The sequence below is a fragment of the Conger conger genome, chromosome 7, assembly GCF_963514075.1.
Source record: "Conger conger chromosome 7, fConCon1.1, whole genome shotgun sequence".
NCBI classification, from domain to species: Eukaryota; Metazoa; Chordata; class Actinopteri; order Anguilliformes; family Congridae; genus Conger; species Conger conger.
The window spans coordinates 42,285,273-42,344,559 of NC_083766.1; the positions used below are offsets into that span (position 1 = coordinate 42,285,273).

General features: G+C 41.4%; 1 protein-coding gene across 1 annotated transcript; it reads right to left on the reverse strand.

Annotated features, from left to right (window-relative positions):
- Positions 1–19,762: 19,762 nt before the first annotated feature.
- Positions 19,763–53,879, reverse strand: LOC133133290 (uncharacterized). Its single transcript, XM_061249397.1, has 9 exons — positions 53,281–53,879; positions 52,946–53,127; positions 42,538–42,852; positions 37,442–37,732; positions 33,953–34,075; positions 33,062–33,086; positions 32,663–32,751; positions 23,564–23,628; positions 19,763–19,890 (listed from the first exon to the last, which is right to left on the reverse strand). Exons 1-9 carry the CDS (start codon positions 53,877–53,879, stop codon positions 19,783–19,785), a joined length of 1,797 nt encoding a protein of 598 aa, XP_061105381.1. The 3' UTR covers positions 19,763–19,782.
- Positions 53,880–59,287: the final 5,408 nt, after the last annotated feature.

The window sequence follows — 59,287 nt, forward strand, 5'->3', positions numbered from 1 at the left end:
AGTACTGTTTTCACTTCCTGGTGATGTCATGTTGTATTCACACCAGATCATATTTATTTCCTTAGTAATGCATGTGTATTGATAAGGGACTCTATATTTCATTACATAACTTCCTAATCCTATTACTGCTACAAAAAATATTAACCCTAGTATTGCTAACCCTTTCCTTTCCCGATCTTGTTCCTTCTTCAAAGACTCACTGGGTAGGATTTGTTGATTTTTCTTTTAGTTTCGGATTTTCATGTACTCTGTCAGCATTTCCTGATCGGAAACACCCGCTGAAACACGACATTCTCGGCCTCCTTGTGCGTCGTTGCTGAGAAGCATCACTAGGTCTTCCATTGTTCAGGTTATCTCTCAATGGTATTGGAGGAGCAAAATCGCTGACGTCCTTGTACTCTGGCTCGGTGTCTGGAACTACAGGTTCAGCTGCTTTTCCCTCAGCGTCTGTAGACAGGGGTTCCACTGAGTGCCTAGCTGAAACAGAGTATACACCTTCGCCAACCACAACTCTGGTGGTGACTGTTATGGTTAGTGTGTAGAGAGGCCCTGTGGCCTCATCTTTATCATCAGAATAGTTGTGGCGAGGGTTTATCCGCCCTGTGGCTCCCCGCCGAGATTCCTCAACCACAATTGTTTCTCTCACTTGCCCTTTATCATCAATTAGGCCTTCTGCGCACACAGTTAATTGTCTTCTCACCCCTTTTAATATCCCTTCTACAGGGAAAGCGTGTAACCTGAAGTATGCCACTTGCCCTACTTTTTGTGCTCTAGCTTTGAACTTTCTCATTAATAGATCTGTATCACTGCTGTACCATGCTCTGGTTGTATGATCCCCAAAAGGTACGTCTAGTACTTCAGCATCTTCTGGTGGGTACAGACAATTTTTAACTTCCTCTTTATAATCTGTTAATCTCCATACTACTCTTCCTTTTCTATTTATGGCTTTTCGCCTAAACCTCATATGTCTGGTATCTGTTTCCCCCCTTTGGTTAACCATCAGCAGCCAGGTGGGCCTGTAGTTGTATGTCTGTTCAATAACATTTCTTAGTTGGTCGTCTCGTTGTCTACCCATAATTGGCTGGGCGTATGTTGACTTTTCCTGACCTTTGGAGGTCTCGATTTTATCATAGGGGATTAATGCATGAGTGAGGCCTGCTGCTACAGCTGATCCCTCGAAAGTGAGTTCTCTGCACTCATTACATCACTCACTCATCACGAGTTCCCCTTCTGCTGTTTCAAGGCAGTAACATTTCTTCCTAGGCTGCCCCCCCTTCTCAGGCCCCTCTATCTCTCTGGCCATGAGGAAAGTAGTATTTGTCGCAATGCTAATTCTGCATTGTCCACAGACCACTAATCTGTGCATCATCACTACTGGAGAATGCCCTGTCTGGGTTGTCATTCCCCATAGGGCGTCCCCTGGTAACCCCTCTATTTTTGGGGGTACTCTTGCCCCACCAGGTCCTGGCCTTAACTCATTACATGAACACAGGATGCAACAGCCTGGCCCTTTAATATCTTCCTACATTGTGCCACTGAGGTTATTCCTCCCTTTTTCAATTTTACCGTATTTTTATCTAACACTTTCTCTACTATCCCATTTACTTGAGGATGATAGGGTGGGGAGAATATTCTTTCTATATTGTTTTTGATACACCATTTATTGATAAAGATATTCTTGAAATGAGCTCCATTGTCTGATCTGATTTCTTTGGGTTTTCCTATTAATATTACTGTGCTTTCTAGCCTGGCTAGAATCTGTCTTCCCATACTTTGCCGCCGAGGATTGATAAGGGTGTACCCAGTGCACGAATCAACTATTATCAGTAAGTATCGGTGCCCCCCTGTGGATCGTACTACAGGACCGGCCACGTCCATGCAAATACTTCCCCAGGGTACTCCCGACCTTATAGTTAATCCAGCACTCCACAGGCCGTGTGGTGTATTAATCATCAGGCATTGTGAGCAATTCTTAACTACTCCCTTCACTACCTCTTTCAGCTTGGGTATATGTAACCTATTCAGGTTCTTAATTACATAAAAAGAGAAATGTCCATTCTCTTCATGTATTTTCCGAACCAATGCCTCTCCCTCTGTTGGAGGCGCGACTTGTTTAGTCCCTACTATGGGCTATTCTTTATTAGGAAATATACTTCTATATGTGGGTCTGGCATATCACTGACAGCCACTTTCCCACCTAGTTATAAATTTATATTTATACTATTACTTTATTAGAATTTACTGTCCTATACAGTCTTCTAATATTGTAACTTATTCTAAATTATCTCGATTCCTTTCGAGTTTCACTACTTAGGTGCCTAGCACCTTTCTCGTCAGTGCCAGTAATCGACTCGAGCCCCACGAGCAGGAATCTACTGGGGCAGTGCCTCACTAGGCCGCGAGCAGTTCTCAACTACTCGTGCCCCACGTTGGGCCGCAAAATTGTCGTGAGCCACGGACCCCTTGCCGAGCTCAGACCTCACGTTCCCACGAGCAGTACCTCACCATGAGGTGTCTTGGGGACGAACTCTCTTTTTCTTTAAGTACTCCGAACGTCCTGGAGCCCTGGGGCCTCATTTATAAACGTTGCATAGGCACAAAAGAATGCGTACGCCACTTTTTAAGCAAACTTTGGCATTTATAAAAAACGAACTTGACGGGAAAATGTGCGGTCCTCCACAGAAACTCTGACCCATGCGTACGCACATTAACTGTAGAAATGAGAAACTGTGCCTTTAATGCTCGTGACGTAAGACCAGGAAAACGGGGAAGTGAAACAGGATTTAAAAAGGTATAAAGATTTGCCGGAAGTTGTGGCTGGGTATGGCTGCTGTAAGGACGTGCTTCGTCCTTGTTATACTTATTAACGTGTTGTGTTGTTGAATCTCGCTATACGGGTTCTCTCCCTTCCTAAGTGCAACACAACATTTGGCGACGAGAGAAGTCGAAAATGATATACAACAGATACCACTGTGTAAAATAAATCGAAATTGATTGTTGTTGAGTGTACTCTTAAAGGGTTCTGATTTTCTGCATGTTTACACTAGGACTCGGAACTATACTGTCCTCTCAGGTCCTATTTGCACTTGTTCCGGTGTTTAATTTGCACTTTGTTGTACATCGCTCTGGATAAGAGCGTCTGCTAAATGCCATGCAATGTAATGTAATATAATGTAATGTAATGAAATATTACCTCTCACGTATCATATACGAAGAGTTAATTTGCAAAAACGGATAAAAGCCTCTCTTACAACGAATAAACAAACAGCTGTTTGATTGATGCTCCCTGGAGTGCCCAAAAAATATGATTTAGGATGATAAATATAAACGGAGATGTTGTTGTAAAATAATCCCTCAAATATGTAGACGAATTGTTAAACAATACTTAATGTTATTAAATGTATTCTCATAAATAATATGGTGAACAGTCGGACAAATTGCGCTGCACTGATGCCGTTTACAATGCGTCAGTCGGGCAGATACGAGCATAGTTTCATATATTGTTATCATATTCATATATTATGTTTTATAATGTGTTTATTGTTATAAATTTTTGTTTGTTTTATCTCTTAATTTTGTAACTGTGTTTTCAATGGTGCTAGACAAATAACGTGTATTATTATTATTATTATTATTATCATCGTCATCATCACATTCGTTGTGCAGAACTGTTCGTCATTTATAATCAATCAGGATAATTCCCACACCTGTAGCTTTTCAGAGGCAATCAAATGGCTGAAATCCCTTTTCTTGGCCTTCTTTTCAGCATTTGCCATTGTCGTCTTCGTGAAATGCATATTCATTAGGGGTGTTTCACTGCCTATTTATAGGCAACTGTGGGCGGGACATGAAGCTGGCAAAGTTGCGCCACATTTAGAGTTGATTGTGATTTATAAAGGAAAACTGGCGTGGGACGTGCGTATGCACTGTTTTATAAATCAGAATATTGTTTTGCGTACACACGTCCTAGGTTTCATGCTTACGCAACCTTTTGACGTGAATCCTAAGCACCGTTTTATAAATGAGGCCCCTGGTAAGTTCTACTGAACTTCCAGCCCAGTCTCGAAGTGAAGGGTGTGATGCAAATCTGGTATACGATGTCCTGTATTCACTGTATTCCTCTAAAAGAACCTTTATCACATATGATTATAGCAAGATATACTTTATTATAATCAATCAAAAGAATAGAGTTATACAGCTGACAGGATATATATCATCTTTCAGTTTGCTGATCACATGCAAGTTACATATACCCCTTTAGCTCTTTCTAATTTACCTTTCCACCATGATGTTAAAATTCAAGGTACTCCCCTCAAATACCCATCCTCTTTCGCCTTAGCCTTATCCTATAGCTCCCCCTTCTGGACGTTTAAAAGAAACTATTCCTAGAATATTATGTTTATATAAACTCTAAAAACTTCTCTACATTTTTCTACCTTATATAGTACCTTAATGAAAAATAAAAGACATAAAAATAAAAGGAAACTTATAACACTGAACTTCTATGTGCTACTTTTCCTACTTCTACAAGTAATATAGATTATAATTACCACTCAAGCTTGATTATAGTTGTTCTGCGTTGCTCTTTCGACATCAGTCCTGTTGCCACAACTCTTGGGCTAAGTCCGCACCGTCACTCTGTCCTCCATATCCAGATCCTGGAGTGGCTCGCAGAGGGAGCGCGCCACTCCAGCTTGACTACAGCTGTCCTGCGTTGCTCTCTCTTCAACAGCCCATAGATATCTTCTGAAGCAAAATTCTAAGATGCTTTTTTCTTTCTTCTCCTTCTTTTTTCCTGCTTTTTTAACGTCTAAAAGCTCACTCCTTATATATCCTTAGCTCTTATAAAAGTGTACCTTTTTTTGATAAGAAATGTCCCAAATATACCGAGTGGAAAGACATTTATCTCTTATGCAACTTTTTTCTCATACCTCAAAGGAAATTTCCCCAATACTTTATCTCATGTGCCCCTCCGGTTGGGAGTTTCCACCATCTCAGTATACGAGTGGAAAAACACTAGCTCTTATGTAATTTTTTAATGAACCTATTCATCACTGGTATTTGTCTCCCTGTCATAATCTCTCCTTGGACTCTCTCCAAACTTTGACTTCCCTCCACCATCTCAACACACTCTTCAGGTGCCCCTCCCCGCGCCGCCTTAAGGGATCTACAAAGGACATCCAGCCAATAGCTGAGTGTAAATCATCCCCCAACTCCTCTACAGTCAGTCCTTTGAATCTATCCAATAAATGATCAGATTATAATCAGGAAGGCCCTTAAAGCCTCTTAATATTCTTTCGGTATTGACATCCCTTCCGTTTTCCTTTTTGCTTTAGCCAGGCATTGTGCTCCTCCCCTGTAGGGTTGGGGTATTCCCCGACTGCTCGCTCAGCATGTTGAATCTCCTCCAAGGTTATGCTGGAACTCATTCTATGCATGGCATAGAACTTTAACCTTGCTCCTTAGTACTCTAAATCTAAGTCCCCCAACTTATGAAACTGTTCATTTCAATACACTTACTGTTCTGGGCCCAGGCAACAACAAGCCTTCTGGCTTGGATTGGCTTCAACACTAGCAACAAGTCTCCTTCTGTTATGTCGGCTATATCTATCAGACAAGAAAATCTTTGGGGGTTTTTCATTTTTCATATGTTGACGCGTCTATACTGACATCAAAGCATCTACTCTGACAATACACTGTGCTTAAATGGGACTATCGGGTATCCATTTTTCATGAAAGATGATAATGGCCACATGTCAATCAGTTCATTAATGTGTAGGCATTGCAGTCTTGCACTTTCATTTTTCACTGAGTACATGTGGTAGTGTGGAAGAAATTCAGCTGAACATACTGTCATCAGAAAATGAAGTGCAGAATCATCTTTCACTACAATGAGGATAAGTTCACCAAACTCCACTGAGTCATCATTCCTAGTGACAACAAATTGCATGTAGCCTGTTTGAGTCCTAATTTACTGTAAAGAGTACATCCTGGGCTTCTAGTGATGTCAAACAAATGGGGGTGTGGCCAACAGAGCACATGTTCTGTCATTTCAAAATGGTGGGAATCACAGGAAGCACCTTTTATGGCCGTAAGGGAGGTAAGTGATCAAATTTATACAAATATCATGTTTTTATCGTTGATAATGCTTTTGTTTTTTTATGTATGAAAGCCTTAAAATGTACTTTTTAGTCCATGTCCTTTGTCGGGGACAGTGGGACTCATTTTCAGCCATTTTCAGAGGAGGACTCATCAGTTGATGAGGATTATGATACCCAACGGCCATTTTGGATTAGAAGTGACAAGTAAGCTAGAGCTCAAGGAAGGGAAAACAGGCTATGTTTCTTGTACACGCACACACCCGCAAGTAGATTTAATTATGCCTCTTCCAAAAGTTTCAACCCTCTCCTTGAAGACTACTATGGACATCAACACCCCCAACCACAAAGTCTTGAGGCCCTCTGAGTACTTCAAACAATATATAGATGACAAGGTTTTTGAGGAATTATCTACCCATACAAACCAGTGCTTGTCTCTGGGAACACCCTTAAAACCACTACAGAGGAGGTGAAAACCTTCTTTGGAATGGCAATGTACATGTCATGTCTCAAATACCCTAGGATCCGCATGTATTGGGCAGCAAAGACAAAGTGACCCTATCATCACCAACTCAATGACCAGGGACAGATTCTTCAAAATCCGCCAGTCTGTCAAAGTGACAGAAGACCTTGCCATCTCAGATGACCAGAAAAAAGAGGATGCTCTCTGGAAGGTAAACCGAGTGCAACAAGGCTGCCTCAATCACCCAGGACCGTTCAAGGCCTGCATAGACGAACAAGTGTTTCCTTTCACAGGCCGGTGTCCTGTGTGCCAGTTTGTGCCAGGGAAGCCAAATCCTACAGGTCTAAAGGCTTTTGTGCTTGCCAGTCCCAGTGGCCTGGTGCTTGATTTTGAAGTATACAAGGGACAAAACACATTCAGAGATGAGCAGGTGGGCATTGGGGGCAATGCTGTCATTCGCATGGCAGAATCACTGCCAAGGGGTTCCCACCTGTACTTTGACAGGTATTTCACATCTGTCAAAGTGCTGGATCTACTGAAGGCAAATGGTCTCCTGGCAACAAAGACCATTATGAAGAATCAAATTCCTGCCATCTGCAAGGCTAAGATGTCCAATGACACCATGCGTCAGCAAAAAGGGAGAGGTGCCTCTGAAATGATAGTCAGGAAACCCTCAGAGGTTGCTGTAATTAGGTGGCTCGACAACAAGCAAGTCCTCATGGCATCGTCTGTCCATGGGATAGAGCCCCAGGATATCTGCACAAGGTGGTCGAAAAGAGAAGTGCCATGTCACTGTGCCTCGACCAGCTATTGTGTCAGAGTATAATAAAAACATGGGTGGGGCCAATCTGTGCAACTGCATGATCAGCCTTTATCCCATGTCAAGCCGCACAAGGAAGTGGACTGTCCGCACCATTTTTCATTTCTTTGATCTGGCTGCCACAAACAGCTGGATTCAGTACAGGTCAGACCACCAGGCCTCTGGGAGACTTTCTGAGAGAGACACAAATTTTTTAAATTCTTCAAATGCCTTGCACATCTTTTAAAGTAACTATGTTTGCTTTCAAACCGCATAGTCCATAATCTGATCAGGGGGCCAAATTTCAGAATGAATCCTGGATAGCGGCATAAATAATGATGCTTTGGTCTCAAGTTGTTATCTGGAAATAGTGCCTTCCTAGAATCTAAATATTCTTGAATGAGAGCATCCAGGTTAGTAACCTGAGGCCTGGAAATTTTCTGAGCGCAAATCAAGTCAACTATGTCTTTTAGTTGTAGAGTTAATTGCCACACATCATCTTGTGGATCTTTCACTCTGTCTCCAATTATTAGAGGCAACAGTCTTAAAAAATTCCAGTTCTTTATAGCATGACAAGAAAGTCTAAGTGTTTTAGGAATGACCTCACATGGCTTGGAGGAAGCATCTGTGGTTCTACACTTGAACTGATTAATGCACGTGTTCAAAATAGAGTATGTGAACCATCTCTTTTTCCTAATGAAATACCTCAGGTAAAGTGCGATATCATTAGAGAGAACACGCTCAAAGATGTCATGGCCAAGACATGGAGGCAAACCAGGCAGACAAACATCAAAGTGTTTCAATGAATTAAACACTGACTTTAACTTTATTCCTTGAACAGCTGGCACATTTTCAGTCTGTAACTGATCAACTGCACACCTATAACCTTCAGCTGTGCGCTGTGGACCACATGAAGTTGGGTCATCACCCTGGAATTGAGTTTGAGAAATTAGACAGAATCTGCAGAAATATTCTGGGAAACTGAAATTTTCAGTAAAGCCACCAATACAATGTGAGCCCAGGTTGCCTCCAGCAATGCAGTAAAGAGTTCCTTTAACAACAGTTTCATCTGCCATTGTTATCCCATTCTCCTCCAGAACTTTGAAGTCAGCGAGCAACTCTATATAGCAAACCCAGCTGCATGTGATCAACGTTTGATCGAACATGGGGGGGCAAATTTAGTAGTGAGAAGTACACAGCCAACATTTGGTGCCACCTCAAATGCATCCTGGTATAAAAACAGCTTAAGACAAGTTGTGTTTTCCTGAAGAAAGGTGTTGGATTTAAACACCTTACCATCACGGCTGTCACAGAGAACATCTTGTATGGAAACATCATTAGGATCCACTGACATGAGCCCCCGCCAAAAATCTGACTCTAGTATACTCTTCAAAGTGTTTAACATATGAACATGATATGCAATTTTTTCTGTTATGTTCTCATCTCTGCCTAAAAACACCCTTTTGGGCTCAACATATTTAAACATTTCTTTAAAGCACTGGGCTCTAGAGTATGGTGTTCTCATAGGTCCTGTGTGGCAAGTTGAGAACAAGTCAGATTCCTTTACTGTATCACAGATTTTTTGCAATGTCTTCATCCGATACTGACACATCTTTCCGAAGCAAGTTTAATCTATTCAAAGTATATGTCTGTCCCAACTCATATATTTTCTGAATCTCTTCAACAATGTTCTGAATAGTAGATGCTGGAATAAGATGTTGTCACTGTAATTTTATGTAAAGCATACACACATTTCTGAGATACAAGTCACTGAAATTAGACATGTCCCCAACAGTGTCTTCAGCGTCTGACACACTGGCAGTTTCTTGTATGGTAGTGATGCTATGCTCACTTGTAGAATTACATTCAGAATGTGTATCTAATGAGCCACACATCACATTTACTGAACAATGTCTGTGTCTTCTGGACATATGGGAGTGAACACAGTTTTGCATCCTCTCACTGGGCAGTTCACAGGATGTCCCTCACTATGCGCTCCTTTAGGTGAGCAACCAACTCTTTGACACACTGGCGTTGACAAAGTGAAACTGAGCATTTTAATGTTACTGAAGCCATATCCTGAGCAACTGATGACATGACATCATGGTGGCGATAAAGTGAGACTTTAATGCTGCATATCCAGAAAACACCTGCTTACAACTAATTCCAACACAACCGGGTTCATTGTGATGCAGTTTGCAATGTAGAACATACGCCTTTAGAGACGGAACTGATTCTCCACAAATGCAACAGGAATACATGGTCAAACATGCATATATCCACCATAAAACGAACATAAATTTAGCTAAAGTTACCAGCCTGAAATATGTCCAGGCATGCCTGGGAACGGCCACCACATTTTTCCAAAGCACTTTAGCAAGAGCCACTAAACAGACAATTTCATTACAAAGAAAATGCTATCAATTTACTCCGTCTCCGAAAGACGTCTGAACCTTACCTAACGTGCATTGTTAATGTTAATCTAAATAATTCCAATCTTATTAAAATGTTTACCTTACTCAAATTTACTTCACCTTACTGCGGTAACTGAAGTCCAGAAAACACACGGATTTCCCACTGGCGTTACTTCTACTAAGTAGCTAGTTCAAAAGTTCCAAAGTTCAAATGCCAAATGCCGAATGCAATGCGCTGATTAGAAGGCACATCAAAGAGGCAAACGTTAAAGTTTGAATTCAGGCACCCTTTCTGTCCACAACCAGTACTCAAATTTTAAAAGCATTTAAAATCATATATAAAAGCGAGTTGCTGGTATTCTGACTTTCAAAACTGTTTACAAGCACTTCACAAAATATAGCCTACAGATTGGATCGTCTACAGATGTAAACGTGTTTTGAATTCAACAGTTAATATTTTAATTTAGTCACTCTTGCTAACCAACCAATTCACTTTATATGAGAGATAATAGATCTTTGATTCAGTGATCCATATGAAATGAGATATGTTGCCCAAAGTGCAGTGCTCAATTTTTATGGGCAATATGCATTTTGAGACTTAGAAAAAACATTCTGTTGTTCTGACATGAAAATCTAATGGCAAAACCATATACATAAATGATTAAAACACTGATTTATAGTTTTTCTCATAGAAACTGAATAGGGTTTGGCACTTCTACCGCACCTTAGGGCTTTTCACACAACAAACGCTTACATAGGGTTATCTTAACCCTGGGCCAGGGTGTCACCCTTATGATGGTGTCATGCCAAATAGTATCCGGGTGCCAAAAAGTGGATGATGAAATAACGTCTTTCGAAAGCCACAAAGCATCCATTGCTATTGTCGTGAGCCACGGACCCCTTGCCAAGCTCAGACCTCACGTTCCCACGAGCAGTACCTCACCATGAGGTGTCTCGGGGACGAACTCAAGTACTCCGAACGTTCTGGAGCCCTGGTAAGTTCTACTGAACTTCCAGCCCAGTCTCGAAGTGAAGGGTGTGATGCAAATCTGGTATACGATGTCCTGTATTCAATGTATTCCTCTAAAAGAATCTTTATCACATATGATTATAGTAAGATATACTTTATTATAATCAATCAAAAGAATAGAGTTATACAGATTACAGGATATATATCATCTTTCAGTTTGCTGATCACATGCAAGTTACATATACCCCTTTAGCTCTTTCTAATTTACCTTTCCACCATGATGTTAAAATTCAAGGTACACCCCTCAAATACCCATCATCCTCTTTGGCCTTTACCTTATCTTATGGCTCCCCCTTCATGGAGATAAAAGCTACTGAACTTCCATTAATACAATGGGTACGAACACTACTACTTATTTATATCATATATAGTATCTTACTAAAAAATAAAAGACATAAAAATGAAAGGAAACTTATAACTTTTAAATCACCTAATAATGCTACCTTCTATAGTATCTTACTGAAAACGAAAAGACATAAAAATGAAAGGAAACTTATAACGTTGAGCTTCTATGTACTACTTTTCCTACTTTTACAAGTAATATAGATTATAATTACCACCCATGCCCTAAATATAGTCTTGACTACAGCTGTCCTACGTTGCTCTCTCTTCAACAGCCCATAGATATCTTCTGAAGCAAAATTCTAAGATGCTATCCTAAGGTCTAAAAGCTTATTCCTTATATATCCTTTATTCGTATAAGAGTGTACCTTTTTTTGATAAGAAATGTCCCCAGTATACCGAGTGGGAAGACATTTATCTCTTATGCAACTTTCTTAATGATCATATTCATTACTTCTGTTTATCCTCCTGTCATTTTCTCATACCTCAAAAGAAATTTCCCCAATACTTTATCTCATGTGCCCCTTTAGCTCATGTTTCCACCATCTCAATATACGAGTGGAAAAACACTAGCTTTTTTGTATTTTTTTAAGGAATCTATTCATCACTGGTGTTTGTTTCAATTTCATAGTCTCTCCTTGACTTTCTCCACACCTTGACCTCATGCAAGCCAGAAGTTAGTGCCTGCCACCATCTCAATACACTCTTCAGGTGCCCCTTTTTGTGGCGCCTTAAGGGATCTGCCAAAGAAATCCAGCTGTTAGTCCTTTGAATCTATCCGATAAATTATTTGTGCTATCATCAGGAAGGCCCTTGAAGCCTCTTAATCTTCTTTCGGTATTGACATCCTTTCCGTTTTCCTTATCTCTCCTATATTTTTCCATCTCCTCATACTCTTTGATCTCCCAATTATCTTCATTGTTTTCCTCATCCTGTTGCTTTAACCAGGCATTGTGCTCCTCCCCTGTAGGAGCAAGCCCACACGTGTCAACTAAGTATGTTATCACATCTACCGTTTCTTTGAACGCCAAACTCCCTGGGTCACCAATTACCCGTTCAGCATGTTGAGCATCTTCCACGGTCATGCTAGAACACATTCTCAGTCAGACCTTTAGCCTTGCTCTCTAAAACCCTAAATCTAAGTCCTCTGACTTCAGACTCCTCAGTGTCCATAAAGGGTTGTACATTTATCTTGAACCACATATTTTTCCTCTTACGGGCGTTCTTGCTACCACCTCAATGGCGTGTGCGAGGGGTTAACAATGCATTCCTTCCTAACCCATCCCTGTCAATCTCTCATCAGGGGGGCCTAGAGCCGGGTCCTCGACACTATGCCTACGTTACTGACATTCCTGAGTTAGCATTAGCGCATTTGCCAAATATTGTCCGGGTGATGTAATGGACAGTGACATTATGTTTTCTCATCTTTTCAAACCAATACCTAATGTAAACAAATAACTGTTTACTGTGATAAAGGAATGTTACAGCATATGTTACTGAATGTTACTGTCCATTACGTCACCAGGACAATATTTGGCAAAGGCACAAACGCTAACTCAGGAATGTCCGGAATGCATAGCAACAGACGCGTTGTGGTGTTCAAAAGCCATTATTACATCACCCAGAAACTTTTTGGCACCCGGACACCATTTGGCATAACAGCATGACTAGTAGTATCCATCCATCCATTATCTGAACCCGCTTATCCTGATCAGGGTCGCAGGGGGGCTGGAGCCTATCCCAGCATACATTGGGCGAAAGGCAGGAATACACCCTGGACAGGTCGCCAGTCTATCTCAGGGCACACACACACCATTCACTCACACACTCATACCTACGGGCAATTTAGACTCTCCAATCAGCCTAACGTGCATGTCTTTGGACTGTGGGAGGAAACCCACGCAGACACGGGGAGAACATGCAAACTCCGCACAGAGAGGCCCCGGCCGGCGGGGATTCGAACCCGGGACCTCCTTGCTGTGAGGCGGCAGGGCTACCCACTGCACCATCCGTGCCGTCAGACTAGTAGTATCTCACACAATAATGTTAGTGAATACACCTGTATGTACTTACTCATTGGGAAAGTGACGTCCCTCCTCCGATACAATGGTGAATATCAGGTGAGATGGATGTAACTTGTACAAGCAGTCCTCCAGCATCAGTCTAGTGCAGGGATTCTCAAATCTGGCCCTGGTTTCCTTTCCTCCAAGGTAATTAACTGAACAATTATTGTTACTGATTTGTGTATTTAACAGTGATGTAATGTATTTTTCACAAAAAATAAATGCAAAAATTACAGTGTTATATAATATATATATATATATATATATATATATATATATGTGTATATATATATATATATATATATTATGGCATATTTCCATTATAAACACAGTGCAAGAGTATGTAACAGAGGAGTAATGTATTTTTTCCAGAAAAGAGATGTAAAAATTATTGTTTTGGCTGATATACATATTTATGGTGTTGCACTGTTACAGAAACTGTATTTAACCTATTTAGAGTTTACGGTCTTTTACTATCATGGTTCAGTACTGTCATGGACATTTTTTCACCGTAAATTCTACAGACATTTTTTACAGTGTAACAAGAATCAGCAGGAAACCTGTTTCTGGCATGATCCTGGTCCCTATGGATCACCCAATTACCTGCCTTTTTTAATGGTTCATTTTTCACTTTTTCTTTTTCCATTGACAAAGCCCCATGCTAGTATGGTGGTCCAGTGGTTAAGCAGGGTTGCCTTCCAGCCAAGGAGGTCCAATCCCATCAGGGCCCTTTCTGTGTTCTGTGGGTTCCCTTTATCACATCAAATGGACTCCATGTGTACTACTGCTTCATCAACTACGGGCTTGCTGACTGCTGCTATGCTGCTTGACATGCTTTTTCCAATGGGTCACGCTTGTTGCAAATAAGACTGGGAGGGGGGAGCATGTTAACTGGCTGAGTAAGCACTTAATGTCTTAGTCAAGCAGTATCGAGCCGCCGGTGTCATGGCCACTAGGGGGAAATTGTGAAGGGGTTTTAAATGTACAGTAGCTAAGATTTTTGTGTTAAAACATTGTTACAAGACCATTGTAAATCCCTTCCTATCATTCTGTTCACTCACTTTGCATTTTGTTAATTGATAAAAATGAACTATTAACATTTCTATTTCTCACAGAGAAGGGGGAGGGATGAACAGTGTTGTGTTTTGAGGGCGTTTGTTGCTGCAATTCCTCTCTTAGAAATCCGAAAGTACCTATTGTTCCTTTAAGTCATTGGTTGTTATTTTTACATTTAACATTAAGCTTAATTTAACTATTAATTTTGTATGGCTGATTAATGAGATACAACATTCTGGTACCACGTATAAAGATATAGAGGCTATGTTATGTCTACTAATTTAAATATTGTATCATTTAGTAGATGTATTTAATCTATAAAACTATATACAGATGTACAGTCACTGCATAGTTCACAAGGCCTTGGATAATGACATCAGCTGCAGTACACAAACTCTACAGAAACATACCCAAAATTGTCAAATTCAAATGTATTTAATGATATCACTGTCTTTACAAAGAAACACAAATATTAACAATGTAAACGTTAAATGTAAAATGTCTTGGAAATATAAAAACCATACACAATTAATAGAAATACATTTCACAAATAATAATGTCACGTATTTCATGTACAGTATATCCATGTTTTTCAATTGAAAATGAAGGAGCAATACATTGTTATTATACAGTATGTGAATAATTATTATAATGACATGGCTTATAAATTAACTTCATTCTCATTTTGCTTTGTACAGCAATGCCATACTGGCTGTAATATTTTGATCCGTTTAAACATTTCGACAATGGCTACATTCACACTGCAGATTAGTATGGTTGTCAACCCCCATAAAAGTGCTTAACGTCGTCACACAAATTTTGGCTGTGAAAGAAGGTGATAACTACATTGAAAAACCGAAGTCACTACCTGAAATTCAGGCATGACTACCGAATTTGAGTGCAAATGCGGTTAGTCATAGCAGTGTGTACTAGAACCACACTGGGCAACTAGTTAGGCGTTATGCAAGACACTGTCCACGCACCTTAGCTTCTTGTTTGTTCAAATGCAGCTGTCTACACAAAGTAGGCTACTTTGGTTAAAATGAGCAAATTCATATGAAGGAACAAAGTACAACGTCTCTGTTGATGGTGATTTGTTATGCAGAAACGCTGCATATCTGTTTCTAACAATCTTCTGTTAAAGGCAAAAAGCGATGGACAAAAGCGATTAAAAACAGCATATCAATGCATTCAGCCTACTCATATTTTTTATTAGTGGCAATGATTTTTTAAACTACAACTGTCACTATGGTTGAGCACATTATTTCAGTCATTTTCCACTGCTTCGCATGAGATATTGGTTAGTTTAATTAAGTATTTTCTCAATATTTTCTGATACAAACTCCCAGCCTTAATTATTGCTTGGCTGCAATCACTGATTCATATTTCATATTAATAATCTGTTTGATGATTTCTTGGAGTGTGATTTTTGTTGCAAATATTATTTCAGTGCAAAGTTATTAAGAAATTTGGACCCTATGCCTGTGTCTCTGTCTCGCTTGTGCCTCAGCTTATACCTGCTGTTTAGAGGCAGAGAAATATAATCCACAAATCCACTCTTGTGCGTCAACATTAGTAGATTCAACGGAAGTTACACTTACAATATCTTCGTCATTTATTTGTGCAACCCACTCTGAAACGCATATGCGCATAAGTGCGCCTTGTGATGACTTACTTAGATCTAACGTATACTGCGGTTCCAGCCCCGTGCACCAATGTCATACATTGGGCAGAATATGACATATGTGCACCTGAAAATTGTCACAAAAGGCTTAGTACATCTGGCCCTTAGACATTTGTTTGTTTGAATAAGAAACAAATAATGCTTTTCATCTCATTTTTATAGTAAAAAAAAATAAAAACAGTGTACATTTAAAAAGTCAATTAGTAGTTAGAAACTCGTCGCACAATAACAATATTACAATCAAAGTTACAGTACAAAGTTTTTTTAACCTAATAAGGTTATATATTGCTGTGTCTTTATTCTTGTTATATTGTTATAATATATTGTTATCTTGTTATTCTTGTCCGAATAAAACGTGTGTTGGGCTGTTAGCTTTCGGCCAGCAAAATAACTATTTTGGTTGAGAAGCGGCATCGGAATTCAGTGGACCAAAAGTGCCGCTTAAGAGAGAAATGAGTCCGGATAAATACGTCCAAATATTAAACACCATCTTAAATCACAGGATGTGACAGAGACGGTTATGTGAAAAGGCCATTAATTTTCCCCATAGAGAAATTGTGCTTTGATCTGGAAATCCATATATGGGAAACAGTTTTGCTATGGTTTATGTCAGACTTCCAAGGCCTATTGTACTGTACTAAATGTTGTCATGGTTACAGACAATATTTACAGCTGTCATGAGATCAGTGGCCTGTTCCACAAAGCAGGATTACTGAATCAACTGCAGTAAAACCCAGAACAGCTTGTTTTACTTCAGCCCAGGAGAGTTCCAGGTTTTACTCAGTGCAGTTACTGTATCTAGCTAACACAGTAATCCTGCTTCATGGAACAAGCCCATAATTAGGAGAGCAACTCTTCTTACCACAGTTGTTACAGGTCACTTCATGCCCCTCTGTTTGAAATGTGTACAATACACAACGGTATTCACTTAAAAAAATGAGTATGGTCGTCACTCCCAAAAAGTAACAGTGTGAATGTAGCCATTGAGAAGGTTTGCATTTTATTAGCATACAGTACCTTCCACTATTGAAAGAATAATAAGTAAATAAATAATCATACATATTTTGAGTCATATAATTCTTTGTACTTGCTTACATAAATATGTCTCATTCAATCATTTTATAAATAGTTGGTGGCAACTATATGGCCCACATTTAGAAATTAATCTATCCCTCAAGAAGACATAGTTCCCTTTATATGGCAGATATCCATTAAAAGATAATACATTGAGCTTGGGAGCATTGGGCTTTGTTCTATCAGAGATGGTCCACAGTGTGGTATATACAGCCTTTGGCTGGAGAGTTAATTGGCATCAGGATTCATGGCGCTCATGGTATCCCATTACTTGAAACACATATTTGATCATGTTTGATGCCTCGCAGTATGAAAGCTGATTCAATTTAAAAAAGCATTGTCAGGTTGTTTGCAGAGATCCAGAACGACTGCATCCCCTGAACAGTTTGTCTTAGTACCACTGTATATGCTGACAGCTTTGTGCCACCTTGTGGTAAATTTCCAAAGTTATGTCAGAAACACAAATTGTCCTATTTTTAGAAAATGTCAACAGTATATTAAAATACTTGCATAAAATGCATATTTATTTACATTAACATTTTCATGTGTTTTATATACTATATAGACCATTTCAAACAGCGGAAGTCAGTGTTCCTAGAAAACTTCCAGTGGCCTCAGTGTTTTGTTGACAAGTTGAAATACTGGATACCTTCTGTAAAATTACAGAGGCAATGTTATGTAAAAAATGTCTGAATCAACATTTGGGCTGTGTTGGGTAGTGGTTGGTGGTGGTTCTCCCTGAAGCATAGTGGTTAAGGTACATGACTGGGACCCGCAATAAGATCCACACAGCCGTTAACCCTGCATTGCTCCAGGGGATGATTGTCTCCTGCTTAGTCAAAATCAACTGTAATTTGCATTGGATAAAAGTGTCAGGCAAATGTCATGTCACTGGTAATAGTGGTATTACCAGTTTTAATCACAATGTATAGTTAACGAAAAAATATGCACTTTCAGCATATGTGCAGTAAAGGCGCTCATAAAACCTATCCTTCGTGATAATTTACAGGACAAAATCTGTGCATTGCAGATCTTCACCGTGAATATTCTCCAAGTATAACTGCAGAGAAGTACATGTACCCAAGTAAATGTCACAAAATGTATTCACGAAGTATAGTATTAAAATATAGGTCCTGCTGTTGAGACGACTACACCAAGGATAGATATCACAAAGCAATATTACAGAGTAAACTAGCTGGATAAATTAGCCAAGTAAAAATTGTCCATATTCCAGTTGTGGAAGCATCCAGGTTTTAAGCGGTGAAATTATCCAGCTAGCAAACTGTTTTCTGATGTACTGCTATTGTGTAGGTTAGTGCATTGTATGCCACCTGAGATGAACACTGTGACAATCTTAGCTAGGTCAAAGCGGCAAGGGCTGCATGAATTGCCACAATTGCATAACCAAGGGTGGATTCCAGGGTCTGTCGTCAAACTGACACTTCATGACTGGTAAAGTTTTAATTAATACAGTTAGCCAATGTTAACAAACTACACTAGCTAGCTATATTAATAAATATTACATTCATGTTTATGTTCTTTAAACAATAGGAATTTACATTTGCAAACTAGCAGGGGATGTCATATTGACGCTTAGTTGTCTTGCCATTGAACACTAATGTTACTCCTATTAGTTTATGAAAGGACATGAGAACTAACCCTCTAATCATAAGTCATAAGTACCTAAGACATTGTGTTGGGAAAGTTAGCTAACTTGTAAAAAATGTACAGTCACTAACTAAGCTATGCATCATTAAAAGCAACACTACATTAACTCACATGTATTCAAAAGCTCTCTATGCAATGAAGCCAATTCATACTTTTTAATGTGACTATCATGTTAGCTATACGTACAAGTGTAGCAAAACTTTGCCAAACTTGGCAAAGATAGATAATGTAAGATAAATTGTTATTTTAAAACCGACAAGTAATGAAGTATCGTTGCTGCTCAATAATGGGAAGACTAAAAGATGAGCGCTTGTCATAGCCTTAGGGCAAGTTTATTAGGAACAGATTAGGTTGCGCATGCGGTCCACCGAATGTTACGCCATTTCTCTTTGGGCCAATCGATGTGCAAATTTTAACTAATTCTGCACATCCCCTTTTTCAACAATGGTGCTTAACGCGGGCTTCTTGCTGATAGCTTAGCTTCGATCAAACGTCTTCTGACTGTAACAAGACTTACAGGTAAGTATAGAACACCTTTGATCTTTCTGGAGCTGATGAATGGCTGAATCTTTGCCATTCTGATTATTCTTTGATCCGTTTTAACAGAAGTTATTTCTTCTGTGTTTTTGTTGCCATTTTAAAGCATTTGACATCATTTTAGCTGAGCATCCTATAATTTGCTGCACTTCTTTATATGTTTTCCCCTCTCCAATAAACCTTTTAATCAAATGACGTTGTTCCTCTGAACAATGTTTGGAACAGCCCATTTCACTTGGCAATTCAGAAGGAAATATATTTTATAACAATGTGTGAAACATTTGCATCCCTTCTTCCTTATTGTCATGACAGTTGGGTCTGTTGTTTTTCTATTACACTACTACATCTACAAGTAAAGTATTTGCCATGCAGAAATATCATTACTACTAATAACAGGTTACTGATGTTGTACTGCTATTTTCTTGAACACAACTGTATTTTGTAAAACAAACAAATAAATTATTCTATTGGAGAAGTGTCCTTTTCAGTTACATCAGACACATTAGTGGGAGTGAATACAAAGCACACCAACTTCCCGTTTGTACAACATTTGTTTACACAATGGTTGCATGTCTGTGTTTCTTGCTCCCGGGTATTCCATGGACAGGGATGGGGTCATGCCCATTGGCTGTGTGGTTACTGTTGTAAAGAACATCAGGCATCTAGATAAAGATGGATATGAAACTTTCATTTAAGTGATAGAATGCCTACCATAGCCCCACAGTGGAGGCCTCAAATTGTGCATCACTTTAATATGCAAATAGGGAGACATTTTCTCATTGAGTTGCCTCCTACACCCACAAGGTTTCAGAGGAGAAAAGTGTACAATAGTAAAGTATGTAATTATTTTGAGGTATGTTGAAATCTTTCCACTTTAGGACAACAAACTGGTGGAACTAATGTCCTTGGGCATCACGCAAGAACATTTTTGTATTCTTATCGTAAAATTCCATCCATCCATCCATCCATCGTCACCCGCTTATCCGGAGTCGGGTCGCGGGGGCAGTAGGCAAAGCCGGGTATTCCAGGCGTCCCTCTCCCCAGCAACGCATTCTAGCTCCTCCTGGGGGATCCCGAGGCGTTCCCTGGCCAGGAGAGATATATAATCTCTCCAGCGGGCTCTGGGTCTCCCTCGGGGTCTCCGCCCAGTTGGACGAGCCCGGAAAACCTCCAAAGGGAGGCGCCCGGGAGGCATCCTGATGAGATGCCCGAACCACCTCAATTGGCTCCTTTCGACGCGAAGGAGCAGCGGCTCTACTCCGAGCTCCCTCCGGATGTCCGAGCTCCTCACCCTATCTCTAAGGCTGAGCCCGGCCACCCTACGGAGGAAGCTCATTTCGGCCGCTTGTATACGCGATCTCGTTCTTTCGGTCACTACCCAAAGCTCGTGACCATAGGTGAGGGTTGGGACGTAGATCGACCAGTAAATCGAGAGCTTCGCCTTCCGGCTCAGCTCCTTCTTCACCACAACGGTCCGGTGCAACGCCCGCATTACTGCTGACGCTGCACCGATCCGCCTGTCGATCTCACGCTCCCTTCTACCCTCACTCGTGAACAAGACCCCGAGATACTTGAACTCCTTCACTTGGGGCAAAGACTCGTTCCCAACCCGGAGGGAGCAATCCACCGTTTTCCGGCAGAGAACCATGGCCTCGGACTTGGAGGTGCTGACTCTCATCCCGGCCGCTTCACACTCGGCTGCAAACCGCTCCAGTGCGTGCTGAAGGTCACGGTCCGATGAAGCCAGCAGAACCACATCATCCGCAAAAAAAAATCGTAAAATTCTCCTACTTTTTTCACACAAAGGGCTCATGTGTGCCATGTCGTATTCAAACACTCCTCACTCGCTCAATGTCTCGGACTGCATTTCTTAGCCTCATAATGGCTTCCTTGACTGTCATGACTGTCACAACTCCAAAGGCAATCAAATGCCAAGAATACTAGATACTAATAACTTTCTTAAGCATTGCACTGTATGGCCCTGGGGCGCAAAAATGTGCGCCCTGCTGGGTTTCTGGCAGCAGCCAATCAGCATGGCAAAAATACGTCATCAGAAAGCGAAAACACCCCCCTCCAATTGAACATCCATGTGAGCGCACTCCAAATGGGCCCCATCGCCAGAAGCAAGAGCCCAGCCAAACAGGGCCTGACAGACTTGGGGAAGAAGAGGAAAAAATGTTTGACTTTAAATATTGTTTTTATGAACACAATTTACCGTTTATAAAAGCCAATGTTAGATATTGACAGAAAAGGCAATGTTACATATTACAAGTTTTTTATGAAAAAAAAAAAGAATTCTGCACCGACAGATCGGGTATTCCCACTGACAGATCAGTGGTGGGGCGGCGGCCTTAGTGCCCCCCCTGTGCGGGGTAAAATATGTTTCTGAAAAGTCTTGATTCATATTTGATCTGCAACAACTACTTTGAAAGTTTGTTCTGAGTTTCTTGAGCCAGGCAAGCTGTGCTGGAAAGCATTTAATTTGCATGTATGCAGAACTGTTGAATGTACCACAGCACTCGCTGGACTGTGCCCTTCATGCACTGCAAGCCTTTCCATAGAACATGAATGGAATGCTTTGCTTATGTGATTCGTACAACAGGTCAGGATCACTCGTACAAATTGGTGAATTGGTGAAGTTCTCTAACGAGCAAATTAAAAACATTTGATCTGTTTGAACAAGTGGTTCTTGCATGAGGCCCCAGGTTACTCTAGGAACTCCTGACTTAAATACAACCCAGCTACTGTGGGATAAGGCCTATTAAATGCAATTAGACATATATTGAAGTGTTATACATATCTGCATTTGCTTTGCCATTCGTCACACCGTAATTAAAATGAGCACTGTCACGCTTGTTTCTGTTGAGATTATTTGGATTAAATGCTTAAATTATGTGTCTGCGCCTTTTTAAAATCACCGTCAGTATAGCCATTTCCTAAATATGGGGCCAAACCTCTAAGGGCAAACACCTCCAGTGATGTGTTTGGCTTGAATCTCCAGCCTGTGTTTCCCAGAAGGTAACAGGCACTCAACTCCACCCTTGAATGCAGAGACTGGTTTATGGATGGCCACCCATCTAGGCGATCACATAACACACAAAAATATGGTAACGTAACCTAACATGGCTACCCTGAAGGGCAGCTCTGACTTTGCCAAGTTAGAGGACAAGCTTTTCGATTTTGATGAAAAATACAACCTGACAGTTTTGAACTGGAATTTACAGAGGAATAATTGCGTGAGCGAGAGAGATAGACAGCAGAGGACGAGGTAGCCGAAGCTAACAGAGAGCAGTGTGGGAACTGGGAGCCAACCGAGATGGAGAGTCTTAGCTCCTGCGAATGGGATCGAGGGCAATGGCTGTTGACAGAAACTGAACACAGAGTTATCCCAACTTCGAGAGAGAGACCGACAGTGGAGGTCAAGGCAGCCGAAGCCCACAACCAAGGGGTCCAGGAGGGCAACTTATCAACAAGTAAGTAAATATCCAGCTAACAAGTTGTATCAGTTTTGGTTTTGGATACTTTTTCCAATGAATCCTCTATTTCTGCTGAAGAAGTTGATAAATACTGCAGGATGTAGCAAGGGTTTAAAGTTGTTATTGGCAGTGATAAAAACTGTAGAAAGTGATGACATCACTCGACATGTTTACCTTTAGAAGTTTTCCCCCGTATTTAGGAAATAGCTACACTGACGGTGATTTTAAATCACCTACACATATAATTTAAGAATTTAATCCAAATAATCTCAACTGAAATGAGCATGACTGTGCTCCTTTAAAAACAAAATGCATATTTAATTGTAATTCATTACATTTTCTGTCAAAAAGAGACATACTGAAATACAATATGCAGCAAACCAGACCAGGTTAGAATTAATATCTGTAATTTGTTTACATATTTGCACATTGTGGCATGTAATGGATTTATAGCTGATAGGTGAGTATTTCAATATTCCAAATCTGCGCTAATCAAATTTTTGACCAAAATCTGACAATGTTTGTCAAGCATCAAGCTGTAAAGTTGAGAGCTGCATGGTGATAACCCCTTCACAGCCTCATGTCACTTTTCGTAAATACATGCTTTTATGGACATTTTGTGTGACTGGGGGAAAGTGTTCCTAATACTGCTTAAGATAACCTTTTACTGGGTTGGTTGTTTGAAAAAAAAGGAAGTTTAAGCAGGGACACAAAATTGGCAATAAAAACATGTACTTGATCCAATGCTTGCAATACTAGTGCAGTGTTGGCACCAATATTTGCTGTCTGTAGTGCCATTCAATGTGAGCTGGATAATTCAGCAGCGGTATGCTGGGCTTCTTTTTTATTTTTTCATTACCTCAAGAGTGTGGAAAGCGTTTGTCTGGTCAAAGCCACTGTAGTTGAATTCCCCAGGGGTGACACCTGCCAAAAAATAAATGTATGATTCACAATTAGTAGCGCACCAAGCTTTGGGCTATCGGGCTCTAGCCATCCCCTCCCCGAATGCATTTGTTTCTGGCAGCCAGATGGTGCCAACTACCACTGATATTTGGCAAGATATTGATGCAGTTGTATTGCCTTTAGTTTCATAGACATCAACTAGCCAGCAGTAAGTTTAATAGTAAAACGGGAGCTTGCAAAAGTGGTAGGCTATACTCCAAATAGTTTGGAGGAGCACAGTGGTTTTGTGTTTCATTTGCCGGTTTAATTGTCCGGTAAGAATTTGTCGAGGTTCTGTCAGTGCGAGCAGTCGCATTGCATTTCGGCTTGTAACAGGTGGAGAAGTCATTTGTAGCAAGATTGCCCATAATCCATCGTGGTTTAGGGTTGCTTTACACACAACCACCACCAGGTGGCAAATGTGAGGGTATAGGGGATTTCTTCACTGTAGCACTTATCACTGGTATCTTGTATATAACTGATATATAACTGATATATATATGATTGCTACACTTGTACGGATAGCTAACATGATAGTCACATTAAAAAGTATGAATTGGCTTCATAGCATAGAGAGCTTTTGAATACATGTGAGTTAATGTAGTGTTGCTTTTAATGATGCATAGCTTAGTTAGTGACTGTACATTTTTTACAAGTTCGCTAACTTTCCCAACACAATGTCTTAGGTACTTATGACTTATGATTAGAGGGTTAGTTCTCATGTCCTTTCATAAACTAATAGGAGTAACATTAGTGTTCAATGGCAAGATAACTAAGCGTCAATATGACATCCCCTGCTAGTTTGCAAACGTAAATTCCTATTGTTTAAAGAACATAAACATGAATGTAGCTGTCATATAATATTTATTAATATAGCTAGCTAGTGTAGTTTGTTAACATTGGCTAACTGTATTAATTAAAACTTTACCAGTCATGAAGTGTCAGATTTAAATTGATCTTCTGGTGGGACTTTTGTGGTTTGTGGATGGTGCAACGGCAATTTTTGGTGCTGCTGACCGTTGCTTTCGTTTTTTTTCATTCAACTGACCGAGTACTGTTGAAAAGTAAGATGTATGGGTAATATGGAGTGATTAGTTTCCATATTATTAAAAAATGCATGTAACATCATCCACAAATTAGAGACGTATTACAAATGCGTTTTATACACTCACCAAGAAATTTATTAGGAACATTTTACACCTACTTATTAACAAGATTATCTAATCAGCCAATTGTGTGGCAGCAGTGCAGTGCATACAATCATGTAGATATGGGTCAGGAGCTTCAGTTAATGTTCACATCAACCATCAGAATGGGGGGAAAAAAGGCTCTTCACTTTCACTGTGGAATAATTGTTGGTGGCAGACAGGGTGAGTGTCTCAGAAACGGCTGATCTCCTGGGTTTTTCATGCATACTAGTCTCTAGAGTTTGCAATGAATGGTGCAAAAAATGCTTTGTTAATGAGAGACGTCAGAGGAGAATGGCCAGACTGGTCAAAGCTGACACGAAGGCAACAGAAATGCAAATGACCACACATTACAACAGTGGTATGCAGAAGAGCATCTCTGAACCCACAACGCATCATAACTTTTAGTGGATAGGCTACAGCAGTAGAAGTAAAAAAATAAGTCTAATAAGTACCTAATAAAGTGCTCAGTGAGTGTATATCCACACACAAATATATCTACAAATATATTTGACCAATTTTGTGATAATTCGATAAGTTCACCAAGCAAAACCCAGAGCCACTGCAAAACAGGAACATGGACTGGAGTAAAACAGCTGTTCAGGTGCTGTGTTGAATTCTTTCCCTCCACTGAATCACGTTCCCCCAATGCCCTGTGCATAGAGAGCGTGTGTTCATTTTACTCAGAATTTGACATAAAGACACAGATTATGAACGTACAAACATTTCTCCAGGAATATCAGATGAGACTAAATATTTTGCAGTCCCAAAAGCAGCTTATTTAGTTGTGTAACCACTGACGAGCGTATTAGAAATCGACCAATCACTGCAAATGCCAAGATATTTGTGTGTCTTTCTGTGGTATATATGCCAATTCTTTCTTGGGAGCGAGATGATTCCAAAACACGCTTTATGTTATTTCTCTGGAATCAGTGCAGTGAGTCTGGCGAATCTATGGGGAACGGACACATTTGCATTTATCCCCGGGCTATCAACACCTTTTCACTATTGTCCGGACGGTGGGGGTGCTTTTCATCCTACTTAAAAACTAGACTTTAAATTTAAGCATTTAATCAGCATAAGACTCAGCTCAAATGTAGTTGATGTCTACTCATTTTATGATGATCTAAATCAGAAAAATGAAGAGCTTGTTTAAAATTCTGTCATTGCATTTTTATTGTTATTATTTTTACAACGCACATGCATAGCCATTACAGAAAAGTAGGCCGTTTATACAGTAGACTATAGGGAGGTAAAGCGGATGTATCAGGAATGATAGTTCTGTATACTGCAAACTATGTAACGTTGAAGTCTGGATATAAAGTATATTTTTCACAGTTTAAATAGATAGCTATATGCTGAACACGATGGGATTTTGGTGTGTGAAAATTGGACCATACTAATGCCACATTGTGTCGGTACTATTTTATCATCCTGACTTAAAATCTGACTTAACTGGCATAATTCTAACTTGGATTTACAAATAGGATACATTCATGTTATCAGTGGCCTATCAATGGCAACCTGCAACCGATGCCAAGTACAATTGGAGGAAAAAACCCCCAAGGGCGCGAATGTGGTTCCTCCCATTCAACTGGCCATCCCAGAATAGATCATCTTTGTTGTTGTATTTGGTACACAAATATGACCGTACGTTCGCAACTACAAAATTTTTAAAAAGCAACAAAAAGCTGCATGGTGATATTTTGATCTGGAGCCTTGTAATTTTGTGTTTGTAGTTTTAATGTTTAAGTCTCACATCATTAAATGTAGAGAGACAACCTGGGCTTTAAAGTTTAAATGGCAAATGGCAGGCATTTATATAGCGCCTTTATCCAAAGTGCTGTACAATTGATGCTTCTCCATTCACCCATTCATACACACACTCACACACCGACGACGATTGACTGCCATGCAAGGCGCCGACCAGCTCGTCAGGAGCATTTGGTGGTTAGGTGTCTTGCTCAGGGACACTTCGACACAGCCCGAGCGGGGGATCGAATCGGCGACCCTCCGACTGCCAGACGACTGCTCTTACTGCCTGAGCCATGTCGACTCCAACAAGTTTAAAAAGCATGCGGGAAGGGATTTCCTTTTTAATAATGACGTGATGCTAGCAAACGGACACAGAAAGAGCATGACTAAATATTATCTACTTCACTGATTTCATCCAAATGCCTAAAATTTTGAATAGCTAGGTAATGGTTTCTTGTGCGCCTGAGGGAAATGTTAGCCTATAGAGACATGGATGCTGTTAACATTAGCTCATCAGTACAAACATTAACTTAATATTAAAGTAAACACAAGTTTGTTCTATAACTTTACTTTAGCTGTCCCTTGTGTAAAATACAGCTATGACATTACATGACATTACATTATTGTTGTATGACAGACACTCTTATCCAGAGCGACATACAACAAGCAAAGTGCATACCCATAACCAGGTAAAACTGCTGAAAGACCCTAGAGGGAAGTACAATTTCAAGTGCAAATGCTACAACAAAGAGAAGGACTTGAGCCTATTTGATTAATGTGAAAATGGATTATATCTATTATATCTAAAACTATTTTTGACAGCACAATACGAAAGAATGATTTACACTTACACTCATAGCCAAACGAAAGTAGCAAAAAAAAGTTATTACACAAGTAATGACTATTGAGAACTGAAAAATACTTCCAATTAATTGGAGATTACAGGCAGGTAGTGAGGGGTCGGGAGATGTGCTGTGTAGGGACCACGTAACTACACTTCCCATGATTCCACAGGACATCATCTACAACAGCGCAAAAGCGTAGGGTTGCCACATTTGATTTGTGAAAAATCAGGACATTTGACACGCGATGTGGGATGTTAAACCATATTTGCAAATATACTATGTTCACAGTCGTAGGACTCCCTATTGCCTCTCTTATCTCTATTTGTCCTGACGTAGATGCACTCTGTGGCAACCAGAGGGGGAATCAGGGAGATGTGCATATAATGTAGAGTGAGACACAAGACCGTTGCAGTTTTAAGCACTCAAGGGTGCGTTTATTCACTAAAAGCTAAAACAAAAATAAAAAAAACCTATGTTCTTCTCCTCTTCTGAGGGTATTAAGGCACCTATGCATTTTATAAAACCGACAAAATAAAAAAATAAAAATCAGAAGTATTAGGCGATTACCTCTAGGCTAGTAGCTAGCTGAACAGCCCGTGCAGCAGTTGCTAGATGATAAGGTAAACATTCGTATTTCAGCTACCAATTAAAAAGAAGTATAGGCATATGGCCAATTGTCGCTGTATTTTACTCATATTTATCTGTTTACAGACACGGGAGGAAAAAACAGAATAGCAGTAGAAGAATCCGGTTTTATTTGGAACTCTGACATTTAGAAGTACAAAAAAGAATTTTCCGGGGCAGTCACTCAAAAAAGAGAACAATCCTGGGAAAACCAGACCATGTGGCAACCCTACCCCGGCATGACATCTAGTTTTAGTTAAGTGACATCTAGTTTTAGTTAAGCCAATACTGTAATGCCGGGAGCAATAAACTTTCACCGTGTAAGAGCTAGAACAATCACATTGTCCAGCCCTCTCCCCTTTTTTCTGTTCTTGCCCATTCACTTGCCTCTTGCCTCCGGCTTCTGCAAATACATTTGACCCTGCTCCCGACACTTGGACAGAGGCTGAGTTATCCACAGCGTCCCACTAGGCATCACAGACACAAAGCTCACGGTACCTGAAAGAGGCCTATTTTAGGTCGACACTGGTGCACGCAAGTTGATGCCTCAGCTGACCACACGGAAAGGTAGAGCAAACTTCCAACTGCAGCTAACAAACTTTTCCACACAGAAAAAGGCCCAGTGGACACATTTCAGTGACTGATGGACCAGATGACATTAGGCAACACGCAGGAAAGACCCCAACTTTGCGCGTCTCTACAGGACATTGATTCATGGCTCCACGTTGCTTATCAAAGGACAGCCCACAGCTACCCCCGGAGAAAACAACGCGTGTGAATGGACTCAGTAAGACTGAACTAACTTTCCAGCCATAGCCAGTGTTTAGCTTAGTCTTAACTGATATTGTGAATCTATGTTTTTCTATTTGTCTTTGTTTTATCATTTGAATGCTTTCTGTTAGTTGTTAGGTTTGCCGTCTTTCACGTACAGTACCAGTCAAAAGTTTGGACACTGTCATCAAGCAATTCATATGTGGTCAAAGTGCAGATTCTCATATTTCATTAAACCATGTTTATTAAGCCTCTCTGCGTAGAGTTTGCATGTTCTCCCCGTGTTTGCGTGGGTTTCCTCCGGGTACTCCGGTTTCCTCCCACAGTCCAAAGACATGCAGGTTAGGCTGATTGGAGAGTCTAAATTGCCCGTGGGTATGAGTGTGTGAGTGTGTGCCCTCCGGTGGACTGGCAACCTGTCCAGGGTGTATTCCTGCCTTTCACCCAATATATGCTGGGATAGGCTCCAGCCCCTCTGCAACTCTGTTAAGCGGGTTAGAATATTTTTATACATTTTGGTTCCACCATGTAGCAATTACAGCACTTTTTATACATAGCCCCCCATTTCAATGTTTGAGACAATTTAACTTAATGTCAAATAAAATAGTCATGTTTTGTATTTGGTTGCATAGTCAAGGGTTGTTTCTCCTGAACAATTCTTCCATTGAGTTCAACAGGAAAATTAGTCAGGGGAAATGTCCCTTATACTATCTACAGCATATCTGGCAGCAGCAGGATGGTTTCAGGCTCATTTGATATCTTGGACCCTTGATTACATTGCTTGATTACAAACTGCTTGATTACAAACTGGAATTGCTTGATTACAAACTGGAAATAAAACACATTAATCCAGAAAAAGGCAAAGTGTGTCCAAACTCTTGACTGGTACTGTATGTATAGTGTTGAACTATGTAAGTAGCCTCTCTCCTTACAGCTAACACTCTAACACTCTCACCCAGAACTAACTGCCCAAGCCAGCTCGCTTTACCTTTCCTTTGTTCAAGGGACATGTGTGCTTACGTGTGCTTACGTGTGGTTGCGCACATGCACACACACCTACCATACTTTATCCTACATAACTTCCTGTTAGCTCAACCCTGTTTATGTTCTGTGTTTGTATGTCTGTTTAATACATTTATTTTATTCAAGTCAAATCAGTCTTTCGAAGAACTTCCAACCTTCAGGTTATCTGAGTATATTTGACCATAAATTTGACCATATTCCTAAATTTAATTTAATTATGAATAAAATTTTCACATTTTTGGTTTGGTAGTTTAGATAATAGTAATTTTATGAGACTGACTACCTTTTGCCGTTATTCTGCTGCACCACATAATTGGTGCCATACAGTTCTGTAAAAAATTTTCTTTATAGCTTTTAGGTCAATATTTCAATTCCAAATCAAAGCATTAGCAAATTTCATCAAGTCTGCATTATGCTTTTACAGGAAGCAAAGAAAATAAATATGAATCTGTTCAAAAAAATGGCGACATTTTTGTCTTCAAACTCTCTTCAGACTGTATAAACTGAAGAAATTTAACTTCACTTCAAATGACTGAACTAATATTTAGATGCATAACCATAACTACTGCGCATTTCAGGGGCATTTCCTCTTCGGCATATGGCAGAGAGGAATTATTGATGTATTCAAACTGATCCATGATCTCTGGTATACGAACCCAACACCATAGTATGAAAAACATCCCAATACCATGATTTTTGCGCCGCCATGCCCCACTGTCTTCACAGTGTACTATGGCTTGAATTCAGTACTTGGGGGTCGTCTGACATACTGTCGACAACCAATACACCCGAAAATAAACATTTTACTCTCATCAGTCCACAGAATGTTACACCATTTCTCTTTGGGCCAATCGATGTGTTCCTAGGCAAATTCTAACCGATTCTGAACATGATGGGGGCTTCTTGCTGATAGCTTAGCTTTGATCAAGCATCTTCTGACTGTAACAGCACTGACAGGTAATTGTAGATCACCTTTCATCTTTCTGGAGCTGATGAATGGCTGAATCTTTCTGACTATTCTTCGATCCATTTTAACAGTAGTTGCTCATTTATTTCCCCTTGTTTCGGGTTTTTGTTGCCATTTTAAAGCATTTCAGATCATTTTAGCTGAGCATCCTTTAATTTGCTGCACTTCTTTATATGTTTTCCCCTCTCCAATCAACTTTTTAATCAAATGACGTTCCTCCCAACAATGTTTGGAATGGCCAGTTTTACTTAGCAATTCAGAAGGAAATACATTTTATAACAATGTGTGAAACATTTGCTTCCCTTCTTCCTTAATAAAGGACAATTAATGACACTTGTTTTTTCACAGAATTAATGAATTCTCCAGTTAAACTCCACATTATTTTGAACTCGCCCCTTTCAATGAATGAGTCAATTACTCAGAACAAGCAGCATGCATGTCATGACAGTTGGGTCTGTTGTTTTTCTATTACACTAATACATCTACAAGCAAAGTATTTGCCATGCAGAAATATCACTACTACTAATAACAGTGGTTCATCAGGTTACTGATGTTGTACTGCTATTTTCTTGAACACAACTGTACATTAGCATCGGAAATGTCATATGTATCAATCCTCACAATCTATACATTGTATGTTGGAGCGTATCCCCTACAATTTGTGCACCCTGTGTGAGGACTGAGACATATACATTTCAAATAGTTATCCTCATCAGAGTGAGCTGACAACATCGATAAGGTATAGCTAAGAGTGGTCCAGACCAACCTTACCATTTTACCAACCATTTTGTTCTTGGCTAAGAACATTTTTGGAAACACGCTGAACCATGGTAGAGCTCAAGGTAGAGCTTAAGGTATAAATAACAAATGATGTAGCGTAAAGAAGGCTTCAGGAAACACAGCCCTATTTGGTTGTTGATTCAAAGACAATATTTGATTGAATCTTCAGCAGCCTGCCCAGTGGTATATGTTGTTTGAAGCAGACCACCATAGTTACAGTACCGATAGCAGGTATTAATGCATTGTGTGTTGGAAGCCTTGTCAATGCATAGGTCAAGATTTTCTGTGAATTTTCTGTCTTTTTCGGCTTTTGCCAATCATTATCTCTTTTTTAAAATTTAGTTTTTGGGTTGAATATATAATTGAGTGTGTACATACCATGAGCAGAGACATGGTCTGTGGTCAAGTCGTGTCTCTCCTATTGTTTGAAAAACGTGGAACTGTCATTCCGCATCGTAAATCAAGCAGCTATTGACAGCGCTCTGATCCAATGGTATTGAGCATTGTCAAATTTACAGGCAGTGATTGGCAGCGAATCAGGCAGTGGTGTTGGGCATTATCAGATTGTCACATGCTTTCATAGTTAAGAATTCAATTTTCTTTGTTGGACTCCACTTGATGAACATAGCAACAGCAACCAAAGAGGGCAGGGCTGGTTGCGCACCTGTGCTGCTGAATGTTTTGTTTTTTTAATAAGGACATTTTGAATAAAAATAAATAAATAAAATGATCAAATAAAAGAAATTCTCAATATTAAAGAAGTAAATCCCACTAGGTAGACAGCAAAAGAAAAGCCCACAGCTCCCACCACCCACAACTGTTTTCACTCTTATTCATTGTGGAATACTTCCACCCTCTGGTTTCCTTTGTGTTCAATTTTCTACTGAACCTGTTGTCCTATTCTCATCACCATTTGCAGTTGCAGCACTGATTTATCTATGTCTTTCTTTTCACTGTTGGACACAGACAATAATGTATTTATTTACCTACTGCTTTCATTATGTTTATATATTTTTCAATGTATAAATATTAATCAAGTAAGAATAAATATGAACACTGCTTACCCTGTTGACTGTCATCTGGCAAGTATGCTATGTTATCCTTCCCCTGCTCAATTTCAGATGTGTTCCTCTCACTCAGAGATCTTGTTTTCCTGGGAAAATCAAAAGATTTGGGACACTGTTATCAAAGTGTTCTAGTTCTAGTGTTCTACATTAAATTGACTTTAATGTAGCACCCTTGCAAATATATCTTAAATGACTGCTAGACTCTCATTTTATACTACAAGTTGGTTGATATATTGACAAGAAGCTTGATGCTATTTTTAAACTTTAAACTAAATATAATTTTATCAGATTAATCAGATTTTTAAAATTGATTTCACTTCCCAGAAGGTGGGGCTTTCCTTTGGAAGCCATTTCTATTATCCCCAGCACCAGCTCTCAGTCAGATCTACCTCTTACCTTACTTCCTCCTCATAGCTGGATTCTAAAACAGAAACAAACAGAACTGAGATATTTTTCATGGTCCAAACAAAGCATATCAACAGCCTAACATTTAATCTCTCTGTAACACCTATATACACCTTTCAACTCTTCAGGGATGGGTTTTAGAGCTATTTATCCAATCCCTCTCGACAATGGTCCCGTCTTTCAGTGATATTCGGTTGTTCCCGGACAGGTCACAGTTGATGCAAAAACAGAAGTCAGCAGATTTGATACAGTTAGAGTCATTTTAAATGTGTGCTGTTCCGTGGGGAGTCATTCTCCCGTGGATTTCCACAGAAACTGGTTGAACAGTTTCATTGTTTATTCTGTGAGTCATTGAATTGCCCAAATATAGAGTAGTCTGAGTACCGTGGAGTTTCCCAAATTCCAGCAATTTTAGATGGTAAACTGTAAACATTCAATTAAGCCTGCAGTGGGATTTGTGTATTTACTGTATGCCAACTTATTTGTGAGCATTTTAAGCATAGCCTGTTTCCAATGCTGGGAGAAACAAATGCAAATAAATCCATGAGCCTCTATCAATACATTTCAGCCGACTTTTAAGTATTTGTTCCAAGCATAGACAGTTTGACTTGGAAGCATGGGGGGACAACACATTTTCGTCACGGAGGGGTTATGCTCGACCCAGCAAAACCATCAACCGGGGGGTTATGCTATTGGGAGAGCAGAATGTAAAAATATCTCAACATGGAAACCTGTATTTGCTTTTTTGCTGACAATTCCTATTCTATACATGCTATTTTGGACCATTGCTGTTTAACTTTTTCATTACACTATCATAATTCTTGTACATTTGAAAGAGCAGATGGAGGTGATAATTTTGCTCTGTGGAAAAAACAAACTTACTTGCCATTCTTCTTTTGCAGCAGAAAATGATTCCAATGATGAGCAACACCAACAATGCGGCAGACAGAACCGACACAGTGACTGGTATTAACACAGTGTGGTCCTGATCAGATGACTCTGCAACTAAATAAGAGTAATGGCTTCAAGATTTCACAGGGGCCGTCCATTAATTTAGAACCCTGTACATTATTGTCTTTCAACTAGTTTTGTGAAAGCAATCATTTGTTAAATCATCCAGGATGCTCATAGTTATGGATGGCAAATTCGTATTTCTATATCAATTCATATAGGGGATGAATTATTATTGGAATGGAATCATTATTCCATCCAGCTGAGCATCTGTCAGCCTCAGACACGGGTTATAGAGATTCACGACTGGTATTTTACCCTCTGAACTCCATACCTCCACCACACTCTCTAGTGATGATCGCACCTCCAACCTCTTATACTGAATCCGTTTCAATAAAAATTGCACAAGCTACTCTTAGCCTACCATACCTATCCCCCCTTATACTCTCATATCCTACAATAACAAAGTCCAGACACTGATTCAGCCAAGTCTCCTGTGCGCATATTATCTCAGGTTTATATCTCATTGAATCCACAAATCTTTTAAACTCTTGACCATTTGCCACCAAACTCCTAGCGTTCCACTGAATAATACATACCGTCATTATCCTATGAATTCGTCATCACTATCATCTGTCTCTATCTATCCCTTTTGATCTCTGAGATGCACTGCTAGCCAAACTCGGCCTCCATCGGACCACATATGTGTGCAACTCAGCCGGATCCAAATAATCTTAACCAAGAAACTTCTGAGCTGCATTCGTGACTTCCCGCACCACATCGGATTGATTTTTGCCCATTCCGTTAACCTTCCACAATGTCTCCACCATCAACATGAGGAGCTCAGTTTTCTCCACCTCCCCCTCCCACCCGTCTAGCTGCATCAGCAAATGATATCCCGCAATTATCCTTGTATAAGTGGTAATTTATGTACAGTACTGTGCAAAAGTTTTAGGCAGGTGTGAAAAAATGCTGTAAAATAAGAACACTTTCAAAAATATAAATGTTAATATTTTATTTTTTATCAATTAACAAAATGCATGAACAGAAGAAGTGAATGAACAGAAGAAAAATCTAAATAAAATCAATATTTGGTGTGACCACCCTTTGCCTTCAAAACTGCATCAATTCTTCTAGGTATACTTGCACACAGTTTTTGAAGTAACTTGGAAGGTAGGTTGTTCCTAACATCTTGGATAACTAGCCACAGTTCTTTTGTGGATTTAGGCAGCCTCAAATGCTTCTGTCTCTTCATGTGTTCGATGATGTTGAGATCAGGGCTCTGTGGGGGCCATACCATCACTTCCAAGACTCCTTGTTCAGATGCCTCCCTGATGGTATTGCATGATGGATAAGTATCTGCCTTCTCTTCTGCCTATCTTCTCAGCATTGAGGAGACCATTAATTCTGACCAAATCCCCAACTCCATTTGCAGAAATGCAGCCCCAAACTTGCAAGGAACCTCCACCATGCTTCACTGTTGCCTGCAGACAGTCATTCTTGTACCGCTCTCCAGCCCTTCAGTGAACAAACTGCCTTCTGCTACAGCCAAACATTTCACATGCCCAGTCCAGAGGACCGCCCAGTAGATGGGCGTACCTGGGTCTTCCATCTGCTGCACTAAGTTTCCTTGGCCGACCACTGCGTCTACGGTCCTCAACGTTGCCTGTTTCTTTGTGCTTCTTCAACAGACAGCACATCTGGAAACCCCTGTCTGCCTTGAAATGTCTGCCTGGGAGAGACCATGCTGATGCAGTATAACTAACTTGTGTCTTGTTGCTGTGCTCAGTCTTGCCATGGTATATGACTTCTTACATTAAACTGTCATCAGCAACCTCACCTTGGAAGCAGAGTTTGGCTGTTCCTCACCCAGTTTTAACCCTCATACATAGCTGTTTCTGTTTAAGTTAATGATTGTGTTTCAACCTACATATTAAATTGATGATCATTAGCTCCTGTTTGGTAGAATTGGTTAATCACACATCTGAGTATATGCCTGCAAAATCCCTTTTGAAAATGTACCTAGAAGAATTGATTCTGGGTTGAAGGCAAAGGGTGGTCTGTTTTGATTTAGATTTTTCTTCTGTTCACTCACTTTGCATTTTGTTGATTGATAAAAATAAACTATTAACATTTCTATTTTTGAAAGCATTCTTACTTTACAGCATTTTTTCACACCTGCCTAAAACGTTTGCACAGTACTGTACATATGTAGATCTTAACACATCTACTGACTAAATGCTACCATAGGTTTCAGGTTTCATGCAAGTTTTGGATGCTAGCCAGGGAGAAGTGACAGGAGAGAGGAGAGGGACGGAAATAACGTCCCATGTCGGGACGAAAGTGACATTAATAATTTTACAATGATTTATAAGGCATTTTCTTTTGTTACATTTACAGAAAATGCCAAGAATTAGAATTAGGAAGACACGACGAGGCCTCTTTTCAACAAAGACAGGTAATTCTGTATTGCCAAAATCAACTACCTAATGCTTGAAAATTAGTCTGCAAATATGGCATCATTAGAATGTGATTGTTTGATAACCTTTGAGTCCTCACGACAAACATTTATCTACAGGTTTAATAAAACATTAGGCTGAGATTCAAGGGTGACATAATGTTTGAAAAAGAGTTTACAAACATCACAATATAGCCTACTTTTATTGACAGGTTTAATAAAAAATATATATTCAAGGATCTCGGGTAGCTATTAAGCCTAAATAATGTCTGTCCAATGAATCTTGTATTGCAGAACGTTTTATTGGTTGCGCCACATTGCGATGTTTACGCACGGCTAATTTTCATTGATTTCGAACCTATAACATTTATTGAATCGATACAATATTAAATTACATCTAATAGTACATGTGTTGAAAGTAAAGAGAATTACAAACCTGAAAAACAGAGATACAACACACCCCTGCGCACCCCTAGTTTATTGTTACTTTTGACCCACTCCGGTGTTACTTCCGTCCCGTTTGGCAGGCTAGGACACTTCTTACTGTTACTTTTGAATTTTCTGGTCTCTTGAAGCTTCTTGCATGGAGGACACAGATGCCCCAGATTAATCTGTTTTATTTTAAAATAAAGATTTGTAGTTTGAACAACGATTGACTAGTGAAGGAGGTCGTGTGTCATAAAATATGGGATCTCTATCTCTATTAGTTTTGGAGTAAATGGGATCAAACAAAAAAGTGTTACTTTCGACCCAGCTCTCCCCTACGAACGGTTGAGAACACTCAATGTAAATCCCACATTATTAGTGTAAATGCATTTCCGGATGATTTAAAATGAAATTAATTCAGCTCACATTTGATAAATGAAGCCCATTTACAGCATTTAAGAATTGCTACCTCTCAATGCACTTTCTGCAAATGGATTAATGGGAGGATTCCAGGTAAAGTGGAATGGGTTTCTCACTGATTGTCAGGAAGATGTTGCTTGTTTGTGGTACAGCCAAGGCTGGCACTGTAGCCTGGCACTCCACAGGTGCGCTGTCATTTGCCAGGAGGATCACGGTGCTGGCTGAGTTGAACAGTCCTGCTGAGGCCTCGGTGCTGATGTTGTAGTTGTCCTGGTTGACGGATATTCTATCCAATTTCCATGTCAGAAGGGGTGCTGGGAACCAGTTTTGGGCGAGGCAGTGGATGGTGGCTGGTTGATTCTTCATGGCAGTCACATTCCCACTAGTGATGTTCACAGTCCCACTCTCTGGATGTAAACAAAAGCATCTATTTGCTAATTTTTTTAAATCATGGTAGTTAGGTATCATACCTGTTTGTTACAGTGGTAGGGTCTACCATGAGCTTTTGAATCTTTATCCACATGGCATAAAAAATCCAGATACTGCTGGGTGATTTTCATTGTTCCAATGCTCTGTCTAGCACTGCTCGAAAAGGGCTGTGTTGTTCACCAAAGAATTCCATATGCAAGAAAAAAAACTGCTACTTCTGATCTGTTCATAAATTCTGAAACTGTTTATTTTAGTACATTTGTACTGTAAAATAAATTGCCTGTGAGTATTTAACATTAATACAGTGTAGCAGGAGCTACATTTGCTTTTGAGATGTTTTTGGTGTCGTTCTCTGTGGCTGCATGTACAGTACAGGCAAAAAATATAACCACCTGTGGTTTTACAATAAAAACAGATAATAATTCAGTTTACATACTAGATGGACTTATTGAATAACAAACCCTACAATAACAAAAAAATAATCTTAGATATGACTTTCCTCAAAATAGCCTATTTTTGCTTTAAAAACAGTGAAACAGATTGGAAGTCTGTTCAATCATTTTGCAAAAAGGGGAATGGAGGGCTAATTAAATTGAGTGAAATCTACTTTAAGTTTTCTTTAAGTCACAGGTCACCTAATAGCATTCATCTGTAGTGTATGTAAAATTGGCACTAAAGTTACAAGAAACATGGCAGAGAAGAAGGAGATAATCTTAATTGTGCGGAGCCAAGTAAACTTATTTTGCCATGGTTTTTCACATTGCAAAGAAGCTGAAAATTTTGAGTTGCAGTATTCAGTCCACACTCTCCTTAACATGAGAAGGCCAGGAAGAAGGATAACAGACAATATCTTGTGGTGATTATCAAAAGAAACTGTCGTAAAGCTGCACCACAATTGTAGGTAGAACTCCAATGCAACTTAAAGGTACAGGTAATTTCGGACTCTAACAGTCAAGAGAGGAATTGCAGCAAACACCCTCAAACCACATCATGCACTGGACAGAGCCTGCCGCGACAGAGCCTGCCGTTTTTTTGTAGTGTTCTAGTAAGAAAATGTTCACCGAACAGGTGACTTTATGAAATGTTGACTTTAGTGTGCTGCACAAAACTATTTATATGTTTTTTTTTTAAATATTTATTTATATTTTTTACGTTTTCACTTTAGTGAACCAACTATATTCTGAGCAAGCAACTTATTTGGCTATGGAACTAGCTGGCTATATAACTAAGATATGATAGTGTACCACAAACGATGCAACTGCAACTTACAGTTTGAGACAAATAAAAGTTTCAGCGATGGCTTGTCTGGAGTGCAAATTGGGCAGCTACACTTCAGAATAAGCCCCCACGCCATTGGCTGTGGCAATTATAACCATTTTTCAACCAATGAGCTTGAATTATTGTACAGCTGTGCAATGTTTTGGTACAGAGTGACAGAGATGTTCAGAAGTCATCAAATGCAAGTCCAAGTCAAGTCTCAAGTCTATGACCTAGAGTCCAGAATGGCTAAAGAAATTCATCACGATTCCCATGCTAATTGAAGATATAGAAACCAGAAGTGTAGAAGACATATTTTGTATATGAGATCAAGTGTGTGACAACTGAATAAGCAGTATTATCAGGGGCACACAAAAAGGTAGTGGTTATTTCATTTATTTATTCATATATCGATGAACTTCCAGGCCTGAGCCAACATTTTGGCAAAGCCTTTCTCAAGATGGCTGGTCTGGTGTGGTAGATAATTGGTATATCAATAAATAAGATAAAATAAATAACCATTCTTTTTTTAAGAACTCTGTGTGACTCATGTGACATAATGTAAGCATTACCATGGGCTGTAATATGAGATGATGGTCAATAACAAAATATGGGCCTGTTACATGGACACAGATTGAACTTAATCATGGATTAAATGCAGTTTTGTGTGGATAATCTCCAATAAATAAATAAAAACCTAAGGAATGCCATATAAAGTATAAATTATAAATCATTTCAAAACCGTATGCAACTACAGTACATGGCAAACTTTCCGATTTCTGATTCCGTTTCCGATAGTCAAACAAGCTCTCTCGAAAATACAGTTCATATTTGTATGACACTGGAATACCAAACAATGGACCTCATTTATCAATATTTTTGGAAATTTGTGTGCAAATGTATGCGATCAGAAACAAACAACAGAACAACTTTCACCAGATTCACGAAAGACGTGTGTATGTTGATAAATACCAAGTAATCATAAATAAAAGGCGTGAGCACAAAATTTGTGATTAGCATAAATTGACACCCCTAAAAGACCATGGATTTTTGGATTTTTAAAAGAGATAGTAGAAAAAAAGAAATACATTTCTCTGAAGCGGAGATTGAAGTTCTGTTAATGGAAGTACAAAAACATACACCGATCAGCCATAACATTAAAACCAGTTTTTTCACAATTAAAAAAGCTGCATGAGCACTAGAAGACATTGTTTCCATTTAACTCAATGAAATAAAAGAGCTCTTCTTAATAATTTATATTGTTGGTTGGTTTAATACTGTTGCCAATGAAAAGTCGTTGTCCTACACCATGAGTCTCCAACACGTTGCTCTCAAGCTACCAGTCGCTTGCCACCCCCTTCTAAGTAGCTTGCCAAAGGCTGAAGCAGTATACATTTGAACACAATTGTTGCCGCGAGGCATTCCAGCCTACGAATTGAATAAAAAGTAAATCAGGCAAAATTAAAAATTAACTCAATTTAGGCTACTTGGCTACGCAATAAGGTTTCCATGTATTTACAGCACAGCGCACGTTCAATGAATGAATGAAAGCGGCTGCCTTGGCTCGTAATAAACAGACGGATGGAAATCCCGACACTCTTTCAACTACATAAAACTTAATAGTGAACCATCAAATACCCCCCAGATTTCAGTGCCCATCAGTCCCAACATTTAGCAATAGAATCAAACAGTCCAAAAGTTTTTAATTAAATCCCAAACCAAAGCGAAAATCTTTTGATAGCCTACCGGTATGCTGCTCCAAACAAAATGCATGTCTCACAATAAAACGCACTTTAGGAAAAAAAGATCCTTAACTTGCTGTTATCTACGCTAATTTGTTATTGTTCATGAAGGCATGTCTGGCAAGTTGGTATTTTATGAAGACGCATCTGTTTTGGCTTTCATTAATGGTTTAACTACTCAAGTTGCGTTTCTGAACGGTAACAGGAAGTGTTGAACAGTGTTGGCCCACTTTAAGTGTAGCCTTTTACTTTATTTCTAAGAATAAAATTCTACAACAGAAGCCTAATAAGAAATAAAGGCAGCCTAAGTAAATAAAAGACCCCGGACACAATTTGAGGATTTACGGTAAGTTACATAAATGCAACAATGAACAGCGGTGGGATCAGCTCCAGTGCTGGTAAACTGACTTACCTTTCTGTATGAATTTTCAAATGTCTGTTGAAATTTGACGAGATTGCTCCCACATCTTTTATTTTAATTCTCCACATTTTGCTAGCTGCAATCATTTTGAGCCTGAATTATTTAAATTCAAAGGCCACAACATGTGGAACTGTAATCTTAGTGAGCTATGCTGCAAGAAATACAGTGTAGGGTGTTGCTATGGTTGCTACTAAAAGGTGCACGGTGTGGCGCGTAAAACAACGTCGGGTGTGTTTTAATTAAAGAATGTCTTTCATATAAATAATAGAAAAATAATCATTGGCTGTGGCATTATTCACTCCGTCATTTTCACAATGCCATTTGGCCGACTCCTATTGTTCACAAGTCCTTACTGACGAGTCCAAGTCGAGTCTCAAGTCATTTTTGTGTCATGATCTGGGTCTGAACTTATTTTTTGTAACTTATCTTTCATGTCTGTATCATTTGTATGGATTTGCCTGTGTTTGTCTGCCCTGCCATGTGCTTGCGTTTTCTTTGTCCTGAACCCCGCCCTCACCTGCCTCTGTTAGCCACGCCCCCTTCTGTTCATTTGCATACTCATTGTTTTTATTTATTCCTCCCTGTTTCTCGTTGTCTCCTGTCCATTGTAGCCTCCCTCTGTTATTTAAGTTCTTCCCTTCTGTTCAGCCCTTGCCAGATCGTGCCTGAATGTTTGGTGAGAAATTCTACCCATTTTTGCTCTGTTCCCATGTGCGCTTGATAAATCTTTGATTTTCTGTTTTTGGTAGTTTTCTGAGTTTTTTGATAATATTTTTGTATCTGCTCTTTTGGAATTTTTCTGAGTTTTGGGTTTTTGAGAATTTTTGTTCTGTGACTTTTCTGAGTTTGGATTTTTGAGTTTCATTTTTGAATTCTGAGTGACTGCCTTGTCTGACCCTGTTGGAAATAAATATTCTCTTTTTGCCTGCTACATCCGGTCTGCATCTGGGTCCTTGTCTGCGAGTTCTGACATTTTGGAGAAGTCCAAGTCCAGTCCAAGACGTTGACTCGAGTCCCCATCTATGCAGAGTGACGGCCCGTCAACCGTATATTTTGAAACCAGAATTTAAGGACTATAAACATAGGCAGAGGGTGAGTCAGCATATCAGTGAGCCTTTTTAAATGATAGGAAGGGATTTTCAACAATGTTTTAACTTACCTATTGTCCCTTTAAGTGAAACCAGTTTCCCTGACTACAGTCAAATGACGACTATTCTAAAGGGATGTGCTCAAGACTCAAACGGGCCAAGCCCCATCAACACTCGATATTCACAGTAACACATTGATTTTGGTTTCTGCGCACATACTTTCATCTAAAGTTAGCATGCAGAAATGAGGCGATGAAATTCAACCTTGTACTAACCTTGAACAGACAAGGTGGCTGTTTTGCGGTCAATATTTTGGAGGTCGCAGGTGACCTCACCGGAGTCATTCAGTTGCACGTTATATAGGACAAACTCCCATTTGTAGCTCTGGTCAGTTGTGTAATCTGTAGCATTGAAGCGTTCACTATTTTTGAGGACACCAAACTTTTCGGATATAGTCAGCACGACATTGTCATTCAATGACCAAGTCATGGCCACCCAGTTAGGTTGACTCAGGCTGCAGTTGAACCTGACGTCTGTTCCACAGATGACAGAAGCATTTTTTGGTTCCAGTTGCACCTGCGCAATCACTCCTGATAACATACAAGAGGCAGATCAGATTTCACTGGGTGACATCATTTTAAAATAAACACTGGATATACACTCAGTAAGCACTTTATTAGGTATTTATTTTATTTTTTACTCATTTAGTCTTCTGCTACTGTAGCCTATCCACTTAGAGGTTTGATGCATTGTGTGTTCAGAGATGCTCTTCTGCATAACACTGTTGTAATGTGTTTACATTACTGTCACCTTCCTGAAAGTTTTGATCAGCCATTCTCCTCTGACCGCTGAAGGTGTGTTTTTTAGTTTTTCACACAATTCTCTGCAACCGCTAGAGACTATTCTGTGTGAAAATCCCAGGAGATCCGCAGTTTCTGTGATACTCAGACCACCCTGTCTAGCACCAACAATCATTCCACGGTCAAAGTCACTTAGATCATATATTTTCCACATTCTGATGCTTAATGTGAAAATTAACTGAAGCTCCTGATGTGTATCTGCATGATTGTATGCATTGCACTGCTGCCACACGATTGGCTGATTAGATAATCACATGAAGTAGGTGTACTAATAAAGTGCTCAGTGAGAGCTAACAGAATACATTTCATTAATCAGAAGTTTAAGATGCTTTTAACAGTGTGACCATAGCTTCAAATCAGACATCACCTCCAAAAACATTTAGCAGAATGAATGCAAGGAACACAATATCCATATTTTCCAGGAAACACTCCTGTCAATGTTCAAAGCTGAAACAAGACAGAGAGGTAGAGGTAAGCCCAACAGGTGCAACAACCAGAGTTCTCTTGGGCTTTTCTAGTTGACAGATTAACTTCAATTTTTTGGTAAATATGGGGGGTAAAGGCACATAGACCACTACTGAGACAGTAAAGGCCCATAGACCACTAATTTCCCCCCTTAAAAAAGTGTGAACCATTCAGACAATCATAGACCTACCCTCCAAAACTCAAAGATTATTTACCTTCATTGCTCAGGTTTCTTTCAAACTGACACGACTGAAATTATGCGAGAGCTCTCATACTTTTGTATTCATGTGATTAAACGTTTTACCAACATCTCTCATTCAATGTGCATCAACCTATAGAAAGCAAAACTGCTCAGTTAATACCAAACATGGAAGTCTAATACTCTGCTTTAGTTGTGTAGCATTGGTCATAAATGAGAACAGGACCCATGCATCAATTTAAGAAAGACGACAGGAAACTTAACTAGATATTTGATATATATATGTTTTGTACTCACCAAATAAATAGGCTGTAATATTGCGAAGTGTCGCAATATCTTTTCATAACTTGAAGGGACACACACCTTCAGTACAGTATCTTTATCATGTTTGCCTTCAGCAGTTCTGTGATTTCTTCAGATGAAGAAAATTGGACACTCCTAAATGTTAAATGTTTAATATCTTAATATATGCTTGAATCTTTAACTTTAACTAAGCTGTGTTGCCCTTATACGTTTATTCCCCACAGGTACCAATAAATGTAATTCAGCAAATCTGATGGAAAAACACTATCTTATTTGCTTACCTCAATGATTTCAGGACTTCACAAAATGGGTTGCATGGTAAACTCAAAAATGTATTTACCCAAAACTCTCCTTGTTCTTCTAACATTCAGTCCAAATACCTAAATGGTTCATGTGTGCCAGGTGCATACACCTTTAACTTCCACCTTCTATAAGCTGGGAACAAAGTCCTGCTCTATTAATATTTAACAGAAAGATACACACTGAGGACAATACCGTTGAACCCTTTTGCGTCTATGTATGAGGCGTGGTCCTAGAGATTACTGGAGGACTTCATATTGCCACAGCAAGGGTCACTGAAATGTCATATGCTTATTGTCAACTGTCATCAGGCTCTAGAATTATCGGTAAAAATGAACAAAACAGATAATAATCTATATTTTATGTTCAAACATAGAAAAACAATATACTACTATGTCAACACATTACTCTATAAAAAACATTGAAACATGAAAGTAATGTCATTATTTAAAAACATAGGTATAAAAATTATTCGCACCCCTAACAATTATTGTCAATAAAATCAAACAAACAATACACAGTTGGCAATACAATTTTACTTAATTTAGTTAATCTCAGTCAAAAGGAACTACACTCACTGAGCATTTTATTAGGTAAAGGATGTCCTTCTTGAATCTCAAATATACAGGCTTACTATGAATCGGCGACTGGATATTGATCAACGTTCTGACAAGGAACAATGCAGAGACTGGGGTTTAAATACATGAAGGAAGTTGACAAACTAGGCGGGGCATGGGAGTGAGGTGGGCTAAACAAATGGACAGGTGGAGAATATAATAGGGTAATGATACAATAACAAGGGGAAAATGTGCTAATTAATTCTGAACATTTGTAAAAATCGGTTTGGTAGTTTTTATGAGTTGGGTGGCACAGATAGTGCAGTGGGTAGCACAGCTGCCTCGCAGCAAGGAGGTCCTGGGTTCGAATCCCAGTCGGCTAGGGCCTCTCTCTGTGGAGCTTGCATGTTCTCCCCGTGTTTGCGTGGGTTTCCTCCGGGTACTCCAGTTTCCTCCCACAGTCCAAAGACATGTAGGTTAGGCTGATTGGAGAGTCTAAATTGGACTGGCGACCTGTCCAGGGTGTATTCCTGCCTTTCGCCCAATGTATGCTGGGATAGGCTCCAGCCCCCTGTGACCCTGTTCAGGATAAGCGGGTTAGGATAATGAATGAATGAATTTCATTAGCTATCTAAATTACCAAGTAACGTTGTGTCTGACCTGGATCAATGGGTAATATCCTTTACACCACAAAAAAACAGTTTGTGTGTAGCTATTCTAGCCATCAAACATCTCTATCGGTGTGTCTTATTTGGTCATTTAGGTATCAATAGATAGCTAGCCTATATTGGCTTGGTGGTAAAGTAATATAAAAGTTACTAGCTAATTGTGCTAGCTATGTAATGTTAAATAGGACAATTTAGCTATGATGGCAACTTCTAACTAAATTATTAAGTCCTGTAAAGCATATACATTACACCAATAACAGCAGTGGACTAGTTGTCAGCGGCAAGTTGCAAAACAGCATTGCCTTCATGTAATGTTACCTACAGATTTGCAGCTATCAACAGCTAGCACATCCTGGCATGAGGCATGACATCTTCTCAGTTCATTCTCTTTCACTGCCTGCTGCTACATCAATGTATAGCTATCATAGTTAGCAAGATAGGAAGAGCTAGCTAGTAACTGGCTCTGATCACACTGTAATGTTAGCTAGTTTTAAAAGTAAAGTAAGCCAAACTTTGTCTCTTATGTTTGCTTGGTCATGTGGCTGGCCAGAAAACATATTTAGCTAACGTGTATAGTCAGTAGCGATTGAAATGATCTTGTGATGGAACTGTCATGTTTTTTTTTTCTGTTGTTGTGCTCTGGGGTGAAGTTGCCCCATAGGATCTAGGAACAGATTTCCCTCCCCAAATCCAAACCTTAACTATAAGTATATGAAAAAAACTGACATGTTTTTATCTGACATGTCTGACATGTTTTTATCTGCTGCATTTACACAGTAATACTTATAATGTTGTGGACATTTGTTATTGTACTATGTTAAGCGAGACTATGTGTATATTGTGGTGGCCCGATCAGGGATCGATACACCACTGGAGTGGAACGGCTAGTGCGCTGACGTCAGGAGCTAGGTAAAGTAATTAAAGGCGAATATTTCCCTATGTCCAATTTAAATAGAGGCGCACCTTGGAGAGAGCCGGGAGGAAGAGTCAGCACCAAGGCCAGCACCACCGGGGCGAGGCGCGTGTGGAATGCAAACCCCTAACCAATTCTGATTGAACAGGCACAGCTGAGCCGAATGAGAAGAGGAGAGCAGCACTAAGCCCGTGCGGATTAAAGAGATTCAGCACAAAAGGCAAACGAACCACCACTCGGAAAACGTGGCGGAATTCTGGGAAGAAACCCCGCGACCGAAACTTAACTCCGAGACTCACGTGAGCATATCTCTCCTGCAAGAGTACACAGCCAAAACAACAAAAAAGTTTCATAATCAAAATACTTTTGGACCTTATTGTGCATGTGTGTGTATATATACTGTACATACATACATACATACATGCAGTATATATTGTGGTGACCCGCTGGTTGAGAGCGTCTGGTGGCCGGGCCTTATCCCATGGGGCCCCGCCGGGCACAGCCCGAACTGGTCACGTGGGGTCACCGCCCTGTGGGCTCACCACCTGCAGGGGTCGGCATCCGAGTCGGGTGCTTTGCCCAACGGGCAGTAGGCAAAGGCGGGGATCTGGGCGTGCTGATCCTCGGCGTCGCAGACGTGGAACGTCACCTCTCTGGTGGGGAAGGAACCGGAGCTAGTGCGGGAGGCGGAGCAGTACCAACTAGATAGTTGGGCTCACCTCCATGCACAGTACTGGTTCCGGAACCAAACTCCTGGAGAGGGGCTGGACTCTGTTCTTTTCTGGAGTTGCTCAAGGTGAGAGGCGCCGGGCGGGTGTGGGGATACTCACAAGCCACCGCCTGAGCGCCACTGTGTTGGAGTTCCACCCGGGGAACGAGAGCGTCGCCTCTCTGCAACTACGTGTCGCTGGGGGGAAAGCTCTGACTATCATTTGTGCTTATGCACCAAACGGCAGTTCAGAGTATCCGGCCTTCTTGGAGTCACTGGGCGGCATTCTTGAAAGGGTGCCACCCGGAGACTCCATAGTTCTGCTGGGCGACTTCAATGCTCACATGGGCAATGACGGAGAAACCTGGAGGGGGGTGATTGGGAGGAATGGCTTGCCTGATCTGAACCCAAGCAGTGTTTTGTTATTGGACTTCTGTGCTGGTCATGGATTGTCGATAACAAACACCATGTTCGAGCATAGGGTAGCTCATAAGTGTACTTGGTACCAGAGCACCTTAGGCCAAAGATCGATGATCGACTTTGTGGTTGTATCATCAGACCTGTGGCCGTATGTCTTGGACACTCGGGTGAAGAGAGGAGCAGAGCTGTCAACTGATCACCACCTGGTGGTGAGTTGGATCAAGTGACCGGGAAGGCTGCCGGACAGACCCGGGAAACCCAAACGTGTAGTGAGGGTGAACGTCTGGCGGAGGCCCCTGTTCGTGAGGTCTTCAACTCCCCCATCCCGGGGGAAGCTGGGGACATGGAGTCCGAGTGGGCCATGTTCAAAGCCTCCATTGTAGAGACGGCAAGCAGGAGCTGTGGCCAGAAGGTCATCGGTGCCTGTCGGGGCGGCAACCCAACAACCCGCTGGTGGACACCAGCGGTGAGGGAGGCCGTCAAGCTGAAGAAGGAGGCCTTTCGGGCTTGGCTGGCCCGGGGGTCCCCTGAAGCAGCAGACAGGTACCGGGTGGCCAGAAGGGCTGCAGCTTCGGCAGTCGCTGAAGCAAAAACCCGGGTATGGGAGGAGTTCGGGGAGGCTATGGAGAAGGACTTTCGGTTGGCCTCGAGGAAGTTCTGGCTAACCATCCGACGACTCAGAAAGGGCAAGCAGGGCTTGTCTCAGGCGAGGAGAACTGCTGACCCGGACTGGGGATATTGTCGGGCGGTAGAAAGAGCACTTCGAGGAGCTCCTGAACCCGAACAACACGTCCTCTGTGGAAGAGGCAGAGCCAGAAGACTCGGGGGAATCTGCACCTATATCCCTGGCGGAAGTTGCTGAGGTAGTCAAAAAGCTCCTCAGTGGCAAGTCACCGGGTGTAGATGAGATTTGCCCTGAAATGCTGAAGGCTCTGGACATTGTTGGGCTGTCTTGGCTGACACGCCTCTTCAGTGTCGCGTGGAGGTCGGGGACAGTACCTGCAGAGTGGCAGACCGGGGTGGTGGTCCCCATTTTCAAGAAGGGGGACCGGACGGTGTGCTCCAATTATCAGGGTATCACACTCCTCAGCCTCCCTGGGAAAGCTTACTCTAGGGTGCTGGAAAGGAGGCTCCGACCGATGGTCGAACCTCGGATTCAGGAGGAGCAATGTGGCTTCCGTCCTGGTCGTGGAACAGTGGACCAGCTCTTTACCTTGGCAGGGTTGCTGGCGGGGTCATGGGAGTTTGCCCATCCAGTCCACATGTGCTTTGTGGACTTGGAGAAGGCTTTCGACCGTGTCCCCCAGGGAACCCTGTGGGGTGTACTGCGGGAGTATGGGGTACCGGGGCCATTGTCCCTTTTATTACATACACAAAAATTTTTACTAATTTACATTAGATACATTTAATTTTGCCAGTGTGCAAACAGCCACAGAGTTCAGAAATACAAAATTGGCATTTTGAAATTTACATTACACATAACTCACAGATTTAAATGTACATTAAAGTGGAATTGCCAAAAAATGGCAAAGAGTTTAGTAGTAAAGGCGGCCTGTAGCGTTGAGATTAAGGTACCGTAAATCCTCAAATTGTGGCCGGGGTCTTTTATTTACTTGGGCTGCACAAAGCACAGGCCTTTATTTGGGGCAGGCTTGTATTCGAGGCAGGCCTTTATTTCTTATTAGGCTTCTGTGATAGAATTTTATTCTTATAATTAAAGTAAAAGGCTACACTTAAAGTGGGCGAACACTGTTCAACACTTCCTGTAACCGTTCAGAAACGCAACTTGAGTAGTTAAACCATTAATGAAAGCCAAAACAGATGCGTCTTCATAAAATACCAACTTGCCAGACATGCCTTCATGAACAATAACAAATTAGCGTAGATAACAGCAAGTTAAGGATCTTTTTTTCCAAAAGTGTGTTTTATTGTGAGACATGCGTTTCGTTTGGAGCAGCATAACGGTAGGCTATCAAAAGATTTTCGCTTTGGTTTGGGATTTCATTTACTTTTGGACTGTTTGATTCAATTGCTAAATGTTGGGACTGATGGGCACTGAAATCTGGGGGGTATTTGATGGTTCACTGTTAAGTTTTATGTAGTTGAAAGAGTGTCGGGATTTCCACCCGTCTGTTTATTGCGAGTCAAGGCAGCCGCTTTCATTCATTAATTGAACGTGCACCGTGCTGTAAATACATGGAAACCTTATTGCGTAGCCAAGTAGCCTAAATTGAGTTAATTTTTAATTTTGCCTTTAATTTACTTTTTATTAAATTTGTAGGCTGGAATGCCTCGCGGCAACAATTGTTTTTAAATGTATACTGCTTCAGCCTTTGCCAAAGGCTTTGGCAAGCTACTCAGAAGGGGGCGGCAAGCGACTGGTAGCTTGAGAGCAACATGTTGGTGTAGGACAACAACTTTTCATTGGCAACAGTATTAAACCAACCAACAATATAAAATATTAAGAAGAGCTCTTTTATTTCATTGAGTTAAATGGAAACAATGTCTTCTAGTGCTCATGGACTGATAGCCCTACTGGTAGGCAATATTACCCCGGGCCAGCCTTTATTTGTCCGAATCGACCACGCCCCCGGCTAGTATCCGAGTCCCGGCTTCAAATAGAATCCCGGACACAATTTGAGGATTTACTGTACATGACTGGGACCCCGGTGTAGCCACAATAAGATCTGCACAGCTGTTGGGCCCCTGAGCAAAGCCCTTAACCCTGCATTGGTCCAGGGGAGGACTGTCTACTGCATAGTCTAATCCACTGTACGTTGCTCTGGATAACAGCGCCTGCCAAATGCCATTAAAGTAATGTAATGTAGTCAAGTGCTCTTACTATTCAACACAAAAACTACATTTAAAGTGAGAGATAATGTCATAATGGTTGACAAAAGCCGAAAAAGATAGGGAATTCACAGAAGCACCGAGAACATTATCTTGACCTATGCACTGACAAGGTTTCCAACACACAATGCATTAATATGTGCTATGGTGAATCCTTTTTTTTGATTGGTCTTATGTAATATTCTAATATTTTGAGATACTGGATTTTCATGAGCTGTAAACCATAATCATCAAGATTTAAACAAAAAAAGGCTTGAAATATTCCACTTTATGTGTAATGAATCTAGAATGTATGAAAATTTCACTTTTTGAATGAAATTACAGGGAAAAATATTTTTGGCCACAATATTAACATTTTTTGAGATGCACCTGTATATATAATAAACAACACAGTATACGTGTTGTTCAAACATATGGGAAAACAATATATTTTTATTTCAATACATTTAGTCTCATGTTCCAATGATTTTATAAATAGATTTTAGGAGCCAAAATTATTGCCACCCCTAACTATTACTGTAAATAAATTCAAACAAAGTGAAATTGGCAATAGCATTTTCATTGTTTCTCTCTAATTAATGTTAATGTCTCTGCTAGGAAGTCATAGGTAGGTTGTCCAGCAGGACAATGATTCCAAACATACATCAAAATCCACAGTCAGACGGGTGCGTGGGGGGTTGGACCCAAAATGCACGACTCGGGTGCAATAAAGTCCCGTCAGGGCTTTATTCTGGGAATGTCCAGTGAGCGTAGTCAAAAAACAAGCAATGTTCATACACGTAAAATCCAGCCAAAACCAAAGTACAGTACCGAGGGAGAAGGCAGTCTCGTAATTGGTACACCATGCAAAAAAGGCCAGTAGCCAAGAAAGCTGACAGCGGGGCAGAAGTACAGGCGGGCGGTAGGCAGGCTCAGGGTCAATGACGGCGCAAGAGTCAAGACCGAAGTCTGCTCCGCGGGTCAAAAGCACAAAGACAGCAGGCAAAGTCATGGTACAGGCAGGCAATGGTCAACAAAACAGAAGTCAATAATCTTTGGTCAATAAACAGGCTTGGATTGTAACAGGTAGACAATGGCTTGACAAAAAAACGCTCGAAAGTGCACTGACGAACAGGGGGCAACAATTTTGCAAAGACAAGACATAGAACTGAGCTTATATGCAGGTGTAGACAGGTGCAGACAATTAGCTTGCGAGCAGCATGAAAATGGAAATCAGGTGTGGAGAATTGACAAGTTAACGAGGTATCTATCCTGCCCTAGCGTTAGTAAATTAGTAAATGACATGCACAAGAAACGTAAGGTAACATAAACACATGGTTAGAATGTTAGTATTACCCAATCCTGAACTAAAGTTAGTAGATTAGTAAGAAGACAAGGGAAATTGAAACAATTAGGGTGTGAGTGACAGAAAGGGAGAGAGAGAAAGCAGGAATGCAAGGTTTCCAGAAAGACACAAGTGTATGCTAAACAATGAACAGAACCACATAAGATGAAACAAACATAAATCATGACATAATTTGTCCAAAATGAGACTGGAAGCTACCCAGGAACGCTCCTCAGGGCCATAACCCTCCCAGTCAACCAGGTATTGAACACCACGGCCCCTCTTATGAATGTTCAACAGTTTCTTTACAGAAAAAGCATGGGGGTTATCAATGATGCGGGGGGGAGGGGGTGGTGGATCGGGGGGACATAGGGGGTGAGAGGATACAGGCTTACATGAAACGTGGAACGTGGGGTGAATCTTAAGTGAAGCAGGGAGTGATAACTTAACAGAGGATGGGTTGATAATGCTGTGGATCTTAAAGGGGCCAATGAAACGGGGTTGCAGTTTGTGAGAGGTGGCTTAGAGGGGAATGTCCTTAGTGGACAGCCAGATGGAGTCACCTGGTTTGTAGGCTGGGGCTGGTGTGCGTTGGCGATCAGCGAAGCGCCGATTACGGTCTGCCGTGCGTAACAGCGCGGCCTTGGCATCCCTCCAAATCTTGGTGCAGCGTTTCATGTGGCTGGCGAGGGAGGGAACAGTGATCTCAGCTTCTTGGTCGGGAAACAATGGAGGTTGGTAGCCTAGAGAGATCTCGAAGGGAGACTTTCCAGTGGCAGCGCAGGGCAGGGTGTTGTGCGTGTACTCAACCTAGGTGAGCATCTTGCTCCATGAGGCCGGATTCTTGGCAGAAACACAACGTAAGGCAGCTCCTAAATCCTGATTGGCCCTCTCGGTTTGCCCATTGGACTGGGATTCGTAGCCGGAAGAAAGGCTAGCCGTGGCACCGAGGGCCAGGCAGAAAGCTTTCCACACTTGTGAAATGAATTGTGGGCCACGGTCGGATACAATGTTTGAGGGGATTCCATGGATGCAGAACACTTCCTTGACTAGTATGTCCGCAGTCTATTGGGCAGTGGGTAATCCAGATAGGGGAATGAAGTGGGCCGCCTTACTGAATCTGTCCACTACGGTGAGGATGGTGGTGTTACCCTCGGAAGGGGGAAGTCCAGTAACGAAGTCCACCCCGATGTGGCTCCAGGGTCGGCTGGGCACAGGCAGAGGTTGGAGTAGTCCAGCAAGGGCTTGGTGGGAGGCCTTGTTTCTGGCGCAGGTGGTGCATGCGTTGATGAAGCGCCTGGTGTCAGGGATCATGGAGCTCCACCAGAACGTCCGCTTAAGCACCGCCAAGGTGCGGGTAAAGCCGGGATGGCAGGACAAGAGAGACGAATGAGCCCATTGAAGCACCTGTGTCTGAGCAGCTGATGGGATGTGTATTCCAGGGTTGGACCTGGGATCAGGTTCCTCCTGTAGAGCCCTCTGGATCACCGCCTCTATCTTCCAGGTTACGGAAGCGACAGTGCAGGAACCCGGGAGAATGTTCTCAGGTACCTCACGCTCAGGACAGGTGTCAAATTGTCGGGACAGGGCATCTGGCTTGACATTCTTAGAACCCGGGCGGTCAGTGAGAGTGAAGTTGAATCTTCCGGATAACAGCGCCCATCTAGCTTGCCGTGAGTTCAGTCTTTTGGTCTTCTGGAGGTATACCAAGTTCTGATGGTCGGTCCAGATGATGAAAGGCTTCTCGGATCCCTCCAGCCAATGCCTCCACTCCTCTAGTGCCAGTTTGACTGCGAGGAGTTCTCGATTTCCCAGGTCATAATTTCTCTCTGCTGGTGAGAGCTTCTTGGAGAAGAAAGCGCATGGGTGTAACCAGTTGTCAGAGGCAGAGACTTGTGACAGCACGGCTCCCACCCCAGTGTTGGATGCATCAGTCTCCAGAATAAACTGGCGAGTGGTATCGGGGTGCACCAGGATAGGGGCGGCAGAGAACAGTCTCTTAATCTTTACAAATACCCCCTCCGCTTCAGGACCCCAATGGAATGGCATGGCTGTGGATGTGAGCTTGGTGAGGGGGGAGACAACTTGGCTGTATGATCTGACGAATCTGTGGTAAAAGCTGGCGAATCCCAAGAAGCGTTGGAGTTGAGTTGAGTGGAAGGCGTAGGCTAGTCAGTGACTGCTTGAATCTTCTTGGGATCCGCCCTGATCTGTCCCTTCTCCAGAATGAAGCCAAGGCACTCGACAGTGTCAGTGTGGAAGACACACTTCTCCCCTTGACATACAATCCAAAAGTCTCTGGAGAACTTGCCTGACGTGAATCTCATGTTCCTTGGCATTGGTGGAGTAAATTAGAATGTCGTCCAGGTAAACAAATACGTGTCGGCCCAGTAAGTCCCGAAGAACATCATTGACTAACGCTTGAACACGGCAGGTGCGTTAGTGAGGCCGAATGGCATGACTAGGTATTCAAAGTGTCTGAGGGAGGTATTGAAGGTGGTCTTCCATTCGTCACCCTCTCGGATACGAACCAGGTGATAGGCATTGCGTAGGTCTAACTTGGTGAAGATGGTGGCATCGTGTAGAGGGTGAAAAGCGGAGTCCATCAATGGCAGAGGGTATTTGTTTTTTACTGTAATATTGTTTCTCTCTCTGAAGTCGATGCAGGGACGCTCCCACCCCAGTGTTGGATGCATCAGTCTCCACAATAAACTGGCGAGTGGTATCGGGGTGCACCAGGATAGGGGCGGCAGAGAACAGTCTCTTAATCTTTACAAATACCCCCTCCGCTTCAGGACCCCAATGGAATGGCATGGCTGTGGATGTGAGCTTGGTGAGGGGGGAGACAACTTGGCTGTATGATCTGACGAATCTGTGGTAAAAGCTGGCGAATCCCAAGAAGCGTTGGAGTTGAGTTGAGTGGAAGGCGTAGGCTAGTCAGTGACTGCTTGAATCTTCTTGGGATCCGCCCTGATCTGTCCCTTCTCCAGAATGAAGCCAAGGCACTCGACAGTGTCAGTGTGGAAGACACACTTCTCCCCTTGACATACAATCCAAAAGTCTCTGGAGAACTTGCCTGACGTGAATCTCATGTTCCTTGGCATTGGTGGAGTAAATTAGAATGTCGTCCAGGTAAACAAATACGTGTCGGCCCAGTAAGTCCCGAAGAACATCATTGACTAACGCTTGAACACGGCAGGTGCGTTAGTGAGGCCGAATGGCATGACTAGGTATTCAAAGTGTCTGAGGGAGGTATTGAAGGTGGTCTTCCATTCGTCACCCTCTCGGATACGAACCAGGTGATAGGCATTGCGTAGGTCTAACTTGGTGAAGATGGTGGCATCGTGTAGAGGGTGAAAAGCGGAGTCCATCAATGGCAGAGGGTATTTGTTTTTTACTGTAATATTGTTTCTCTCTCTGAAGTCGATGCAGGGACGCAATGAACCATCCTTCTTCTGCACGAAGAAGAATCCGGCGCCCACGGGTGAGGAGGATGGGCGAATCAGTCCATTGGCTAGGCAGTCCCTAATCTATTTCTCCATGGCCTTCCTTTCAGGTCTGGAGACGTTGTAGAGACGGCTTGAGGGGAGCGTGGAACCGGGTAGCAGCTCAATGGCGCAGTCGTAGGGTCGATGAGGGGGAAAGTGTCTGTGCCTGTGTCTTGGAAAAGACCATGTCTAGGTTGTGGTAAGGGGTGGGCACCTTCTCCAGGGAGGGCTTGGGGACTTGTGGTGGGTTGGGTGCACCCTCTGCTGGTGCAGGAGCGGATCGCAGGCAGGATTGGTGACACGACTCCAGGCTTGAATCTGGCTTGAACTCCAGTCGATGGTGGGATTGTGTCTCTGGAGCCAGGGTGATCCCAAAATGAGCTGGTCATTAGGGAACCGGATGACGCGGAACTGAATCATCTCATGATGGTTTCCAGAAATTATCAGTTGGATGGGTTTCGTGATGTGGGTCATGCAATAAAATGTCTTTCCGTCCAACGACCGAGCATTCTCGGGGTGGGGTAGTGGGAGGCTGGGAATGTCCAGTTCCATGACCATCACTTCATCGATGAGGTTCGCGTCAGCTCCGGAATCCACCAACGCGTTAACCTGGATTGCTTTGTCGGGAAGCATCAACATGGCAGTAAGCGTGGGGCGATGGTCGTTCCTGGCAGACCCTTCATATCTGTTGAGCACTCTCACCTCAACAGATGAAGCAGATTTCTTGGAACGGAGGGTGCACTGAACTTGGTGTGTCCCAGCTTCCCACAATAGAAGCAGGAACCGGTTGCTCTCCGACATGTCCGTTCCTCAGGTGATATTTTCATGCCCACACGGGAAAGGTCCATGGGTTAGATTCCTTCAGTTTGCCTCTCCTCCGGTCGGGGACTTGACCCTCACCTGGGGTACGGCTGGCCAGGTGGGACCTGTCTCTCGGTCCAGCGTTGTCTGGCACGGTTGTCCAAACGAATGGCGGCACAGACAAGTGGGTCGAACTGGGTAATGGGTTTGAGCCGCGCCAACTCGTCCTGGAGTGCCTGACTCAGGCTGGCTAGAAACAGGTTCGCGAGAGCCGCATCATTCCAGTTGGTGGCTGACGCGAGAGTGCAGAAGTCGATGGAATGGTCCACCGCAGTTTTTCTGCCTTGGCAAAGGGCGATCAGGCGCTGGGACGGCTCTTGGTCGCTGGATGCGTGCTGGAAGACTTTGCGGATCTCTTCGGCGAAAGTCGGGTACCGGGGAGGGAATGAACCCCCGGACCACACAGATGTAGCCCAGTCCAAAGCTCTCCCCTTGAGTAGCCCCATCACATAGCCGATCCGGCGGTCATCGCTGTTGTAAGTCTGTGGTTGCTGCCGAAACACAGGAGCAGGAATGCCTTGCATCTCTCTGGTCCTCCGCTGAACCTCTCCAGGGGGGGGGGGTTGTTGTGGCTCCCGGAATTGCCAGGTTCCCATGGGGTTGGTAGGTGGAGGTGCAGGCGGGTTAGCAGGTTGTTCCAGTGGGTGTGGCTGAACCGCGATGGCGAGTCTCCTCATCTCAGCACACAGCTCTCGAATCTTCAGAGATCCCTTGAGAGTGTTGCTGGACGATGGCGCCTTGTTCCTGGAGGGCGTAGAACATGGCCAGTCAGCAGTTGCATCAAGTCAAGCAAATTCTGGCTCCTAGAAACAGGTATTTCAGCCCAGGACGAACTAACAACATTCCACAGTTTCTGTGCATTTTTGGGTTCTGCTACAGAAACTGCATTTTTTACAGAAACAATTTCAGGGGCATTTCCTCTTCGGCATACGGCAACATAATCTCCTCAAGTATTTTGATGTATTCAAACTGATCCATGATCCCTGGTATACAAACCCAACACCGTAGTATCCCCATACCATGATTTTTGCGCCACCATTCTTCACTGTCTTCACAGTTTACTGTGGTTTGAATTCAGTACCCGGGGGTCGTCTGACGTACTGTCGACGACCACTTGACCCGAAAATAACAATTTTATTCTCATGAGTCCACGGAATGTTACGCCATTTTTCTTTGGGCCAATCAATGTGTTCCTTGGCAAATTTTAAACAGTTCTACACATGCCCTTTTTTCAAACAATGGTGCTTTATGGGGGCTTCTTGCTGATGGTCACTTTTGCTCTGTTTGTTTGTTTCTTTGTTCTCAAAAAAAAAAGAAAAAAAAAAGGCCCTCGTCCTTATCTTTGTTGTACAGGTAGCAGTTCAAATTGTACTTCCCTCTAGGGTCTTTCAGCGAACTTATCCCTGGTTATGGGTATGCACTTTGTTGTACGTCGCTCTGGATAAGAGTGTCTGCCAAATGCCAATAATGTAATGTAATGTAATTTGCTGCACCTATTTATATGTTTTCTCCTCTCTAATCAACTTTTTAATCAAACAACGTTATTCCTCCAAACAATGTTTGGAACGGCCCATTTTACGAAGCAATTCAGAAGGAAATATACTTTATAACAATGTGTGAACCATTTGCTTCCCTTCTTCCTTAATAAAGAATACATCTGATTAATCAGAAAGAGCTGAGAAGTCAACTGTCAAATTAATTTTGGTCCCCTAAAATGGAGGGAGTTAGTATGAAAAGGAATGCACTTCCTACATGGATCTGCCAATATGGATGGCCTTAAATTAAAGGAGACAGTCCGCACTTTAACCTCATATTGTATTGTATCATTTCTAATCCAATGCTGGAGCACAGAGCCACAAAAACAGAAGTTGTTGTCAAGTTATTTGGGTTTTTATTGCCTCAGTGCCTGCTTAAACTCGAAAATGGCTCAGAGAACAACAGAGGACGTGCTGGACAACTCAACAAGTCCACTGCAGTTGTATTCCACACAATGGGTCTCATTCATGAAACGTGAGCTGAACGAATTTGTGTGTAAAATGCGAGTAGAGGGAAATTTACGGGTTTTTGGCATTCATCAATATTTTAGTAGCTCCGATCTTTTCGTAGCTACTAACAAAATCTACACCTGCTGCTGACCACGCGTAGTGCTTGTGTAAATTCAAGAATGCACATAAATAATGCTTGTCACTATTTGAAAAGTTTTTATTCACATTGCGCTCTGTTATGTAAACAATACGCAAATGCCTTTGAAACACGTGATATGAACATGACAATTAAAAATATAATACATTTAGTTAAATTAGTTGGCAATTAGCAGGTTTAAGATCCAGATTAGGTTCATGATTGTGAATTATCTATGAAAATCAACTCAATAGATTACACATCCTTCGTGATGCATTTGCTTACATAAACCGGAAAAACTTTCATTCCGTTAATGTGCAACTGATCTGTGAAGCACATGCTGCTACTCAGGCCGTTGTGGAGCGCACAAACGGGGTCTTGAAGGCAAGATAGATCTGCCTGGACAATAAAGGTGGTACCCTTCTTTATGCACCCATACAGGTGTGCAAAATAATATTAGCCTGCTGTGTCCTGCACAATGTGGCCATTAAACAGGGCCTTCCCCTGCCTGAAGTCCCCAATGCAGACGAACGACTGCCTCCGGAACCAGCTCTTGGGCCTCGAAATGCGGCTGCTATACAGACACGCCAGCGACTTGTAGAGCAATTTTAAGGTAAGTGTTGCTAAGACTGAATAAGCTGTGCACATTTCAGGCCGACAAGCTTTGCAAAAAGTTTCATTTGTATTTTGTTTTATATTTATATACAACATCCTGTTTCAGTAGGCTACCTACTGAATTTTCAGGTCATGCTCTTTAAAATGTATACAAATAGGCTATATTTAATTATCAGAGTAAAAGAGAGTAGCTTGATTATCTTGTCGTAAATAAGTGTTTTCCCAGGATAAACACAGACATCACACAATACTGACAGCATAACACTTTATTGTTGAGGACGCAAAAGTGCCTTGCAGATTTCCTTCAAGCTGGTGTTAATTTCTTGTTGATTTGGTTGACTGCTGTAAGTAGACTTTCTTGATTCCTCAGGA

Bases quoted from the DNA above. Each gene is read 5' to 3' on its own strand.
- LOC133133290 (XM_061249397.1), bottom strand. From the start codon at position 53,879: ATGCCATTCCATTGGGGTCCTGAAGCGGAGGGGGTATTTGTAAAGATT. The intron at 53,128-53,280 runs GTCCAACCCTGG...CCCTGACACCAG, and splicing joins CAGGAGGAACCTGATCCCAG to GCGCTTCATCAACGCATGCA. The intron at 42,853-52,945 runs GTAAGGCGGCCC...GTATGTTATCAG, and splicing joins CACCGTAGTGGACAGATTCA to GAGTGATTGCGCAGGTGCAA.